At 35.9% G+C, this 72,089-nt stretch overlaps 2 protein-coding genes and 1 long non-coding RNA gene across 7 annotated transcripts; 2 read left to right on the forward strand and 1 right to left on the reverse strand.

Annotated features, from left to right (window-relative positions):
• Positions 1 to 20,590: 20,590 nt before the first annotated feature.
• LOC136201075 (uncharacterized) lies at positions 20,591 to 23,817 on the reverse strand. 4 transcript variants are annotated; one of them, XR_010673672.1, is made up of 4 exons: positions 23,551 to 23,817; positions 23,061 to 23,261; positions 21,742 to 22,394; positions 20,591 to 20,990 (listed from the first exon to the last, which is right to left on the reverse strand). It is a non-coding gene; the product is annotated as an uncharacterized lncRNA (long non-coding RNA). The 4 variants fall into 4 exon arrangements; XR_010673671.1 differs by having other exon boundaries at positions 21,756 to 22,394; positions 23,061 to 23,107; positions 23,551 to 23,809; XR_010673670.1 differs by having other exon boundaries at positions 23,061 to 23,107; positions 23,551 to 23,808.
• Positions 23,818 to 24,458: 641 nt separating this feature from the next.
• LOC136234845 (putative tRNA pseudouridine synthase) lies at positions 24,459 to 34,687 on the forward strand. 2 transcript variants are annotated; one of them, XM_066024333.1, is made up of 8 exons: positions 24,459 to 24,772; positions 24,858 to 24,893; positions 25,044 to 25,156; positions 26,108 to 26,256; positions 32,269 to 32,413; positions 32,692 to 33,084; positions 33,273 to 33,707; positions 34,355 to 34,687. In XM_066024333.1, the coding sequence occupies exons 1-7, from the start codon at positions 24,514 to 24,516 to the stop codon at positions 33,699 to 33,701; spliced, it is 1,524 nt and encodes a 507-aa protein (XP_065880405.1). In that variant the 5' UTR covers positions 24,459 to 24,513; the 3' UTR covers positions 33,702 to 33,707; positions 34,355 to 34,687. The 2 variants fall into 2 exon arrangements, with proteins under 2 accessions (XP_065880405.1, XP_065880404.1); XM_066024332.1 differs by lacking the exon at positions 34,355 to 34,687 and having other exon boundaries at positions 33,273 to 33,845.
• A 28,705-nt stretch (positions 34,688 to 63,392) lies between these two features.
• Positions 63,393 to 65,737, forward strand: LOC136201297 (alkane hydroxylase MAH1-like). The gene is made up of 2 exons (XM_065991929.1): positions 63,393 to 64,026; positions 64,730 to 65,737. Exons 1-2 carry the CDS (start codon positions 63,397 to 63,399, stop codon positions 65,621 to 65,623), a joined length of 1,524 nt encoding a protein of 507 aa, XP_065848001.1. The 5' UTR covers positions 63,393 to 63,396; the 3' UTR covers positions 65,624 to 65,737.
• The last annotated feature ends 6,352 nt before the right edge of the window (positions 65,738 to 72,089 follow it).

Raw genomic sequence — 72,089 nt, forward strand, 5'->3', positions numbered from 1 at the left:
TGGGCCTCTAGGTTGTCAACACCCGTGTATATGGCGAGATTTGGTATTTTGAAATGCCTATCCGTTTCTTCTGCCTCAATCCAAGCCGTGAAGGGCGAATCCCGATTGGCGAACGGATTGTGCCTGGCGTTCTCCTCATTCATGCGGAGCACCGCAGCTCAAACTCTGTCGTCAAAATTCTCCGGATCCGCCCTTGGGCGACCCCTTTGTGGAGATCTACTTGGAGAAGATGATGAACTAGATCCCGAAGATGGATCTGAAGGTGATCGCCCGCCGCGTCCGCCTCCGTTTCCACATCCGCCACTTCCTCCACCTCCATCTCTTCCACCCGGGGGAGCCTGACCTTTACCCCTTCTAGAGCCTCCTGAAGGAACGTGTCCATCATTCCTATGGTGTGGTGGTGGTGGCGCACTTGGATGTGGCGCGTCTACTGGCCTTTTGCTTTGTCTACGCCCAATAGGTGGGGGTGATCGGGCCTTGTGGGAGGATCTCGGTCTTCGGGGCGAGGGCGATTCGGACCGCCTACTTTTCTCTTTTCTACGTTTTTTGTGTTTTCGCCCCTCCGAGCCACCCAAGGAGAGATTTGACCGTGGTCGCCTTAGGATACCCGATCCGCCCAGATTGATCCCATGGCTAGTAGATCCGCCTGCTAGAGTTTGATTGTTCCTTTGACTTCCTCCTGCGCTAGTAGGGAATAACTCTCGATTGATCGGTCGTTCTCCCAACGCCGCCGTGGTAGTTACAATAGATTCTGTATTGTGGGCTTGGAGAAACGAAGAATTGTGGGCGTTTGGTCCCAAATTCATCTGGGGCCAAGAGGATATCGTAGATGAAGGCGCTAAACTCCAAACCGGAGGAATGGTCATAAACGACCATAGGCGATCACCTGTTTCAGAGCCAAATCTTTCCCTTATAGCTTCCGCACACATGTTAATGAATGCGTCCGGGGGCATACTACTTTCAGCTTGTGTTGTGGGAATATTCGAATCAGTGCGGCCAACACTCGTTATTGGCGGTGTTTCAACCCCTGAGGAGGGGTTATGATCTCCATTTGTCATATTTCTTATAACCGTGAATGAAAACCCTTTATTTGTTTAAGGATTCCATGCTCACCGCACCAATTGATGACAAGTAGAGAAATTCTGATCAACTTTCGTCCTTGTGGGGGCGTCGTTGGGTTCGACGGGGGGAAGCTCCGATGCCAAAGTCAGTAAGGATGAACAGAAAGGCAAATTGAAGTGACAAAGGGTAAAGGATATGTGTGTGTGTGTACCTGGATAGCCTGAGACGTAGGCTATATATAGCTAGAAAGTCGTAACCTTCAGAAACTAGAAAGTCTCCATTAATGCTCCATTAATGGCGGTTACAAGTTATCCTTAAGCTGGCGGTTAGCTAATTGATAGCTCATTAATGGTCTTTATGGCCAGGTCGGCTCAGCCGTTATAATGGCGAATGAGTGTCCAAGGAGATTCGCCTCATAGGTTCGTCGGCGGATCTCTTTTAATGGGCCCTTGGAGATCCGGTGATCCGCCAGGCGGATCTCATCAATACGCGGCGTTTCCTTAGGTGAATATCCCCTTAAGTCCTCGAGATAATATCTCAATGTTATCATAGGTAGACATAAGTTGCCTCAAGAGTTTGCTCAGTGGCCGGTTGCTTTCCAGTACCAGATGGGCCAGCATGATCAACACCTGGACTTTTGTTTAAGTTAGCACCAGGAACTGACTGTTCAACCTTCTGCGAGATTGGGTTAGGAAGAGGTGGATCAGCAGAAATGTTGACCTGCACAGTATCATTCTGAAGTTGAGTTGGTGCAGGAGGAGGTACTTCAGAACTTACAGGATTTTCCTTTGCTTGCTCACCCTCTTGAGCAGCTTGAACTTCAAGCTCTTGCTCGACAGAGATTGGATTTTCAGGGTTCTTGGCTTGTTCCTTAATATGAGTAATAGAGGCTTGCTTTTGTGTAAATTGTTCTAGAGTTGGCTCGATGACGGAGGAGAAGAATTCATACTGAAGCCCAGTTAGGTCAGTAATGGGTTCTCTAAGTGGAGAATCTGCCAATAGGTCTATAGAGTTGGACTTGTGAGCTTTGCGTTTGAAACGCTTTTCAGAGCTGACCTTGTTGGTTTGAGGTGAGGGGTCAGCAGCGATTGAGTCAAGAGACTCAGATGAGGAAGTTAACTCTAGGTCACCATTAAGGCTTCCCTCAGCTTGCACTTTTTCTATTTGGTCAGCTTGTAGTTCAGTTGGTTCAACATCAACTAACTTAGTTCCCTCAGCATCACACTTTTCTTGCTCATCATTAACATTGGCTGTTTGCTCAGCTTCAAACTGCCCTCCAAACCCAATTCATTTTCCTGTTCAGAGGGTGTTTTCTCAAGATCAATCTCTTGGCTTCTCACGAAGTGGGAATCGTCAGAGACGACAAAGCCAAGAGGGGCAGCATCAATAGAACTCGGACCAGAAGTTCTTCTCTTCTTCCTTAGAGGTGTCTCAGGGGTTTCCTCTTTCTCTTCTTCCTCAGGCTCAGCGGGCCTTTTTCCTGCTGACTTAGCTTGCTCAGCAGCAGCCTTCTGCATGCTAGATATAATCCGAAGTTTCTTTGGGACAGTATTGATGTCTTTAGCGGCTTGGTCAGCTTTCCGCTTTTTATCTTGCCTGGTGCGGTCAGTATGGGGTTTTACTGCAGCTTTCTTTCCCTTCTTAGTCGGCACAGCTTGTGCTTCTTCAACCGCCGCTCCTTTTCCTTTCTTTGGTACAATTGGTTGGTCATAAGCCAAGCCGAATAGAATACCTCCAGTAATCTCCGTACCCCAAACTTGAATTTCTTCTGCTAAGCTCACTCGGTGATCTTGAAGGATCCTTGTAATAAGGGACCCCAACCTGAGTGTCCCTGTGCTCCGCTGAAATCCGTCGATAAGGAATACAAGCATGTTAAGTGGCTGGTAGGTCAGCATATGCCATATGAAGCACTGCTCGAAATTAGAAGCAGAGGATTGAGCATTGATCTTGGGATAGATGAAGTTGGTCAAGATGTAGTGAGCCATCTTTTGATTTTGACCCATACACGTACTGGCTATTTCTCCCTTGTGATCTTTTGGTTTACAGAACTCCATGGGATAGTCAATTTTGGTGGAATCGTTTGTGGTTCTGAGTTTGGCTCCTTCGTTCTTTAGATTTAGGAGTTTAGTGAGATAAGGAAGGTTAACAAAGATCCTCTTCCCTTTCACCTCAGTGACCATATAGTCACTGTCATCGTCAGCAGCTTGCAAGTTGGCATAGAATTCCCTTACTAACTCAGGATAGGTGGCTTCACGGATAGAGAACAGCCCAGTCCATCCATTCTTAGAGATCCATTCGCAGAAGGGCTTTTCAGCTTCGACAAACCCTTTAGAGAACCAGCGGGAGCGATCAATTTTCCATCCCATAACGCTGCCGAAAACTGGAGAATAGGTTCTTTCTTCTTCTTCTTTTTCGAAGAGGTTGCGAGGTCAGCTTGGGGGCTCTTGCTTGGAGTTTGGTCATGCTGACCTTTTCCTTGAGACTTGGTGGGAGTCTCGACGTATTCTTGCTGAGCAGGAGATGGAGGGTGTTCATCGGAGTGATTGCCGTCATAACCAGCTCCAGAGATGTTTTGAGAATCCGACATGATTTTTAGGGATTCTTTGAGAGTATTTGAAGATTAGGGATTTAGATAGAAATCAATTTGCCAGAGATTTCAAAGTGTAAAGAGATGTGAGTGGGAATACGTCCACTATTTATAGAGGGTCGAGTTGATCAGGAACGTTGAAGTAGACGTTTTACCTCGAGATGATCAAACAACAATAATCTGGCATTTATGACATGTTCGGCGCATTGGTTTTCTTAATTATTGCAATTACGTCATCCTAGGTGGCTATTTATGACGCGTGTGCTAGCTTTTAATGTTTAAATGGATTTTACTCAGTATTTGGAATTCTAAACGTTTGAAATACTGAGTGCTTAGTTTTACGTAGAGGAAGTTTTCACACAGAAGTAACTCGGCCTATATTAATCACTTAGCATGTATGTCTAGTCAGCATAGGGTGATTCTATGTTATTCAGTTTAGCTCAGTTTGAGTAAGTTACTTAGCATGCAATAACTACTCGGCATATAGTATAATCACTCAATATTGATCAAGAATTTATTAAACAGGATTACACATACCGATAGCTTCCCTTAATATGCTGAATTGCTCACGAGCCAGAGGCTTAGTGAAGATATCTGTAAGTTGTTCATCTGTTGGTACGTAGGTCAGCTTGATCTCACCTTTGAGTACATGATCTCTAATGAAGTGATGCCTTATGCTGACATGCTTCATCCTGCTGTGTTGGATTGGATTTTTCGATAGGTCAATATCGCTTTTGTTATCGCATTTGACGTCAATTGTTTCTGTTTTAACTCCGTAATCCTCAAGCTATTGCTTAATCCATAGGACTTGGGCCACACAGCTTCCAGCAGCAATGTACTCAGCTTTAGTTGTAGACAGGGCAACTGATGACTGCTTCTTGCTGAACCAAGACACTAGACAGCTTCCCAGAAAGTGACATCCTCCAGAAGTGCTCTTACACTCTAGCTTGTCCCGTCCATAGTCAGCATCAGTGTATCCAATTAGTGTGAAGTCATTTGAATTTGGATACCACAAACCTGCATTAACTGAGCTCTACAAATATCTAAAAATTCTTTTCACAGCTATAAGGTGTGATTCTCTAGGGTCAGCTTGGTATCTAGCGCAATAGCATACTGAGTACTGAATATCAGGTCTACTAGAAGTAAGATAGAGTAGAGAGCCAATCATACCTCGATATAACTTGCTGTCTACTGACTTACCTTTCTCGTCAGCACAAAGGACAGTATCAGTACCAATTGGGGTTGATATGGGCTTACATTCTTCCATATCAAACTTCTTTAACATTTCTTTGGCGTACTTAGACTGACTAATAAAGATGTCGTTCTTACCTTGCTTGATTTGAAGTCCAAGGAAGAAGTTGAGTTCGCCCATCATAGACATCTCGAACTCAGTTTGCATCTGTTTACTAAATTCTTTGCACATAGATTCGTCAGTAGCACCAAATATTATATCATCTACGTAAATTTATGCCAGCAGGGTATGTTTACCCTTTTTCTTAATGAATAAGGTTGTGTCAGTTTTGCCTCTGACATAGTTCCTGGTCAGCAGGAAATTGGTCAACCTCTCATACCAAGCACGAGGTGCTTGTTTCAGGCCGTACAAGGCCTTCTTGAGTTTATAAACGTGGTTTGGACACTTTGGATCTTCAAACCCAGGAGGCTGACTAACATATACCTCTTCGTTTATAAATCCATTAAGAAAAGCACTTTTGACATCCATTTGATATAGTTTGAAATTCATGTAACTAGCATAAGCACATAAGATACGTATAGCCTTTAACCTAGCAACGGGTGCAAAGGTTTCACCATAGTCAATGCCCTCTTGCTGACTATAGCCTTGGGCTACAAGTCGGGCTTTGTTTCTAACTACATTGCCTTGCTCATCTAGCTTATTTCTAAAGACCCACTTAGTTCCTATGGTCTTTTGATTCCTAGGTTTTGGTACTAAATCCCATACCTCATTTCTTTTGAACTGATCAAGCTCCTCTTGCATAACATTGATCCAATGTTCGTCATGCTCAGCTTCAGCGAAATTCTTTGGCTCATGAACTGAGACGAATGCAACATTGCTGAGGTATTTTCTAAGCTGATCTCTTGTCATCAGTTTGTTGTCAGCAGCATCAAGAATGGACTTCTCCGAATGTCCTCTTGGAATTTTGATTTCTTTTGGCAATGTTGAGTTGTTTGGAATAGGTGTTTCTACAATATCTGCAGGAGTAGATTGGTCAGGAAAGGTAATTTCGGGTTCGTGTTTACCTTTGGTCAGCCCTTGCACTGATGACTCAAAGGCTCCATTTTGGTCAGCGGAAGCTGAGCTTGGTTCATCTTCGGCAGACTGAGTTGTCTTTCCTGCAGGGTCAGTTTCATCGAACTCGATATGGACAGATTCTTCTACAACTTGAGTTTATTTATTATACACCCTATATGCTTTACTGTTAGTTGAGTACCCTAAAAAGATCGCTTCATCAGCTTTAGCATCAAATTTAGCAAGGTTATCTTTTGTGTTGAGTATAAAACATTTACACCCAAAGGCACAAAAGTAGCCAATGTTGGGATTCCGTCCTTTCCAAAGTTCATATGGGGTTTTCTTAAGAATATGTCTAATTAAAGCCCTATTGAGTATATAGCATGCTGTGTGGACAGCTTCACCCCAGAAATACTTTGCAAGCCTATTTTCACTTAGCATTGTCCTAGCAATTTCGACAATTGTTCTGTTCTTCCTTTCAACAACCCCATTTTGTTGAGGTGTTCTAGGAGTAGAGAAATTGTGGTCAATACCACTGAATTCACAGAATTCGTCAAACTGTTGGTTTTTTAATTCTCCGCCATTATCACTTCTAATATGAGCTACTCTTAGGTCTTTGTCATTTTCAAGCTTTTTAATTAATGTTGTGAACATCTTAAATGTTTCATCCTTGCTACTCAGCAAGATGATCCAAGTATACCGAGAGAAATCGTCTATAATGACTAAGGAAAATTTCTTACCGCCCAAACTGAGTGGCTGGACAGGTCCGAAAAGGTCCAAGTGTAGTAATTCCAATGGTCGCTTGGTTGAGACAATGTTTTTACTTTGAAAAGATTTTTTCGTTTGTTTACCTTGCCGACAAGCATTACATAATTGATCTTTTTCAAATTTGAGTTTGGGCAATCCCTCAACTAGTTGCTTTCTAGCTAATTTGGCAATGAGGTCCATGCTTACATGACCAAGTCTCATATGCCATAGCCAGGAGTTATCCTCTTTAGATACTAAGCATATATTTTTGGAAAACTGTTTTTCTAAACTCAACATATATACATTGTCAACACGAGGGGCGGTTAAAATCAAATTATTTGTTTTTCCCTCGAGTATCCGACACTGAGTAGCATCAAATATAACCTGTCTACCGCTATCACAAAGCCGAGCTACGCTCAGTAGGTTATATTTGAGACCCTTAACTAAGGAGACTAACTCAATGGTGGGGTTACCTCCGATAGTACCTGTTCCTACTATCTTACCCTTCTTATTATCTCCAAAGCTTACGTTTCCACCTCGTTTAAGCTCAAGTGTGATGAACTGAGTTTCATCACCAATCATGTGCCTCGAGCATGCGCTATCAATATACCATAATTTCGATTTTTCCACGCATCTCAGGCTCACCTGCATTTTAAATCATTCATCTTTAGGTACCCAATTCTTTTTGGGTCCTCGTGGGTTAGCATAGACAGGTGCAAAGTCATGTTTTAATTTGTGACGACATACTTTTATGGTGTGGCCTTGTTTACCACAGAAGTCACAATGAGTTACCCTTTTAGGGTGACTTTGTTTTTGGTCAACACCATTGTGCTGAGCATGCCAACATACCTTAGTGGTATGCCCTTTCTTTTCGCAGAAGTCACATTGGACAATCCGCTTGTTGCACCAACACACATCTGTTGTGTATCCCCTTTTCCCACAACAGTCACATTGAGTGAACTGTCTACGCTTACCAGTACCTGAGTACACAGCATGGGATTTATTTGAACCTTTTATTTGGTTCTGTAGGTTTGTGACATCCTTTTTCAGTTTCTTTGAATCTGATTGGACTTCCGAGACAAACTTGTGCATAATTTCCATGTTGCTATGCAAAGTTGAGTTGTCTTGGAGAAGATATCGAAGGTCACTAAGTTTGACCTCTTCAATCTCGTCACACCGCCTGCTGAGTGCCTTTATTTTCTTATTACACTTTTTTGTCAGTGTATATAAATCACTCAGAGCGTTAACCATTTCATTTCTAAGCAAGTGTAAGGATGTTACCTCATTTGAGTATTCCTCCTGTTCAGATTCTTCAGAGAGGCCAGCTTGCTCAGATTGAGTGAGGTCAGCAGCATCATCAGCCATGAAGCATATGTTTGCTGACTCGTTAGCATCAGCTTCAGATGATGTTGACTCATCGCTGTCACTCCATGTGGCCACCATTGCCTTTTTGCTTCCCTTCTTTTCTTTCTTTAAATTGGGACAGCTTGACTTAATGTGCCCAGCTTGATGGCACTCGAAGCATGTGACAGGCTTGGAGCTGTCCTTTTTGTATTTATCACTAGACTCAGCTTTGTACCTATCGCCTCTTCTGAATGGCCTCTTGCTGTTCTTTTCATTCTTTCTGAACAACTTCTTCATTTTCCTTGTGAACATGGCCATTTCCTCATCATCTGATGAGTCAGCTTCGGTTGAGTCAGCTTTCATGACAAGTGATTTTTGTTTCTTGTCTTCTGACTTTTCTTTTGCTTCGAAGTTTTTCATAGAGATCTCATGAGTCAGCAGAGATCCGATCAGCTCGTCATATTTATATGTGGCCAAGTCTTGAGCTTCCTCCACAACCGTTTTCTTAGCTTGCCAGCTCTTGGGTAAGCTTCTCAAGATTTTCTTCACCTGCTCTTCTTTAGTGAAGTTCTTGCCGAGTCTCTTCAGCTCATTTATGATGTTGGTGAATCTAGCGTTCATTCCAGAGATGTCCTCATTGTCGTTCATCTCGAACAGCTCGTATAATCTCATATGTTGGTTCACCTTTGATTCATTGACCTTGCTTGTACCTTCATATGTTACTTCAAGCTTTTTCCAAATCTCATGTGCTGACTCGCAACCTGAAATCTTATTGTATTCTGCAGCATTTAGCGCACAGTGAAGCATATTGATAGCCGAAGCATTTTTTTGTAATTTTTTAAGGTAATCTTCTGACCACTCAGTTTCACTCTTAACAACTTTCTCATCGTTAACAGTTTTATAAGGCGCATATGGGCCTTGAACTATTGCAAGCCATGGACTCATATTTGTGGCTTGAATAAAGTTCTTCATCCTATTCTTCCAGAATGTATAATTAGATCCAAAGAATAGGGGAGGCCGACTAATTGATAATCCCTCGGGGAGTATCTGTGTTGTTTGGTTCCCTGGAAGGAAACGAGTGATGTTTTCAGCCATTTATCGGGATCAGCTCAAGATAGTTATATCTTTGAGTAGTGAGCTATTAGGCTCTGATAGCACTTGTTGGTCCCGTGTGATTAGTTCCAAGTTCGTTTTAATTATGCTGACTTAATATAATTCTTTGAGTTTTACAACTCAGCTTTGGTCAGCACGACCAAGTGAGGCGTAAGACAGTTTTAGTCAGATACTGACTAGAGCTGTTTTACTTGCGAGTTGGGAAATGACACTTTTGTGGTCAGCTTCCAACTCAGCACTCTGATTTACTCATTGTTAGCTTAAACGATTTATATACTGAGTAAATATAACAAGCAACACATATAAATATATATTGAGAGAGAGTTAGAAATTACTCAGCACGACTTATCTTGGTTCGGCCTCTCCGCCTACGTCCAGTCCCCAGAATCCCTCCGGGCTTTTTAAATCCAATACTAACTCTTTAAAGGTAGAGCACAAACCGTTTACAAGGCAGTTGAATATGCAAGAGTACCGTCCTCTATTCGTCTACTCAACTCCTACTAAGTGCTATAACCGAACACCTAGATTTCTCTACCACTGAGTACTTAAAACCGAGTACTCAGCACAACTCTCTCAATTTTACAATTGATACAAAATTGTTCTTTTTCACACAAAGAACACTTTAGATGATTACAAAAATCACTCTAGCTTTTACACAGAAATGGAAATTTGGTGTAAGATCTTTTTCTTGTTTTGATGTGCTTTTGTATGTATGCTATCTCTTGTATTTCGGCAAAGGATCCAAGAAGTGTACTTGTCCTTTTATAGTTGAGGTCTGAAGCAGAAATGATTTGAATCCGGAATTATCCGTTGGATTCAAACGGCTTTTTCTTTGCGACATGTTCTGGTCAGCTTCAGATTTGCAGGCCAATCCTGTCGTCTGAATTCTGCAGGCGCCAGGCTTGTCTTCTTCTCGCAAGTTTGTCTTTTTGTACAGGTTTCGTCTTTTAGCTACCGGACAGTTGACCCATGCATCTCGAAATTAACTTTTTGCGTAATTCCAAGGTTTCTATTATTGGTGCAGACAGTTGTCGGATCTTGTCTTTTAGCAAACGGATCATTGGTGATGTCCTTAAAATCATTCAACATGACTTTGATAGTCGTTGTCTTTGATTGTTGCCAATTCCGATACTGAGTTATCTTTCACTCAGCTTCCACGGTCAGCTTCGTTCTGCAAGATATAGTTCCGAAGAAGACTTCTCTTCTTTTATGCTGAGTTGCTCTTTACTCAGCCTTTTTGACCAGCTTCATTTGTAAGCTTCGGTTCTGAAGAGGACTTTCCTTCTTTCGTACCGAGTCATTCTTTACTCAGCACGTGCTATGTTATCATGCTGACTGTGTTCTTTCAAACTTGATTCATGTTCTTATAAATATTTTTATACTCAACATTGAACAAACGCATTAGTACAATTAAATCAAAGCACTTAAATCCATGATGAGCACCACTTCTCTTCCAAAATCATTCTGGGGCTATGCCTTAGAAACTGCCCTATTTACCTTAAACCGAGTTCCAACCAAATCTACCAGTTCCACACCATTCGAACTGTTCGTTGGTAGAAAACCCATCTTCTCTTTCATGAGAATATGGGGATGTTCAGCATACGTCAAACGTATTGTGTCAGATAAATTAGATCCCAAATCTGACAAGTGTTTCTTCATTGGATACCCAAAGGAAACTATGGGATATTACTTTTATCATCCAGATGACCAAAAGGTAATAGTATCCAAACACGCGGTGTTTCTAGAGAAAGAGTTTCTGAAAGAAACACAAAATGGAAGCGTGATAGAACTTGAGGAAGTTCAAGAGGAATCACATGTTGAAAACGTGGAAGAAGTTGAACCCGAACCCGTTTCACTAGATGAAACACAAGTGTCATATCCCACTCGTAGGTCTCAAAGAATTCGTGAACTCCCAGTTAGATATGGTTTTCTAGTGGGAGATGACGAACTGGTTCCCGTGTTAGATGATGAACCCGAAACCTACGAAGAAGCTCTTACTAGTCTAGAATCTAAAGCATGGCTTGAAGCCATGAATTCTGAAATGGACTCCATGTATACTAACCAAGTGTGGACTTTGGTTGATCCACTCGAAGGGATAAAACCCATTGGGTGCAGGTGGATCTTCAAGAAGAAGACAGACATGGATGGAAAGGTTAGTACCTATAAAGCTAGGTTAGTAGCGAAAGGATATCATCAAAGGCAAGGTGTTGACTATGATGAGACTTTCTCTCCAGTAGCCATGTTCAAATCCATCAGAATATTGCTTGCAATTGCCGCTCATTTTGATTATGAGATTTGGCAAATGGATGTGAAAACAGCTTTCCTAAATGGAAACCTATTTGAGGATGTATACATGATGTAATCTGGAGGTTTCACATCGAAGAATGCAACCAAGGTTTGCAAACTTCAAAGGTCCATTTATGGACTCAAGCAAGCATCTAGAAGCTGGAACAAACGTTTTGATGAAACCATAAAACAATTTGGTTTCGAACAAAACTTAGAAGAGGCTTGTGTTTACAAGAAGACAAGTGGGAGCTCAGTCGTTTTCTTAGTACTATATGTTGATGATATACTACTTATGGGAAACGATGTTGCAAACAGTAAAAGTTTGGTTATCGAGTAATTTCTCTATGAAAGACTTGGGAGAAGCAGCCTACATCTTAGGGATTAAGATCTATCGGGATAGATCAAAGAGACTGCTCGGACTATCCCAGTCTACATATATTGACAAAGTCCTAAAGCGTTTTGACATACATGAATCGAAAAGAGGTAACTTACCAATGGTCCATGGTGTCAAGTTATCAAATGGTCAATGTCCTAAAACGGACGGTGACAAGAATCACATGGCTGTAATTCCTTACTCCAGCGCGGTTGGTTCGATCATGTATGCTATGCTTTGCACTAGACCTGATGTGGCGTTCGCATTGAGTATGACGAGCCGATATCAAGGGAATCCGGGATTTGATCACTAGATTGCTGTCAAGAACATTCTTAAGTATCTTAGAAGAACTAAAGACATGTTCCTCGTATATGGACAAGGAGAATTGAAAATTGAAGGATATTCAGATGCTAGTCATCTGACTGATGAAAATGATTATAGATCCCAATCAGGATACCGGTTTATCCTGAATGGAGGTTCAGTTAGTTGGAAGAGTTCCAAGCAAGGAAGTGTTGCTTTCTCGTCAACTGAATCAGAGTACATCGCAGCTGCAGAAGCGGCAAAGGAGGCTGTTTGGATTAGGAGTGGTACCTGACATTGTGAATCCCATTACTCTGTACTGTGATAACAATGGAGCCATTGCACAAGCAAAGGAACCACTGTCTCATAATGCATCCAAACATTATCTCAAGTGATATCATCTCATTAGGGAGATCATAGCCAGGGGAGATGTGAGAATAGAAAAGGTGCCCACAGAGGACAACGTTGCAGATCCGTTGACCAAGACATTACCACAAAGAGCTCACGATAGACATCTTAGTTCTTCTGGTATTAGTTTCAGAAACAATTGGCTTTAGTCCAAGTGGGAGAATGTTGGAGTTTAGTGTCATAAAGACAATTGTTTTAGGATATTAATGAATAAATTGTTTATTTGATCATTTGTTGAATCAGATATATAGCATTAAAATGTAACTATATATAAATGCACAAATCTTTCATAAAGAAAGTAACCCTAAGTTTATTTAAGTAGTTATAAAGTGTTCATACAAGCATGAAGTGAGACTGTACTTTATAATAGAACCAATAGACTTAAAGTAAACCCAAGTCAAGTAATATGTTATAGGGGTTGACATATTACTGTTGAGACTTGCATGTAACAGTGTTTTCTATCGAGACCGAAAGCTGATCTCACAAGCTTTAGATATTCAGATATCTAGACAGTTACATGGATCCGGTGAAGGAGTTCATTAGGATTGGGACCCGTCTTGAGATAACAGAATGGATTGATTTATCTAATGTGTCAAATGTTCATCTCATTGGTATTAGTAGGTATAACTAATCCTCAGACTCAAACATTCGTTAATTAGTGATTCTGGATTATGGAGTCTGATACTTTGATTCTGTGCGAGCACGATCCAATAGGTGAGAGCCTAGGGTGTGTGAGAGCAGGGTTGGGTATCACACAAAGTAATTGCAGAATAGTTAATGTCAGATTGAGCATTCGTCACTCCCGATAAGTGGGAGATATATCCAAATGGCCGCTTGTGGTGAATTGACTGAAATCCTTGCAAGGTGATACAGTTAAGAGTAGAAATTAACATTTCACTTAACTTATCTTTTCAGAGTGAATTCAATCTGTACAAGTAAAACCGGACTCTTCGTTATATGTAACCTTGACACATTCCATGGTTATAAGGAATTGACCGACAGGATATAATTGATGAAGGATCGTATTATACTGTACCTAATACAGAAAGGTTAACGTCAGTTATCAACCTGACTTCTTAATTGCTCTGAGGGAATATCATAGGTTCTGCTAGTAACAGCTCGCGACGGTATTCCGTTATATATATGTTGGAATTAATCGTGATGAATAATTTCAAAGGATATATATGGCTAGTGGCAATAAAGAATCTAATGGGTCGCATATGGGACTTGGAATCGGAGGACGAAAATGTAAATTAGTGAGACATAGTGCATGGGCTGAAATTTATATATTAAATAGGGATATTAATTTGATTTAATAATTATAATTAGATTATGGTCATAAATTAAATTAAAGGATTGTCTGATAATATTAATTAGAAGTTTTATGTGATTGAAACTCTAATTAATTATCCCTAACATTAATTAATTATTAATTTGATTAATAATAATTATCTAGATATAATTAGTTATTATTTAGATAATAGTAAAATGTTTATTTAATTATCTAATTAGGAATCCTATTCCGAATAAGATTCCAATTATTTAATTACCTAACACAACTGGGATTAGGGTTTAGAGAAGTCTATAAATAGACTCCCTAACCCATGAATTTCGACACACACAAGAAGGAGAAGAGGAACCGTTCCGTCTTTCGTCTCGGCTAATTTATTTTATTTCTTACTCCCTCTTTGATCTCGTATCGATTTCTGTTAGAGGCAATCATTGCGATTGCTATTTATTAAAGGTTGATCACTGATTAATTTTGTTTTGTGTTGAATCAAACGTTCGTGGTTCACGAGTTGATAATAACAAGTTGTGGGAAATTCGTTTGCAACGGTAGATAGTTCTTCAATAAAGGTATTACTTTATATCCCTCTTTATATGAAATAACAATTAACAGATCTTGGAAAAGAGAAATAGATAAAATAGATAAAATTTTATTATTCCGCTATGCCTAGGCTTGTCTATTTTTCTACAGTAGCTACAAGATAGGAGTTGTTACAACAAATATCAATACAGAGACAAGGAGAATTCAAATTAGATGGACCAAGTCTAGGGCATCTCAATTTGGAACCGTAAGACTATAATAACCTTAACACTCCCCCTCAAATTAACGGTGGAGAAACCGATAATTTGGACCAGAGTAATTGAAACCGAGACTTAGAGAGCGGTTTGGTGAGGATGTCTGCAGTTTGGTCGATAGTGGAAATATAGGAAACCCGAAGCTCTTTCCGTGCAACTTTATCTCGAACGAAATGGAAATCAATTTCCAAATGCTTGGATCTATCATGGAAAATCGGATTGGTAGTCAAGTAAGTAGCACCGAGATTATCGCACCAAAGTCGTGGAGCATTCATTGGTGTGTAGCCAATTTCAGCCATTAGCATTTTTAACCATAAAACTTCCGAAGCTAGTGAAGCAAGAGCTCGGTACTCCATTTCGGTAGAAGACCGTGAAACTGTGTGTTGTTTTCACGAGCGCCAAGAGACAAGATTTGGGCCAACGAAAACTGCAAATCCAGAGGTCGACTTTCTGTCATCAACGTCACCACCCCAGTCGGCGTCGTAGAAGGTCGTAATGTCAAGAGTAGAGCCTTTTGAGAATTGAATGCCAAGAGAAGGTGTATATTTGAGATAGCGAAGGATGCGTTTGACAGCCTTCCAATGATCAAGAGTTGGACTATGAAGAAACTGACTTATTACTTTATTTACCGCATAACAAATGTTCGGGCATGTGATTATCGCATATTGCAAGCCGCCGACGATTCGACAATATAACCCAGGATCAGAGAATGGTTCTCCCACATCTCTACTAAGTTTTGTGCTAGTGCAACTAGGAGTAGAAATACCTTTAGATTCATCCATTTTTTACTTTTGAAGAATATTAGTAATGTACTTCTGTTGACATAAATGAAGATTATTATTTTTCCAAGAAGCTTCCATTCCAAGAAAGTAAGATAATTTGCCGAGGTCACGTATGGCGAAACGCCTTTGTAACTCTTTCACCAATTTGTCAATAGAAGTTGTGCAATTACCGGTAACTAAGATGTCATCCACATAAATTAAACAATAGAGCTGAATATCGTTTAATCGAAAAAAGTAAAGAGAAGAGTCAACCCTTGAGCTTTGAAAACCAAGAGGAAAGGGCTTGTGTTAAGCATCGATGCCACATACGTGGTGCTTGTTTGAGGCCGTAAAGACTTTTCTTCAATTTACAAACATGATTAGGATAATCCAGATGCACAAAACCAGACGGTTGCTACATATAAACAACTTCATCCAAAGTACCATGCAAAAAAGCATTACTAACATCAAGTTGTTTAATGGACCAAGAGTATGTTACCGCAATGGAGAGAATTAACTGAATGGTTGTGGGTTTGATAACTGGGCTAAATGTTTGATCGTAATCAAATCTGGGTTGTTGATGATAACCCTTCGCAACAAGGCGCGCCTTGTATCGACTAACAGTGCCATCGGGATTAAGTTTGACACGATAGACCCAAAGGCTTCCAATAGTATTAGCAGCTTCATGTTTGGGCACTAATTCCCAAGTGCCATTTGTAATAAGAGCGTTATACTCTTCACGCATAGCATCACGCCATTCGGGACTCTTCATAGCTTGAGTATAGCAAGAGGGAGTAGGGACAGTAGTTGTACTTTGCAGGGCTTTAGGTTTTAATGATCCCGTTTGCTTACGGGTTACCATGGGGTGGGTTCGGGTATGCTGTTCCTTTTGAGTGGGCTGGGTAATGTTAGTGGGTTGGGCTGGGGGCTGATTTGTATTAGGAAGAATTTGGGTAGGAGGAGGTACTGGAGAGTGCGGGGAAATAGGATAGTGGGAAAGGTCAATTTGAATGGGTAGGGCAGGGAGATTAATGAGAGAGCTGGGTAAAGTAGTTGTGTTGGTGGAGGTATTTGAGGGCGTGGGAGGTAAAGGAGTAGGTTGAAAGGGAATTATGTCCCTAATAGGTAAGGTATTAGTGTTGGGTGAGTGATTTGGTGGCTGTGTTGGGGCAGTAGGGGGTATAGCGGTGAAGGGCTGTGTAGTAGCTGGAAAAGTGACTGAAACTGGCACATTCGAATGATTAGAGTCGGATTTAAAATGCAACTCACGTTCTAACAATTGATAGGGAAACTCATGTTCATTGAAAATAACATGGCGTGAGATAAAAAGTTTGTTGTTAAGTAAATCATAGCATTTACGAGAATGAGGAAGCAATTTATTCGAATTGTAAGGTTTAAGCCAAGGATAGCACAAACAACCAAAAAGGCGAAAGAGGTTATAATCCGGTATGCATCCAAATAATTTTTCATATGGAGTTTTGTAATCAAGTAGTTTAGATGGTAATCGGTTTATGACATATATGGCACAATCAAATGCATAAGTCCAAAATTGATTAGGTAATTTGGCATGAGACAATAGTGAAAGACCCGTTTCAATAATGTGATGATGTTTTCTTTCCGCACACCCATTTTGTTCGGGGGTGTAAGGGCAAGAAACACGTTGATTAATTCCGTGATCACTTAGATATTTAGACAAGGCTTGAAATTCACCGCCCCAATCAGATTGAAAATTAATAATTGGTTGGTTGAAATATTTTTCAACTAGTGTACGAAATTTAACAAAGACATTGAAGACTTCCAATTTGTAACGAATAAAGAATAGCAAAGTAAATTTACTATAATGATCATAAAATGTCACATAGAAGCAAAAAGTGTCATGAGAATTTACGGGAGCCAGGCCCCAAACATCCGAGCATACTAATTCCAAAGGATAAGAAGCAACAAAGGAAGAAGAAATAAAAGGGAGGCGGTGTGCCTTAGTAATGCAACATGAGTCACATAAGGAGATATCTTTATTGGAATCAAACTTGAGATTATTTAAAGCAACAGTTTTCTTAACAATTGGATAATTAGCATGACCCAAACGGGCATGCCATAACGGAAGACTAATGTTAAATGCTTGAACCCGAGATGGATTTGGCGATGGAAGAGACATGGTGTAAAGACCATGTTTATTGAATCCTCGATAAATCTCATTCTTTGTCTTCAAATCCTTCAAAACAAAATGATTAGCAAAGAATTCAATAGAAATAGGGTTAGATTGGGTTAGAGAGGAAACAGAAAGCAGATTATTCACAGTTTTAGGAACATGAAGAATTTGTTGAAATTTAACAGGAATATTGGAAATTGAAAACGAAGAATTACCAATATGGGAAATAAGGATAGAATGGACATTACCTACAACAACTTCTTTAGGACCAGTATATTCATTGTGAACATGAAGATTCTTGAGATCAGCTGTAAGATGATGAGTGGCACCTGAATCCAGTAGCCAATCAGTAGAAGCCGAATGTGAAGAAACAGCCACGTTGGAGGCGGGTTTGAAGGAGGTTCGCTGGTTACGGGAAAAACGTGGCGAAGGACATTGCTTCGCAATATATCCAGTCCCATTGTTTCGCAATATGTCCAGTCCCTTTGCAATTATGACAAGTGAGAGAGGTAACATCTAGTGGAGCAGATGAGCTCCGAATTTGTTTACTGTAATGTGGAACTGGCAGAATTCCATGGCTAGTGGAAGGTTGGCAAGAATGGGAGCGAGCACGCCTCCATCCACGGCCTTGCGTGCGAGCAGAATAATGAACAGAAGGAGTGAAAGATGCAGCCATATTTTCATGATTAATTTGTCTTTCTTCGGAGAGAAGAAGCCCAGTCAGGTCATCAAAAGAAATTTCTTCATGTCTTGCATTCAGTGCCCTAGTAAAGGACTTATACGGATCGTTGAGCCTTTGAAGAATAGTTGAAATAAACTCATCAGATTCAATTAGACTCTGCAAGGCAGTAAGTTCATCAGAAATCAACTTGGCACATTGAAGATACACAACAACAATATCATTGTTTTGACGAAGCTCATGAAGACATAGCTTCAGATCACGCTTCATAGCCTTTGATCCAACAACATAGGATTTAGTAAGCTTGTCCCAGGTAGTGGCTGCAGTTTCAGCGCCAACAATTTGAGGGATTACACCCTTGGTAAGAGAAGAGATTATTAAACTCAAGACCTGTTGGTCTTTTTGTTCCCATTCATCAAAGGCGGGATTAGGAGCACCCGTCGGCAGATTCTTTGGAGGAGCAGGTTTGGAGGAATCAATATGATTTGCAAATTTGTGGCCTTTTAGAATTGGGAGAATTTGAGTTTTCCAGATCAAGTAATTGGCAGGGGTTAATTGATTCTTATCGACCTTAAAGGTGAGAAAGACAAGCTAGCTGCCCCATTTAGATTCATGGTTGCTTAGATGAACTTTCTGAATTTCCTTGATCTAATAGCTCAACGGTGGATATGAAATGGTTCTCTAGGTTTGAACCTTTAGATTCTAATAGTGAACTTAAGGGATTGGAATAGCTAGTCTTTTGGTAACATCTTTAAACAAAAAAGTTGAGTTTACTATATTCTTGTTGGGATTCAACTTTAGCTTGCCCTGAGGTGTACTCGAGGTCTCTTGAGGCTTGAGCTGAAACTACTTGCTGAGCTTAATGACATCCTACAATAAGAGGAGATGTATTGGTTTCAAAAGTTGATGGTACAATGGCCGATTCCTAGAGACAAACACACTTTTTTTTTTTTCGAATAAAACTAATTTCTATTTGTATTATCAAGTAGAAGGGCATCACACTAATGAATTAACCCTCTTAATGAGAGATATCTAATGAGAGATAAACAGTGGAAAGTTATCTGATCCATTAAAGATCTCCCTGAAGCACTGAATGTGATACTAAATCCAGTTCACCACGCCGATAAAGGCCCTTGCAAATAAGAATGAATATCTTAATGTTCATCTTGTTTTCACTTTGATAATGTGTCTTTGATGAATTTGATGCAATGAATTTTGATTTCCACTGATGCAATGAATTTTGATTTCCACTTATGTGATTTGTGTATGCATCGAGTGTTCCAAAATGCATAACATCTCATTGTATGAAATCAACTGTGGTATAAAAATAAGGGATAAGTACAAAAAAAAATGCATGTGGTTTACCTATTTTGCAAACGCGAACCTGTGGTTTTTTTTACAAACAGAGTTATGTGTTAAACGCCGTTAGCAAACAGAGAACAAATTGACTAACGGTGTTAAAATTCAAAGAGAAAAGAGTTAATTTGGTTCTTATATTTATTTATTTCATAAATTAACCCCCCTAATTATCTAATTATCACAAATAAACCCCAAAATAAAAAATAAAAAATACCATCTTCTCCATCTCTTTTTAATTTTTTTTATCTTCCTTCTTCTTTCTCTCTCTCCGCTCTGTTATTTTCTCTCTCTAAAATCAATCGATTGAAGCTCCCCCTCCTCATTTCTTCTCCTTTCTTCTTCTTTTTTTTTTAAAAAAAATTCTGAAATTCCCAAACGTTCACGTCCGGAATTTCCAAATGGAAATTTTTTAGAATTCTGAAAAATTTCTAGAATTTTGAAAATTTTTTCCAGACAGAATTCTGAAAATTTTTCAGAATTTTAAAAATTTCCAGACGTTCACGTCTGGAATTTCCATCTGGAAATTCCGAAACGTTCACAGTATGGAAATTCCAGACGTGAACGTTTGGGAATTTCAAAATTTTTTTTAAAAAAAAAAGAAGAAGAAAGGAGAAGAGAGGAGGAAGAAGAAAGGAGAAGAGAGGAGGCAGCAGAAGAAGAAGAAGAAGTGAGGAGGAGGAGCTTCAATCGATTGATTTTAGAGTGAGAAATTAACATAGCGGAGAGAGAGAAGAGAGAGAAAGAAGAAAGAAAATAAAAAATTAAAAAGAGATGGAGAAGATGGTAATTTTTATTTTTATTTTTGGGGTTATTTGTGATAATTAGATAATTAGGGGAATTAATTTATGAAATAAATAAATATAAGGACCAAATTAACCATTTTCTCTTTGAATTTTAACACCGTTAGTCAATTTGGCCTATGTTTGCTAACGACGTTTAACACATACATCTTTTTGTAAAAAAAAAAAAACCACAGGTTCGCGTTTGCAAAATAGGTAAACCACATGCATTTTTTTTGTACTTATCCCTAAAAATAATAACCTCGAATTAATTCTCACTTTAAGCAAATCTAATTTTGAAAGAAAATATGGATGATTAAAATAAATAAGTAAAAAAGATAAAATAATAATAAAGATAAAACCAAACAAGAAGTGATGATGCTTTATAAGAGGTCATATTGACGTTACAGTTAGCGAAAATAATGAAGCGAAAATAATGAAGCCTCCCTAGAAACATTCTAGCTAGACTTTCACTTCGCAAGTAGAATTTGAGATAGCCCTAGTTAGTTAGAGAAGAAATGGTAAGAGGGAGTAGAATAGGGTTGCAGACCGCCTTGCTGCAGAGTGCCATGTGAGGATGTTGGGAGTCTCAACTTTCTCACATCCTCCAGACTTCCTTTTTTCATTGCTTTCAGATGATCTAGTGGGGGTTAGCTTTCCTAGGCTAATCCCGGGTTAGTTTGTGGGTTTGTTTGTTTGTTTTTTCTTTCCTTTTCCTACCAAAAAAAAGAGAAGAAATGGTAAGATGGTTAAAAGATACGCCCTAAAATATTCTTATGCAATATAACGTGTCTCATCATGTTTGATGATCAATGATAAAATATAATTTCAAAGGGCAGCCAAGGACTCGCTATAACAATAAAAGCCGCAATTTCCTATTCTCATTCTACCAGTCACAAGCCAAAATACATGTTTCAATCCAAGTTGTCCTCATCTTTTCTCAAGAAAAATAAAATCACAGGATACTTCAAAATGAAACAGTTCTTTAGAGATAGGTTATATATGTATTAATGTTTTAGAAATGCCTAGTTTCATGTTTCAATTGAAATTACCCTCCTCTTTCATAAAAAAAATTTAGAATTGGATAGTTTAAAATTAAACACAAACCTTTTAGATTCATCATAAAAGAAGACACAGAGAAGCAATAAGTATAACTGAGGGCTCCAGATGCCACAAAAGGTTAAAAATTTGAGAAATTCTACAATTTAATAAACTAATCTCTAAATGTTAACTTTAACATGTTAGAGAAGCCTCAATACAGATCTAGCCTCCATGTAGAGACTTTTGGATTATATTATATTTATCAATTAAAAGAACAAAAAACTTTTGAAACCAGATTAGCAAACAAATAACCACTTGAAATAAAACCAGAGCTTATATGATTCGGTATCAAGACTAATTTCAGAAATAAAAAATCAAAGCCAATGCAAAATATGGAAACCAAAAAAGAAAAACAAAAAAAAACACCTCAAGAAAGAAACCTGAGCAATGACCACTAGTTCTTCAGATTTGCAACCTCCTGAGGAAACATAAGAGAAAAAGAAAATCAAAACCCTTACAAAACACTAAAAAAGAAAAAGAAAAAATCAAGAAACAAACTTGAAAATCTATGATGACATTTTTTAGATCAACATTCCCATTAAAACAATATAAACAGAAGAAAATGCTTGATCCGAACTACGACACTCATGTCCAAACTGTTGTTTTGTGCAGCCAATAGAAATGCATTTGTTGCAACTTGGAGAATTAACTACAGAACCATTGCTTGCGTTTGTCATTTACTCTTCTTGAGATGAGTTCGATGTGTATAGACAACTGTTACATTTGGAAAATAGGTAGAAAAGGAATACACTCTTACTCTGTTCGTGTTTTGAGTCACAAGTTTATTGGTAGACACCCAGATTGGATATCATGCTCGTACACGAAAAGCTATATGTATCTATTAATTACCATAACCTCAAACGATGAGGGGAAGTTACAAAGGCATTTGTAGAGATGCAAATAGTGGGCTCCATTTTCACTGTCAGTAGTACAAATCACTTGCCATCTCCATTGCCTCCACGGAAAAAGGACTTAAATTGTGCTAAGAGCCAAGTTTAAGTTTTATCAAGGTAGCACCTCTGCAACAAAAGATAGATTCATCAGTAAACCAACCAATTCAACGCATAAGAAGTTCATAAATTACACTTAAGCAAATCAAACATTCAAATTTTACAATTTGTTCTTCATATTATAATTGTTCTCGATCTACTATTTGGATAAACATTAGACATAATGCATAATTATCATCATTGATCTATAAACTTAGTAAGAACTTATAAAGTTCAAATGGTTACTAAGACATAACAGGAACAGTGATAAAGTAGCGCATTATCATGAAAGGGAAAATGTTCCATAAATCCGGTTCCCATAATGCAATATTGATCCAGAAAACAATAACATAGAACTATAAGTTCTCTTATGCACTTAAGAGCTCCGAGGAAATTATCTAACTCCAATCTCACAATTCATTTAAATGCATGTCTTCTCCTGCTCTTGAGGACAAAAGACAATAAAAATTTAAATGCATAACTTTAACAAAAAATTTACTAACAAACCAACAAAAATTTCAAGTACAATAAAATTAAAGTGATAAAAAAAATTAAAATAAAACCTCTCATTTCCTAACCACATCAACAAATATTACCTCATAATGAAAGAATATTTGAATCTATTTAAAGAGTAAATAAACATTGAAAGCTCATTAATAAAATCGAGATAACAAAAAGGAAAATAAGGAAACAAACCTTCATCTTCAGATCCGTAGAACATCATGGAAGATTAAGTTATGTATCTAATAAGAAAATAGAAAACGAAAACGTTGAAGAGAATGGATAGAAAGAAAAAATCGGACAAAGAAAAAATGAAATGAAAATGAGAAATTACAGATCGCAACCTCTCGAGAGAGAACTCATCAAATCATGTACAGATGAACCCACGATAAAGACCTTGGATTACATAGTGGCGATTCAAAATGATGAGAGAAATAAAAAACAAAATAAACAAAATACATTAAAAAAAAATCTTAAAGTTGGAGAAGAATTCAGTAGCCATAAAATCATATGCAGAAAAGGAAGCATATGAATCTAGAACATAAATCTGAATAAAGAAGGTGATAGAAAACAATAAATGAAAAATAAACAACACATACAAATCTGTACGGAACTACGCTAAAAGTAACTGTATCATGAGGAAGAAGAAAACAAAACAAAAATAGACATAGGAGAAACCAATTACCATAAACATTGCTTGTAATGTTTCTCTTCATCAACAAAGAATTCAAGAAGAGATGATGATAAAAGATGATGCGTCATGGCTACAGATGTCCAGATGGGGATTGAAGGAAGGAGAAGAGGTAGGATGAAAAGAGAGACATGACAAATCTTTATAAGATGACATCGTTTTGAGGATGGTTGGAAAGTGAATATTTTAAAGATATGAGGACACAATTGGTAATCCAAAAATTCTAAATTGAAATCAGATTGAATTGGAATTTACTATTCCTTTTGCCATTCAATTTTAATTCTATAGAATAATAAGAACAGGTCGGTCTGATACAGGTTTTTAAACAAATTTCAAATTTAACCTATTTTATGTGCAAATTTATGTGAGTTTGGGTTGGATTTAATATTAGAATAAACATGTCCAATCCAACCCACAAAGGCTTGGGCTTGGACCAGTTGAGCAGGCTACATGCTTTTGTAGTTTTTATGAGGGTTTTACGTGAAAATCATATTTCATTGTAAAATTATAAACTCATGTTACAAAACTTAATTCTCAATATGTCATTATTTTCTATATAATAATATAAATACAATATGATTTTATACGGTAATTTATACATTTTAGACCTCAATCCATAAATCCTAATCCTTAAAAAATATATCTTAAACCTCTAATATAATTTCTGTATAAATTTCCCTTTTTATTATTTATATATAATATAATATGATGGCGAAGCCGATTCGAGTTTTTAAACAAATCCGAAACTCAATCTGTTTTATACGTAGGTTTATGCGGGCTCGAATTTAATGTAATATCAAATAAGTATGTTCAAGCCCAAACCGTAAAAACGGATTTCGATGCTTGAGCCGGGTGTGAATTGAACGGTGGGCTTAAAAATGGAGTTGGGTTCAGCTGCAACTCATAGAACCAACATAAACCGGGAATCCGCTGCTCGATCTGTAGTGACTTGTAAAAATGATAGTTTCTAGGACGCGACTCCCGCTCTATCCATGGCTACTCAAAACTCCAAAACAATTCTCCTTCAAATCTCCAATAAAACCAACATTATCCCCGAGATTCACCCTATTATTATCCTCTTACGCGCTTCAATCTCATCATGATTTAGCTCTGTTACCCTCAGATACTTCCGCCCATATTCTCACCAAAAAATGGGAATCCTTTCGAAAGAAGAAGGTCGTTCTTCGGGTCGGGTACGTGGGAACCGACTATAGAGGTTCAACTTTTTTTCTTTTGTCTCTAGAAACTGTATATATGTGTTGTTCTAAGACTCTTTAATCGAGTTCTGTTTCTCTTTGCAGGTCTCCAGAAACAACTAGATGAACATTCTACGTCGAGTAAGTAACTAGACTAGTTTTTGTTAATGGAATTGATTTGTTTGTTTGTTTGTTTTATCTTCAATTAAGCAATTACATTGTGTGATACTTGAGAGAGAATTGCCAGTTACAGAGTCTTTCTAATAGTTGTGCTTGGTTTGTAAATTGTAGCTATTGAAGAAGAGTTGGAGAACGCCATATTTAAGGCCGGTGGAATTCGTGAAAGTAATTATGGGAAATTGCACAAAGTTGCATGGACTAGAAGCAGCCGCACTGATAAAGGAGTGAGTTTTTCTTGTTTTAATTTTCCCATATGAAGCACCTTATGTTTAATTTGATTTCGTGTGCTACGTGTTGTTTTAAGAGCATCTCCGATGGGTATAATAAACCACTCAATATACTCCATTGTATCATACTCTTCCATTGGAGAGAGTATGATAAAAAGTAATCATTATCAACCACTCAATGTTTATTGAGCTTTTGTTTATTTTTATATATATATTTTTTTATTTTTAAAATAATATGATTGGTTTAATTAATTGGTGGATCAATTATGATTGGTTTAATTAATTGGTGGAGTCTTTGTGATTGGTGGGTCCATTATGATTGAGTGGTTATAAAGTTTAACCATTGGAGTTATATAGTTTAATAAAATGAAATTTATTAAATTAATAATGTGGCATGTACATTGAGTGGTTGTAAGTATAAACTATTGTGGATGCTCTAAGGGGAAAATGAGAATAGGGGAGTTATCATGGTAGACCCATTCAGATTGGCATGATCAAATGCTATATCCAAGACTAATGCCTTGGTAAAAAGTAAGAAACATTATGCTTCTTTAGTACATAGAGATAATGAAGATATTGATTTCAAGAAGAGAATGGCGAAGTGTGGAGGTGTTCGATTTCAATTTGATGATATTAAAGATAAAGAAGATTTAACCTTGATGATTACTTGACTTATAATCACGATTAGGGATTAATATTTTCAAATTGGAGTATGGTTTCATTTGACAATGATTAGAGAACATTTGATGCTAATCTTTTAAGTGTTAATCTGCTTATGTAATCTTCTGGTGTTATGAAGTTAAGTGATTTTAACATTTTAATGTTTTCAATAGTTAGTCTCAGTTCTATTGGGTGGCACCTTCCACTCTTCACTTAGTTCTCTAGACCTGTATGCACTTTGGTACACCATTTCTCATTGTGTTTCATATTGTTGTGTAATTATGGTAGGTTCACTCGTTAGCTACAATGATAACAATGAAGATGGAGATACCTGAAAGTGCATGGAAGGAAGATCCTAATGGCACTGCCCTTGCAGAATTTGTTAATTATCATCTTCCTGATAGTATCAGAGTTTTCAGCATTTTGCCCTCTCAAAAGTGAGATTCTTACCATTTTTCTTCCATACCTACAAAAAAGGGCGGCCCGGTCGCATTACGCGTCCCCGCTGAGCGAGGGTCCGGGGAGGGGTCCCACCACAAGGGTGTATTGGGGGCAAGCCTTCCCTTGCCAATTTAATTGGCAAGAGGCCGCTCCTAAGACTTGAACCCGTGACCTACAATTATAATTAATTATAATTACTTTTTTTTCAAAAAAGAATATTTAGATTATGATGTTGAAGTAGCTCTCCTATTCACTTATTAGGTTTGACGCCAAATTTACAAAATTCAAATTTGGCGTTTTATGCTTTTCTGTTGCTTTCTCACCATAAGCCTTGATTAAAGAATACTAGTACCTAAAATTACTAGCATGAAGTTGTGCTATTGTTATAGTTTATCACTTGGGCAATTCTCAACTGACAATCTATATTGCACGGACACAGAACGAGCACTTAAAGTTTACTTGAATTACTATAAATACAAAAAACTTATAAATGCATGTTTGGTGTTAATGAAAAATTAAGTGTTAAGCGCGTAATACTAATAACTATGCAAGAATATAGTAATTATAGTGGAACTAAGCTCATACTATGAGGTTGTGGGAAGAATCATTAAATAAAGATTAAGAAGTTATTCTAAGGTGACAATGTAGCTTTGTGCTTGGAAGGTCAACTGTGGAAGTCATATTCCTCGTAAAAAGTTTGATGGAAAAGTATAAGATTCAAGGAAGCTCTTAGCCTAGTGGTTGAGAGCTTACCTATGACTAGGGAGGTCATGGGTTCGAATCACATCCGGATCTGGTGGGGATTTTTCTTTCTTCTTTAATGTAAGCGCACTGTGCGCAATTTTTTTTTTGGGATAAGGTACAAAAATATCCCTAACGTTGACAGTCCGGAACAATATTACCCTTAACGTCAAAAATAGCACAATTAAAGGCCTAAGGTTCAGACTTTGGATCAAATTTAGACATGACTAACAGATTTATTTACCCAGTTAAACTTTCCGTTTCCTTCTTCCATCATGTATCATGTGATTGATTTTTTCAGCAAGAAAAAAGTTCTTGATAGAAAATTTTCTTGATAGAAAATCGGCATGAACCTCACCAACATTACCAATTCTCAATCAGGAAAAACAAAATCCTAAGAATCTCAAGAAACAAAAACACATACCCAAATCTCCTCAGTTTCCAAGTATTTCAAAATCGCGGATTCCACTTCATTCTCACTTTGATTTCATACATGCTTCAATCTAACAAACCCTAAAATAGAAATTACAAAATCAGTGAGAAAATCACTTCATTCCCAATCGCTTCAAGCTCTCTTCCTTTTCTCCTTCAAACAGTCCTAAATCCCTTCCTATGTTTATGTCCTGTTCATTCTTCCTCTGCTACCCTGTCACTGATTTACGGGTATTTTTATTAAAGAATTACTGCAAAAATGATGTGAGATTGTGACAATATTATGCTGTTAAAAAATTATGCAGTCCTTCCTTCATTTAATCTTTTCATGGTTAACTGTGAGTCTGTTTTGTGGCAAGTGTGAGTCTTATAGTCTTTACAGCACTGAAAGGGCAGCAGAGGAAGAATCAAAAGACGATAAAAATAAGAGGGGATTTACTGATTTCGTAATTTCTATTTTAGGATCTGGTAGATTGAAATTGCAAATGAAATCAAAGTGAGATTGAAATTCTTGTGTTTTTATTTTTAGTTTCAACTCTGGGATGAAGTTCCGGTGAGAACTGATAATGTTGTTTGTTGAGGTTCTGCAATTTTCGATCAGAAAAAAAAAGAGATTCTTGCTAAAAATATTCAATCGCGTGATAAGTGAATGATGGCAGACGGAAACTTTAACTGTGGAAACAAATTTGTGAGTGATATCTAAAATTGGTCCAAATTATGAACCTTAGGTCCTTAATTGTGCTATTTTTGACGTTAGGGGTAATATTGCTCAAGACCGTTAAGTTAGGGGTATTTTTGCACCTTATCCTCTTTTTTTTTTAAAAGGAAGCACCTGCATATTTCTTGTAGTCATTGAATTGCATCAATGATCTTCTTTGAGTCCTTTTTCTTTGACTTGGCCTCTTCATAGAATTTTAATTTCATGAAAACTTTTAACTGATATGAAAATAATCTTGGTAGTAAATTTTAGAATTAGAAGTGTTGGTAATTTACATTTGAAGTCCTGAATTTGATTATCTAGCATGTCTTTTATGTATGCAGTTGATTCATGAGTTCTTCAGTAGAATAATTAAATTAACATATAGTCAATGTATGACATTTTTGGAAGCCAAATAACGTAATGATGCTAGTTCTCCTTTTGGTTCGTACATGATAATCAAAATGCTCAATTATGGAAATACAATGTGTAACTGAATTGTGATAATATTGCTATATTACGTGACCAAGTTCATATAATGATGGAAATGAGGTTTGAGAGTGTTCATGGAGGGTATGGTTTTGGAGATAAGAATGAAGCAGGAAATGATATTTTGGAATTCGCATCAGCCTATGACTTGAGTATCATGAACACATGGTTTATGAAGAGAACATCCCACTTAGTGACTTATCGGAGTGGCGGTAATGCGAGCCAAATTGACTTCTTCTTAGTAAGGAGTGCTTGGAGAAAGAGTTATATTGATTGTAAGGTGATCCCTGGTGAGAGTACGACAACCCAACATAGAGTAGTGGTGCTTGATTTTCGAAGTAGGAAATGTATAAGAAAACAAACACCACAAGTAGAGACTAAGATTAAGTGGTGGAAATTGCAAGGGGAGAATCAACAAAAATTTGTGGATGAGATGACCAAAAAAGATATTTGGACTTGTAATATGGATTTAGATATAGATTCGATATGGACTAAGATGAAGCATAGTATAAGGGAAGTAGCGAAGGAAGTTCTAGGGGAATCTAAAGGTAGCATGCCACCGGGTAAGGACACATCTTGGTGGACAGAAGAAGTACGACAAGCAGTAAAGAGTAAGCGAGAATCCTATAAAATATTGGGGAAATATAGGAGTGACGAGAACTACGAAAAATTAGACCTGGGCATGGGCCGGCGAGTCCGCCCGGGCCCAGGCCCGTTTAGCCGGGCTTGGACACATGAAAATATTGTCAGGCCCGGCCCGGCCCGATATATATATATTTATAAACATATATGTTTTCTTTATAATATGATAATAAATAATAATTATACATATGCAATTATTTTACTTAAACCATATGTGTTATTTACATAACCAAACATTCTTTCCTAACATTAAAAAAACAAACTCAATATGTAGGCAGTAATCCCATTTTACCTAACCAATAATTCCCAATTATTTCTACTTCAAATTTGTAACTAGAATTAACTAGAATTAACGTACTGGTTGATTAAAAAAAAATTAATGTATTAGTCTCATTCCTATAATTAATGTACGTATATTATAATTATTTTAATTGAAATATAAGTTAATTGTTTGTTTTAAATTTAATTGTATTTTATTTAATATATAGATGGGCTTGGACGGGCGGGCTTGGGATTCATATCTTAGGCCCGAGCCGAGCCCGAGCCCGACTAAATTTCTTGCGGGCTGGGCTGGGCTTGGGCTCATCAAGCTTTATTAAAAGCCCGATAGGCCCGGCCCAGCCCGGCCCATGCCCAGGTCTACGAAAAATACAAAGAGGCTAAAAGGGAAGTAAAGAAGGTCATACGAGATGCTAGAGCAAAGGTGAATCGGGATCTGTATACAAGATTGGACACGAAAGAAGGGGAAAGAGACATATATAGAATTGCTCGGATGAGAGATAGGAAGACGCGAGATCTCGGAAAAGTTAAATGTGTGAAGGATGTGGACCAGAAAGTCCTAGTTGGAGATAAGGATATCAAGGAACGATGGAGGTCCTATTTTGATGACTTATTTAATGGAGATCGCAGACAAGATGTTGGAGATATAAGTATCCATCACGATATGATAAATCATGAATGCCTGCGGAGAATTCAAAAGGGTGAAGTCAAAATGGCATTCAGTAAGATGAAGTTGAAGAAAGCAGTAGGACCTGATGGCATCCCTATAGAGATTTGGAGATGTTTGGGAGAAAGAGGAATCGAATGGTTGACGACGTTCTTCAACAAAATTTGGAGAAACAATAAGATGCCATCAAAATGGAGGAAAAGTATCTTAATCCCTTTGTATAAGAACAAAGGCGATGTCCAAGATTGTGCCAACTATCGAGGAATCAAATTAATGAGTCACACTATGAAACTTTGGGAGCGAGTGATCGAACAAAGGCTAAAGAGGACGGTGAAGATCTCGGAAAACCAGTTTGGCTTTATGCCGGGAAGATCAACTATGGAAGCCATCCATCTAATGATACAATTAATGGAGCACTATCGAAATAAGAAGAAAGACTTGCATATGGTTTTCATTGACTTGGAGAAAGCATATGATAAGGTACCAAGGGAAGTACTTTGGTGGGCCTTGATAAGGAAAGACATTTCGCGGAAATATATTGACATCATAAAGGATATGTATGAGGGAGCATGCACGAGTGTACATACTAGTGTTGGGAAGACTGAAGAGTTTCCTATTACGATTGGAGTGCATCAAGGTTTCGCACTAAGCCCATTTCTTTTTGCCATCGTTATGGATGAACTAACAAGTTCACTTCAAGATGGTATACCATGGTGCATGCTGTTTGCAGATGATATTGTGTTGGTTGATGAGACGAAAGAAGGAGTGGAGAGGAAGTTGGAACTATGGAGACAAACTCTAGAATCTAGAGGCTTTAAGTTGAGCCGAAGTAAGACAGAATATTTGGAGTGTAAGTTTAGCGGCCATAGGAGTAGGGAGGCAGAGACAATCACCCTAGATGGAAGAGTTGTTCAGGCCTCGGATTGCTTCCGGTATTTAGGATCTATTATCCAAACGGATGGAGAAGTAGATGGAGATGTTGCTCATAGGATTAAAGCTAGTTGGTCGAAGTGGAAGAGTGCTACGGGTTTCCTTTGTGACCCCGGCATGCCTAATAGATTGAAGGGAAAATTCTACCGGACGGCAATTAGACCAACATTGTTATATGGTACGGAGTGTTGGGCAGTGAAACACTGCCACATCCATAAGATGTCGGTGGCGGAGATGCGTATGTTGAGATGGATGTGTGGACATACGAGAAAGGATTGGGTGAGTAATGAAATAATTAGGACAAAAGTAGGGGTCACATCTATTGAGAATAAAATGAGAGAAAACCGACTAAGGTGGTTTGGCCATGTGAGACGTAGAGCGCTTGATGCGCCGGTTAGGAGAACCGAAGAGTGGCAAAGGGATGTAGTGGTGAGGGGTAGGGGAAGACCTAAGCAAACTTGGAGGAGGGTGATCGAGAGTGATATGAGTTTACTGGGAATTGAGGAAAATATGGTAGTGGATAGGACGGAGTGGAGGGATCGAATTTGTGTCGCTGACACGACTTGATTTCACGGTTTTATATGATGGTTCATGTTAGCCGACCCCGAATCATTTCGGGACTAAGGCTTTGTTGTTGTTGTTGTTCAGGTGGAAAATAAAGAGATAGATTTATGATCTTATTTATGCATTTTACAGTGGAAAATCATCAGCAGTTTTCCCTCACAGAAGTGAGATTCTGACTTTTGCCATAATAACAAATTGTATCTATATTTGTATATTTAAGTTCTTAAATTGTGTTACCTGTTTATTATCTAAGCATTACCTAATTGAATATTGCAAAGAAGAAATTCAATGCAAATGTATGTTTTTGAATGGGTAACACTGGTTTGCAGTTTGGATTATACATGCAAAGGTACTAAAAATTTCAGCATAGCTACAACTGAGCAAATATATTGTCTTCACGAATAGCCATTTATTTGTACTTTTCAGACATAGGGCAAGAGCAATGAACAAAATTCACGATGAGTCTATGACTTGAGAATGTTATTTAGAGCTCAATTATGATTTAGAATTTTCTTGAGTCGAGAATGCCTTCTCTTTCTATGTATTAATTCTTTGTTCTGGTTTTAGGAGCTTTGATGCTAGAAGAGAATGTGAACTAAGGAAATATTCCTACCTCCTTCCTGCTGAAACTATTGGAATTGAAAGCCACTTTACCACCGCTGAAATTGATGATCACATATCAGACTTCAACAATATACTAAATGCATTCGAGGTGTGGAGTTATTCAGACTTTTCTGATAACAAAAGTTTTTTGAATGAATTTTGTTATTGTTGTCTTGTAAAATTATCTCTTGCAATGATTCATGCTTGGAGTGAGTTTATGAAATTTACACCCAGCTTTTGGAGCCTAGCAAAAAAGGGCGCTTCTCTCTGCCTTATGATTAGGCTGAAAGCAGCGTCTTAATGGATAGTAATCAATCAGTCTGCTTTCAAACTTTGCCTGTCCTTCTGTAATATGTTGTTTATTGGTTTTTCATGATGACTTTGTAGGGTGAGCACCCCTTTCATAACTATACCATACGGTCCAAGTACAGGACACAAATCCGTTCTACTAAAACTAGGATAAAAAGTATCAGACCAGCCTCTGAATCTGAGAAAAGTGATGCGGAAGAAAACAATGGGGATAATGAAACAATTACATTTGATAATGTGGAATCAACACAAGATTTAGTGGAATCCAACCAAAATGGAGATGTTGCGAAGGACCGGCGATCTAATGCAGGCATCTGTGCCAGATGGTTGCATGAACCTGATGCGGCAGACAGAATAGGTGCCTCCCACTTCAGAAAGATTCTTCGATGTTCTTGTGAAAAGCTGGAGAAATCAGCAGGACATGATTTTGTAGAAATTTCTATATGGGGAGAGTCTTTCATGTTACATCAGGTATTTAATTTTTTTTTTCTGCTCATGAAATGTTCTAACATAACATTTTCCTTTGGCGTTCCTGCTTTATGTTTTTCAGTTTCAGATTTGATCTAAATGTTTATGTTAGTAATTTAAAAAGAACCATGTTCATGCAATTTTTTTGTTGCCCCCAAATTTGACCCTTTTGATCTTCACATTATTTTAAGATCCGGAAAATGGTGGGCACTGCTGTGGCTGTAAAGCGCAAGTTACTTCCTAGAGATATATTGACATTGTCACTTACAAAGTTCTCAAGGATTGTCCTACCACTTGCTCCAGCAGAAGTTTTGGTATTGAGAGGCAATAGTTTTGCATTGAGAAGAAGACCGGGCATGACATTGCGGTCTGAGATGCTGACAATTGTCGAATCAGAGGAGATTCTCAACGCAGTGAATGTGTTCTATACTAACAGAGTGTTGCCTCAAGTGTCAAAATCCTTGGACCCTCGCGGGTCTCCATGGAAAGAGTGGGTTGAGAAATTGGATGAGCATACCAGCATCCCAGATGCAGAATTAGATGAAGTCAGGAGTGCTTGGACTACATGGAAGGAAAAATATCAGGCCCGAAATGCTGCTGCTGCTGTTGTAGATCAGTAAAACAAGGTAAATTCACCCTTCCAAACGCATTTTTTCATATATTTTCGGGGAATAGATATTTCTGGTTACTGCACTTGCTCAAATTTTGACATTGAGGTCCTCAGATCTTAACCCTTTATATATGCATATGACAGTTATACAATATATGCTCTGTTTTAAATGCTTATATATTAGTTGATATATGCCGCATTTGATGGAGCATGTATAGCAATTCGCATGATTTTTAACCCAAAAAGTGTAGAATTTTTTTACATGTATCTACTTTCCACTAGACAACTTGGGAGTAGTGCTGTAAATGAGCTGAGCTACTTATGAGACGCTCGACGTTCGGTTCGATAAAAGCTTGACTGTGATCGAGCTGAGTTTGAGCACGAGGCTTCAGCTCGACGAAACTCAGCTCGAAAGCTCATGAACAGGCTGGACGATAGGTTTGTGAACAAGCTAATGAGAACAAGTTCGATTTTAATGTTCATGAAAAAGCTTGTGAGCAAGCTTGGTTCAATTAATTTTTTAATAATAGTATTTCTACAAAGGGAGATATAAAACTCCATAGTTTTGTGTGAAACTTTATTTCTGTGGGTTTCAAATTACGTAGCTTCATGAACAAAATTAACAAGCTACTCGTGAATTTTTTTACTTAACCGAGCTCGAAGATATTCAGAAGATGGCTCAGTACAAGATCTTCAACTCTTTTGCAATAACCACATATGAACAGAGAATTTGGGTGTTGCCATTGCGCAAGGAAAGAAATAGAATTGTGGCCCAAACCAATTGTTTCTCAGCATTCCAAAGCTTTAATACAATTGATGTGGCTCTTTTAGAACAAAAAGTAATAAATGCGACTCGGATTAATACACATATATGTCATCATATTTGTCTGTTTTGTCACATATGCACGTATATCAAATAAATAGTCAAATTATATCAAATATGCCATGGGAAGTTTATTTGATATAATTTTGTTAGCCTAATCATCACATCATTAAGGGTATATTTGTCCATCATTAATAATTACAAGGGGATATTTGGTTATTTATTTGATATGGCTGAGGTAGCAGGTGAGGCGGAGATGATGTGGATGCATTTTTTGTGTCATTTGAAAAATATGAGGATATATTTGACTATTTATTTAAAATAGAGATATATGCGACAACACGGATAAATACAAGGGTATATACGTATATCAAACCAATGTGACTCTATCAATAATTTCATAGTACATTCGAATTAGAAATGTGTTAAATCTAATTTTCGGTTCTTTGAGGTTTAAATTGCAAACAAAACCAAACAATTTACAAGAAACAAAATTATAAAATGATTGAAATTGTAGAATGCAAAAACTGAGATTAAATTGTATAAAAGTAAAAAAATTACTAAAAAAAATGTGTTTAAAATAGAAGTGTAGAAATTATAAATTGAAAAATAAAATTATAGACTTATTTTTGTATTTTTTGAATTGTTGGCTAGAAATTTGAAATGGATTAAAATTCAATTTTCATGTTTTCCTCGGCAGTAAGAGTTTGTAGTAGAAAATGATATTTTCAATTATCAGAAGCCTGCTCATTCCACAAGCACAAAAGAAATTTATTGGGCTTTAGGAAAAGTAAAAAAATAAATTTTGAAGTTTGATCGATTTGTAAAACCAGTTTTATCGTTTAAAAATTTGCAAATAAGGATTATGTGTTTTGTGTAGTTTATAAATTCAGTCATTTCGTAGAAAATATTGTCATGACTATTTATCTTTAAAGGGAGCGAGTTGGAGTAATTAAAAAACTGCTTTTGTAAATTACTCAAAATACAAGGTTTGATTTTGTTCTATTCTTGTTTCAAACTTTATTTTTAGTACTTAATTAATTTATTGTTTTCTTCTATAGTTGTTTAATAAGAATTATTATGAAAGTACAATCCATCAATTTTAAAATTTTTGATAGTGTGTTTGCGGATAAATTTACACTATACATAGTTTCATCATTAATAAATTTAATTAAATATATTTTGAAAGGAGAGAAGAGAAAGTGTAAATTAACATACAAATGGCGTGGATAATCAGATAAAAAGACAAACAATCAAATAAACAAAGAAAAAATAGATTGAAGGTTCATAAAAACATGCAAATCCAAAGGATTTGGCAAAATGAAATGGCTAGGCTATATGCATAGTAGTTATTTTGCAAAATCTGTTTTAAATTTGAACGCAGAGAAATGATTTGAAATGGTAAAAAGATTTATGTCAAACCAGAAATAACATTACAAGTAATATCAACAAATTTTGACGACATAGCAAGATGAGTGATAAATAAGAATCATATCACTGTTTTACTTAACTGTTATATAATTTTATAAATTTATTTTCAAGTTATAATTACCATCTTCACTAAATTGGCATTCTTGATACTCATAGCACAACATTATAGAAAAAACAAGCTTTTTTTTGGATGATTTAACAACAAATTTTTTGACTTTATGGTTATTAAAATTGAATTACTAAACTGAAATTTTATTGAAAAAAAAAATAAAAAAAAAAATTGTTTACTACTTTTTAAATAATAATAATAAAAAGATGTTATTGCTATCCTAATCAAATGAAATATATGTCGACAATATTGCTACTCTTTATTAGTACGTTATTAATAAACTTACAATTTTTTTATTCATTTCATATTAGACAATTTTTTTTAACTAAAAATCAAATAAGATAGAGGAGTTTTGTCGAAAATAGAATAAAATTACATTTTTTTGTCATATACTATAAAATTGAATATGTTTGTGAATTTAATTGCAAAATATTGATATTAAATCCAAATATATATGCTAATATCAATTGTTGAATTGAGATTAGATATGTAGTAAGATTTAAGACCACATATTTGAATGTAACCTTATTTTGTAGGGATTTTGATTTTTAATGTAATTAACCTTTGTACTTCTATCATAAATAACTAAAATTTCAAAACGTAATTAATACATATTTTCAAATTCAATAATATGTTTAGAGTATTTGATAAAATATTATATATTCCGGGCAAAGTGCATGTCTTCAACTAGTAAATATGAGAACTCAAAATCAATCAAATTAGATCTAAATGTCAAAAATCAGAATCTTATCAAATCTACGGTTAAAGAATATTCTAAGTTTCCTTTTGGTAAGATGTAATGACCTTTGTAATGGAATGACCCTTACATTGAAAGTCCATTATTATATTTGGTTGCACGTTACAATTATTGTAATGGAATGAAAAAATCATGAACTAAATTTTGTTCAACAACTCTTGTAAACCCCATTACATAGAAAAATGACTTAATTCTCATTACATATGTAATCCTAATCCCTATTTTCGAAGCTCCATATAACCTCTCATTTTTCAAATCTCACATCTCAATCTAACCTCTCATTCTTGTAAAAAATGCAAAAAATAGAACAACATGAAAATTGGAAAACGAGAAAAAAGAAAAAAAAACCCGAAAAAGATGCTAAAAGTGAAAAAAGGGAAACCGGAAAAATGATAAAATAGAAAAACGGTAAAAATGTTGAAAATAGAAATTAAAAAAAAAAAGGAAAAATGTAAAAAAAGGTATGAAATAGCAAGAAACTATATATTAATTTATTGATTTCAGTTAATCTAATTTTGTATTTAATTTCGATTTGATTTTTTTTGCATTTTTCGTGTTTTTCGTTTTTCGCATTTTTCACATTTTTATGTTTTTCGTTGATTTTAATTATGTAAATAAAATTTTATGATTACATTTTATTAGAAAAGCATAAGTATTGTAATGGTAATTACATTTAGAGATGACAACGAGTAGGCTACTCACGGGAGTGTCAATCCCAAACCCTTATCCGTTTATTTTTTTCATTACCTATACCTATCCCATTACCCTAACATCTATACTTCAGGAATTCCATTCTTGTCCCATTTAAATCGCGGGTACCCGCTGGTATCCTTACCAATTAAAAATCAATAGGTAAAATAAACAAATATTACAAATTTAACAAAGAATAAATTTAATAAACCATCCATAAATAATTCATCTACAAATTTAACATATATTCCAAATTCAAACTTCTAAATTACTCCAATTATCAAGACATTAAAATTCACTAAAAATAAATAGGTAAATATATGGTGGGTACCGGGTAACGGGTACCATAAGGGGTATTTCCATACCCATCTCATACCCGTCACGAATAATTTTATTGGTCCCATTTCGTCCTATATCCGTCCCATACTTTTTATACAGAGTACGGTTAGTCCCATTAGGGACGGGTAGTGCCAGATATCCACGGGTAGAGTACCTGTTGTCATCCCTAATTTTCCATCATTTTTTTATTTGTCAACCAAACATGGTAATAAAATCACTATTTCATTCTATTCCATTATAATTTTAATTATATTACATTGCATTATGGCATACGAAACGGATCCAGTTTTTTTTTTTAAACATTTTAACTCTACAATTAACTTTATTCAATTTTAGCATTTTGTTTACAGGTTTAGTCCATTATATGTGTTAATGTTCAATTTTTCAGTTATATAACTATAAATTCACAATTATTGTGTTTGTTGTATTTTTTATGGGATAATTACTAATCTGACCCAATCAAGGACCCCAATTTACATATCTAGCCCACCTTGCCTCAAAGTTACCAAATTAAACACTTTTACCCATTTTGGACAAAACTAACCTTAGTTCTATTCGATCAATCGATCGATCTTCTTCTTCTTCTTCTTCTTCTTCTTCTTCTTCTTCTTCTTCTTCTTCTTCTTCTTCTTCTTCCGCTTCTTCTTCTTCTCCATTTCAACTTCTTCTTTGGTTCATCTTCTTCAATTTTTGATACCAATCGTTAGCGATTTTTGAGATTTTTGACATATTATGTTCAATTTCCCGTACAAATGGTATATTTTTAGCTTATACGCTTGCTTTTCTCGTTGGTTTTGCCTCTTTCTTCATCTGTAATGGTATCGTTTCAATTTCCTCTATTTTCCATAATTTTTTTCCATTTTTCTCCATTATTGTCGCATTTGTGACGAAATTGTCGCATTTCGTCACAAATGCGACAAGAGTTGTCGCATTTCGTAGCAAATGCGACAACTCTTGTCGCATTTGCGACGAATGCGATAATTCTTGTCGCATTTGCGACGAAATGCGATAATTTCGTCACAAATGCGACAACAATGGAGGAAAATGGAAAAAAATTATGGAAAATTGAGGAAATTGAAACGATACCATTACAGATGAAGAAAGAGGCAAAACCAACGAGAAAAGCAAGCGTATAAGCTAAAAATATACCATTTGTACGGGAAATTGAACATAATATGTCAAAAATCTCAAAAATCGCTATCGATTGGTATCAGAAATTGAAGAAGATGAACCGAAGAAGAAGAAGAAGAAGAAGAAGAAGAAGAAGAAGAAGAGTAGATCGATTGATTGATCGAATAGAACTAAGGTTAGTTTTGTCCAAAATGGGTGAAAGTATCTAATTGGTAACTTTGAGGCAAGGTGGGTTAGATATGTAAATTGGGGTCCTTGATTGGGTCAGATTAGTAATTATCCCATTTTTTATTTCCTAGCGTCTTAGAACTCTAACTTATTTATTATAATCAGATTATACATCACATCTCCATAATTAATTATATACTAATTTCTAGCTATAATTGACTGTATTATAGTTTTGGGAAAGTAAAAAATAGCTAAAATCTCCGATCATCTAAACACTTAAAGAACACTTGTAAAGATAAATAAAAGATTCACCATGACATTTTTAATGGTAGGGTAAATTATAAAGAGATTTACCAAATGGTTAACGAAAACGTAAATCGAATCTAGCTACATCAACTCCAACAACGAAAACACGTAAATCGAATCTAGCTACATGAATTCCAACAACGACAACGTAAATCGAATCCATCTAAATAAGCATAAAGTTAGGCTCATCAAACTATTAATCATCTCCAAGATAAGAGAGAGCATCGATCTCTTCCTTGAATTTATAAAGATCAACATAATCGAACATAACCGAACAACTTAAACATTAATGGCCGATTAACACAAAATTAATGTACAACCTAAAAATACTATAAAAATAAATACCCAATTGAATATAAACCTTACTCCACTATGCTTTTGATGCCTATCCCATAGACCTGGCCATGGGTCGGGCTCGATTGGCCATGGGTTGGCTGGGCTGGACTTGGATCGGACCAGACGGGTTTTTCTATAAAAGTCCTCAGCCCAAGCCTAGCCCACTAGTCATTTTGGAGGGTTCGGGCTTAAAAATCCCAAACTCAGCCCATATAAACCCACCTAAACATATGTACATAATTTTTTAATTATAAAAAATAAAATTTAATACTTAAAAGTAAATATTTAATATATAAATCTATAAATATATAAAATTTATTAATTAATATTAATAGGTGGGTCGGGCCGGCTTGCGGTATTTTTATTAATCTGAAACCCGCCCAAAAAATAGGCGGGCTTTAGCAGGCATGGGCCTAACATCAATTAACATTGTCTAAATCCGGCCCAAAGGACACGGGCCTGGGAGGACCGGGCGGGTACCCGGGCCCTTGAACAGGTCTATCCCATATAGATGGACCTACTCATTCTTCATTATAATCAACCCATGAAGAACGAACAGCTCACACAAGCTCGAATGAATAGAATAAATAAGGAGGTTAAAAGCTCTAACAAAGACGACGTTGGAACTGGAACTGGAAAAACAGCGAAAGACCGAACAAAAAACAAATGGGTAGAGTCGCGGACAATGTCGCTTTCCTTAAGACATTCGCGGAACTGTCGGAAAATTGCAAGCAGTGTATTTTCCGGTCGCCTCCAGGATAAAACAGCCCTCTGTAATACGAATCTGTATTACAACCGTACAATTTCGTTTCTGTCTACACTCAGTAATTTGCTCAGTTTGTTCAGTATCGAAAAAATGAATGAATGAATTAATTGTGTAAGTAAGCCAGTCTCTTACACCTATTTATACTGGAGAAAAGAGCTGTTGAGCTCTGATTCAGTGGAGAATCGAAGGTGGGAGAGAAAAATCAAGGAAGGTGGGTGAGACTGGGTTTGAGAGAGACACGTTCAAAAAATATTATTAGTTTTTTCAATAAAAAAAATTATACACACCACACCAACCCGGTTCGGACGGACGGCTGTGGCGCGCGTGGTGGTCAAGCAAGAGGTAGGTCCTCACCCTTTCACAAAAGTAGGTACCCCTTGGGGCACACCCCAAGTGTGTGAAGACCTCATTAATAAGTATCTCCACCAAGTGCTTTGAAAGCAATATGAGATACTTTCCATTCTAAAACACAAAGACATGAGCTCATTTTCATAAATTAAAAATTAGGCCAAGCCCAACAGATGATAATGACGGAGAAATATTATAAAATGTAACTTAATGGTTCTGGATGGAGGTGGAGTAAACAGTGTTCTCTAAAGAATCTACAATGGTTCTTTAAATAGGCCACCTTCTTAAAATGAAAATACATCTGCCGGTAAGTAAAGAGTAATATTGTGCCAAAATATTGTCAGAAATTAATATAAGATATATGATTGAGTCTTAACTATTAACTTGAGCTTTTAGTTCAATTGGTTCCATGACATGATATCAGAGCCTCCTCAACCAAACTGTTGAGGGTTCGAGTCCTGACAGCTTTATTGATTTGTGGAATTAAAAACACATGGCAGGATGAACCTGTCTTGTATACACACTGCAAGCCAAAGACACATTTGCCTCTGGGGTTGAAGTGCAATTTTTGATGTGAAGGGCGATTGGGAGAAGAACTGGTGTCAATTTCCACCCGGATTTTTATAATTCTTGTATTTCATCCAATTTTTCTGTTATGGAAACAATATAGATTCTCTTAAGATTATATACTCGTTTTTTTTATTAATATATTTGAATTAAGGGGTTTCACAGTTGGCTTGGGGGTGCAGAACTAGTCCGAATGTCGGGCAATCAGGGGCGGAGACAGGGGGCCGGTCCCTCCGGCCATCGGAACCACCATGGCCACAAGTAGTTTTGGGTTCCTATCTCCACAAAATTTAAAGTTGTGGTGATTTTGGCTCCCTGTTTCCAAGGATGCTATATTAGTATTCCAAAATTGGCTTAGATCCCGTTAAGTCATTTCTAAATCCAAAAGTTCAAATTTTGTAGGGCCTGTTAGGCCATTTCTAAGTCCAAATTTCTAATTTTTTTTTTCACCTATTAGACCATTTTAAATCCGAATATTTTCTATTAGACACCGATTTAGTAAAATTTTTTTACACACCACGTGTAAAATTGGCCATCCACAACCGAGCAATCTTATATTCCCCACTGCCGGCAATTAAACCAAAATGTCAAAAAAAAAAAAAACTCAGTCTCCAGAATTAAAATCTTATGAAATCTACGGTTTAAGAAGGACAATTTATTTTTTGAAACATTTTAGCTCTCTACCAAATTAACTTTAATTTCAGAATTTTTTTCTTACAGCTTTAGTCCATTATATGTCTTAAAGTTCAGTTTTTCAATCATATAGTAATTAGAAATCCATAGCTTTCAACTATTTATTGTGTTTGGTCCATTTGAATTCAATTGTTGTTTTATTTCTTAGCTCTAGATCATACAAAGTTAAAGCATTTTCATCATTTAAACTTTAACACAATCATTTGGTCCATTAAATCTCTATCGTATTTATTAGGTTTAATATCTTCTGTCTTTTAAGTTGTCCTAATACTGCAACTGATCCCGAACTTAAACTTGTGACAACTAATCCTCAACTTGCTTATTTGGAACAAATAACCCCCTCAAATTGCTCAATTGGAACAAATAACTCCTTAAGTTGCTGATATCATGTTGATTTCTTTACACCGGATAATGTCCCTGTGGGGTGCCGTTGTGCTCGGCCGGGGGCACTCCGATGCCTAAATTAGTAATGTACTTGAGAGAATAATCTGTAATCACAAGTAGGGTTAAGATAGTGTGTATTCGACGCCTTATTACAGGGGTATTTATATAGGATTAAGTGATAACCGTAATGACTCCCCTTTAATGCCTTTTAATGAAGTGTAATGCCTTTTAACGCGACTTAACTCCGATCTTTACCTCCGAGCCGTTATTGTCTTTAAAGCATCATTAATATTTATTAATGATGGTGATTCCGCCGTGTAACGACCTACTGTCTTGTCTTGGCGGATCGTGTAAAGACGTATCCCTTCATGTGGCGGACCTCGGATGACCAAGGACGTATCACCGTATATGTATCATTCATCTGCCCTTATGCTAGACGTACGCCGTATATCCTGAGCTAGCAGGTCCTTTATGGCTTTTCTTCCTTTCAATCATTCTTTCAGGGAATATTCCCAGCGAAGTCCTAACGATAACATTGCAGATGTTATCAGTTGCTTATTTTGGACCAAATAACCCATAAACCTAAAAAAAACATTCAACATAATATTACATCAGAAATAAAAGATTTTCAAAATATGGGTTGTTAAATCTAACTAACCTGCCGATACATTAACTAAGAGCAAAAAAAAAAAAAAAAAATCTCCCGAAATCACAAATATTAACATATTTAAAGGGTTATTTGTTTCAAATAAGCAAGTTGAAGAGATTAGTTGTCACAAGTCTAAATTCGGGGAATCAATTGCAATATGAGGACAACTTGGGGGCTGGAAAGATATTAAGCCTATTTATCATAATCAGATTATAAATCACAAGTTAAGAATTGATTGTATAATTTCTAGCATGCTTAAAGAAAACAAAAATGGGTGAAAAACTTCCATACATATTTATAGGAAAGTATCAAACATACAAAAATAACACTTATAAAATAGATGAAAAAGACTGAACTTATGAGATGATTGACATATTGCTACGTGGATTCCAATAATATCGTTTAGGCAAAGGTGGTTTCATATGGTTTGTAATTCATGTAAAAAAAAAAAAAAAAACTAAACCATACGCAGCTTTCTGAACTTATTAATTTTGGTCATTTTGTCCTCTGAACTTATGGAACGACCTATTTACTCCTTCAACTATTTAAACGTGGTATTAACAGCCTCCTATTTTCATTATAACGGAAACAAAATGAAGTTCCAACATTAGTACAAGTGTTCATGGAAGTATTGGAACCAGCCAACATATATGTAACCTCATTTGCAGCTTGTTTTAGTAATGTACAATCCTATATGTAATTTTTACAAAAGATTTTGTGTACTGTCTATACTAACCTCATTTGCAGTTTGTTTTAGTAGTGCACAACCATTTTTATTATGACCTTGGTGTTTGCAATGAGAAAAGTCATAATTGTTTCCGGTATAACGAAAACAGGAGCTCATTAATACCACTTTTAAATAGTTGAAGAGGTAAATGGGTCATCCCGTAAGTTCAGGGGGCAAAATGACTAAAATTGACAAGTTCAGGGGGCTTCATATGGTTTAGGCCTAAAAAAAGATATGTTTTTCTGTAACGATCCGGTCCGGAGTGGGTGGCGTTGGAGTAGAAAGTCTGAGCAAAGAGCGGTCCTAAAGGACGATGATGGGAGTAGTAATGAATTGAATCCTAGATCGGAAAGGGAGAGAGAGTGATTGAGACTTATTAGTAAGATAAGAATTCAATACATGCAGACACGTTTTAAGGCCGTGAGGTCCAAGGTATTGAATTTAGATCAGAGCAGAAAATATAAGCACCAAGTGCTTCAATAATTGTGAAACTGAATTTCACACTTTCACCTTCACTTTCACACGGTTTCACTAGTTTTTGTTTGAGGTGTTTTATAGTCTCACTATTCACATTACAACATTGATGCACGATCTCATTTGTTGGCAAATATGGTGATTTTGCTAATTCATCAAAATTGAAAGTGATAGAATGTTGAAGATCATGTTGAATATGAATTAGTATTAATATTCAACATTACTCATGTTGAATATGAGTATTAGCCCAACAAGCCTATTTATACAAGAATAAGTAGGTGGATACATTCCTATCAAAAAAAAAAAAAAAAAAAAGTAGGTGGATACATTATTTCTAGACCACAAAATTTTGATGGTAACATAAATATCTGTAATAAATTATTGACTTAATATATCATTTGCCTTCTGAGGTTATTTCAAAAAGTTTGATTGACTCTCTAAACTTTTAAAGTGTCACAATAGTCTTTTCAACTTGCATAAAATGTTCAATTAGCATTCTGAACTTACGCAAAATATAATCAATTGATTACTCGGTTGCAAAAATGTAAGTTAAATACGGAAAATGTATTGAACGAGTCTTAAAAAAAGTAAAACGATCAAAATTGAGGTATGTGGTTCTAATATTAGAGAAGATAAGTTTTATAGTTGAGCAAGTAATAACTTCATTTTTAATCTATTTTGGAATTATGTAATAACATTCTAAGATACGTGGAACACATCTTCTGTATTTAACTTTTTTTTTTTTTTTTTTTTTTTACGACCGAGTGATTAATTGATTATATTTTATGCAAATTCAGGGAGCTAACTGAACATTTTATACAAGTTGATGAGACTATTTGAACACGTTAAAAATTCAGGACCAATCAACTTTTTGGATAACGTCACAAGCCAAATGATGTATTAAAAAGGATTTTGCTATTCGTCGCTCCTATTTTCCTTACCGTCGCCTCCTATTTGATATTTTTGCCCTTTTCATTTTTCATTCAAAAAAGTGAAATTCTCTCAACCACGAAGAACAAAACGAAGAAAAATCATGCCTCCAAAACAAGGAAAAATAATTGAACATCTAAGTTTCGTATTTACCAATAATCTGAAATTTAACGAATTTAACTTAAAACATAATTTTTTTTCGTTGAATTTGCACTAAACGGGTAGCCCATACGGTCCGGTCCATGGACCGATAGCATGAACTACCCTATTTCACCTAGGCAAAACGGGTAGGCTACCATATTTTGCCTAGGCAAAACGGGTAGCCCACAACAAAACGGGTGGGCTACCCGTTTTGCCTAGGCAAAATAGGGTAGCCTACCCGTTTTGCCTAGGTGAAACGGGTAGGCTACCCGTTTTCCTTTAGGGAAAATAGATTTATTTATTTATTTATTTTAATTATAATAAATATTAATTATAGATAAATTACGTATTAACGCGTGCAATACATAATTTACGTATTTTTTTTATTTCCAAGCAATAATTTATATATACGTTTTTTCTATCCAGTCAATACATAATTTACGTATAATTAAATTTACGTTCTAAAAGGTTGCCCTTTTCATTTTTCATTCAAAAAAGTGAAATTCTCTCAACCACGAAGAAGAAAACGAAGAAAAATCATGTCTCCAAAATAAGGAAAAATAATTGAACATCTAAGTTTCGTATTTACCAATAATCTGAAATTTAACGAATTTAACTTAAAACAGAATTTTTTTTCGTTGAATTTGCACTAAACGGGTAGCCCATACGGTCCGGTCCATGGACCGATAGCATGAACTACCCTATTTCACCTAGGCAAAATGGGTAGGCTACCATATTTTGCCTAGGCAAAACGGGTAGCCCACAGTAAAACGGGTGGGCTACCCGTTTTGCCTAGGCAAAATAGGGTAGCCTACCTGTTTTGCCTAGGTGAAAACGGGTAGGCTACCCGTTTTCCTTTAGGGAAAATAGATTTATTTATTTATTTATTTTAATTATAATAAATATTAATTATAGATAAATTACGTATTAACGCGTGCAATACATAATTTACGTATTTTTTATTTCCAATCAATAATTTATATATACGTTTTTTCTATCCAGTCAATACATAATTTACGTATAATTAAATTTACGTTCTAAAAGGTAAATAAATATAATTTACCAAATAAAAATTAATTGGACACTTCAATACGTATTTTTTATTTCCAATCAATACATAATTTATCTATAATTAATATTTATTATAATTAAAAAAATAAATAAATAAACCCATTTTTTCTAAAGCAAAACGGGTAGACTACCCTATTTTGTCTAGGTAAAACGGGTAGGCTATCCTATTTTGCCTAGGTAAAATAGGGTAGTTCATGCTATCGGTCCATGGACCGGACCGTATGGGCTACCCGTTTAGTGAAAATTCAACGAAAAAAAAAATTCCGTTTCAAGTTAAATTCGTTAAATTTCAGATTATTGGTAAATACGAAACTTAGATGTTCAATTATTTTTCCTTGTTTTGGAGGCATGATTTTTCTTCGTTTTGTTCTTCGTGGTCGAGAGAATTTCACTTTTTTGAATGAAAAATGAAAAAGGCAAAAATGTCAAACAGGAGGCGACGCTAAGAAAAATAGGAGCGACGAATAGCAATCCACATTAAAAATAAATTATTTATTATCGTTTCTAGATTATTAGACCTAGAATTTTCTACTAATAATAATCACAAATATTTGGACCTATTTATATTCAGTCCCTTTTTGAAACTTCAAGATTCCATTTTACCATATATTAATAAGTCGGTTTGTCATTTCAGTGTGTTGGCAATAGTAGTGTTCACATGGATCCTAATGACTACGGTTTGGTCATTCACCGTTAGATTTAGACTGATTAAAATCCTAAGACAAAGATTCAAAGCATCCTAAGGTTTAGATTTAATCAGCCTACATCTAACGGTGAATGACCAAATTCACGTGGTCATCAAGGTCCATGTGAAAAATACTAGTGTTGGCAATAACCTCCGACCGGATGGATAAAATACAATATCAACGACTCAGCTTTTAGAGACCTAGGGCAGGCGGAGGCGGGAGGCATCTATAGAACTTCACGAGGCTTCCCAAGATGAGCTTTTGCTTTCCCTATTGCTAACTCTTTTGCTTGCTTGGCCGAGTTGAGAAGTGCAATTTTCACTGTGAAGACCAGTTAGGAGAAGAACTGGCTCGCCCTATCGAGCGAGGTCTCCTCGGTTGTTCGTCAAGACTGGTTCTTTCGTGGCATTGCACATCTTCAAGGAAGGTAATCGGGCTGCAGATTCAATGACAAAGTTTTGCTCTTAGCGCGATAGAGTCTCATTGGTGGGATTCCCACATAGATTTTTGTAATTCTTTTATTTCATCTGATTTTTTTCGCATAGAACAATATAGATTCTCTTAAGACTGTGTTTCAGTTAGAAAGTTTGAAATTGGTCGAGCGTGCCAGAAAGTTTGTAGAAAACTTACAAAAGTATGAAATCCGACTTCTAATGAAAAGATTGTGTAAAAGCTAAAAGGACGAAAAAGCTTAAAATTCGAAATTTAAAACTGTAAAAAGTATGCCGAGTTGAGAATGAAACGCTTGAATGCTTGAAATCGAGACTGCAATTAAAAGGTTACAAACTTAGGAATTGAAATTGTAGAAGTTGAAATTGAAGATAAAGATTGTAAACTTAGAAACTCTCGAAAGAAAATAAGGATTCTCTAGAACTAGAATTAAAAAATGAGGAATTGAAAGAATTTACAGAGACTTGAGTTGAGTCTGATTTGATGTTGATTTTTGGTTGATTGTCTGTTGATTTGTTGAGGTTGTAAAAATCTGTATTTATGCTGTAAATATTATGCGGATAACTTCCTAGTAAGGATGATCCCATATCCAAATAAGGATGCTCCACCATAACTGCCTTCACCTATTATCCATAAAGCAAGGATGCTCCCCAACTGTTCTCCTCCACTATCTATTGTATCTAGGAATATTCACATGGACTTTAATGACCAAGTGAATTTGGTCATTCACCGTTCGATGTTGGCTTATTAAATCTAAGCCGCAGGATGCTTCGAATCTCCACCTTATGATTCTAATAAGCCTAGATCTAACGGTGAATGATCACATATTGCATGGTCATTAATGTCCATGTGATCAAAACCGGTATCGTCAAACTCCACTACATCGATTTTGCTTATGTTGCTGTGTATTAAATTGACCAAATACAGATTTTTGCCAGAACATTTGGTAAATTATCAAATTGGTCCAAAACTTCATATGTCACATAAATTTTGGTGGTTAGTTAAATAATTACAAATTTAAGCCAGATTTTTTAGTAAAATTACATAATCAACCCGAAATCCATCAAATTATATAATTTAGGCGAATTAAATAATTAATTACTAAAATTGGTCCAAATTAAAATAAGGGTAAAACAGGCTGTATACTCTTTTTTCTTTTTTATTAATATATTTGGGTTAACGAAATTTTTCTGTTGGCTTTGGGCAACGACCTAGTCGGAATGTCTTCGTGCTCCTTGCGTACTTTTTAGCAAGAAAAAATATATGTGAATTCAAGACATTTACAACTCCAACAATTAAACCAAACATAAATGTCGAAAAACTCAGACTCCAAAATTCAAATCTTATCAAATCTACCGTTTAAGAATGACAATTTATTTTTTTTATTCATTTGAGCCCTCTACCAATTTAACTTTAATTAAATTTTAGAACTTTTATGTCTTAAAGTTCAGTTTTTCAATCATATAATTAGAAATCCATAGCTTTCAACTATTTATTGTGTTCGGTCCATTTGAATTCAATTATTGTTTTATTTCCTAGCAAGAATAGACAAATTTAAAGCATTTTCATCATTTAAATTTTAACACAATCATTTGGTGATGAGGACATATCTAGTCCGAAGCTGGGAGCCGAAGAGGCCAAGGGTTCAAAAGGAGCGGAACAAAGGCACGAAGGAGCTGATCCCCACGAGGCGCATCAGTTAGATCACGCCCTGCGTGGGGGCCATTGTTCAAGGGGAGGAGAAAAGCCATTCTTGGAGGATGGAGAGGTCAAGAAGCCACTCACGTGGAGCGTCGGTTAAATCACGCCCCACGTGGGGCCATTGTTCGAAAGGGAGGAGAAGAGCCATTCTTGGAGGATCAAGGTCAGGAGGCCACTTACGCGGAGCGACTTCTACTTGACGCAGCGCATGGGTTAGAAGACACGGAGCGGCGGTTTGTTAGAGGATACTTCTTCGCCAACTTCTAGTGGAGGAGACAAGGAGTGAACTTCATTTATTTACTGTCTTGCCATTGTAACTTATTTACTCTATTGCCATTTCTTATTTTTGTCCCTATTCTACCCCTAGGGTTGATCCTTTGATTATAACTCTAGGGTGTCATTCTTAGTCTTTTATCTTTATTTAGAGGGAGGTATATAAGCCCTTACTTTTATAAGGAAGACAACTTTTAATGAATATGAATTTCTAAGCCTTCATTGTTGATAGCTCTTATTTTCTGTGAGATTCACTCCTTCAAACTAGGCTTGTAAAGAACTTAAGATTTCACTTATCATTTGGTTCATTAAATCTCTATAGTATTTATTATAATCAGATTATAAATCACACGTTAAGAATTGATTGTATAATTTCTAGCATGTTTAAAGAAAACAAAAATGGGTGAAAAACTTTCATAGGAAAGTATCAAACATACAAATAACACAGCTAAATGATTCAATTAATGCATCACATTATAAGAAGAAACAATAAGACAATATTCAATCATTTTTTTTTTATTTTTTAAATTTGCTTACAATGTGTTTAAGTAAAGAAGAAAGAAAAATCTCCACTCCACCTGGATATAATTCGAACACAACCGTAGATAAACTCTCAACCACTAGACTAAAAGCTTCACACATAATTTTCAACATCTAAACCACTAAAAAAACACTTATAATTATAAGATAGGAGAGATTTACGAGATGATTGACATATTGCTACGTGGATTCCAATAATGACAACGAAAAATCCAAATATCAAACTAATATTTCATCATCTCCAAGATAGGAGAGAGCATCCATTACCTTCATTTTTCATATTCATCTCTCTCGCTTTTTCCTTGTTTTCTAATTCACTCCAAATGTACTTTTCTGTACAAGATATCTTCTTGCCCTCTTTGATTAACTTAGCAGTTTCACACAGTTTCACTTCATTTAGATCCTTACCCATTAGGACTGAAGTTGAAGAGACAAATGCATTCCCATACAAAGGTGGTTTCATATGGTTTCTAATTCCTGTATTTAAAAAAATATATGTTTTTCCATCTGGGTTTAACTTTAATGCCCTAAATCTTGACCTCCAAATATAGGCACCAAGTGCTTCAATAGTTGTGAAACTCAATTTCACACTTTCACTAGTTTTTGTTTGAGGTGTTTAATAGTCTCACTATTCACATTAAAACATTGATGCACAATCTCACTTGTTGGCATATATGGTGGTTTTGCTAATTCATCAAAATTGAAATTGAAAGGAAGTTGAATTTGATCAGTTTTGCTTAGCACTAATCTATCTCTTTCCCAAACAGGTTTCACAGTAGGCTCAATCTTTCCACTAGCAAGTTCAGCCATGGCTGTGAAAAACTGAGCTGCACCAAACCCATCACAAACTGTATGTTGAATGTTTATAAAATGACTCATCTTTTCAATATACTGCTTCTAAATGATTAATTGCTTCTGTTACATGTCTTTCCTATTTGTAATCAAATGACACTACTCAATCAACACTTAAACAAAATAATATCAATGGATAAAATGACTCTGATACATCAATGATAATAAGGACATCACAAATTAACTCCCATACCTCAACGATGTATAACTCTGATACCTCAACAGACTTTATCTCAGTATCATTATCCTATTTAATTCTCTTGCTATATCTTGCTCTAATATACTATGCTTCTGACTTTGATCTTAATTTTACTCTTAACTTTTCAACGTCTAACATTTTTCAATCGTAAGTAAAATTCTTTTCAGTAGCCCAACCTTTATACGGGAGAATCTAGAAGCAATGTAAGTCCAACTGTTATGGGGGAGATTATTGTTATTTGTTCTTAACCTCTGAATTTTTGCCACCTTGGAATGAAGATTTACCAAGCTGAAGTTTTCCCACCTATTGTTACTTAACACGTGTAACACTTTTAGTTTTTCTGATTGTATAAATACCCATCTTTCCTCCATTAATAAATCAATTCAGTTTTATGATATTTTACTCTCTTAAATCTCCTTATCTCTCTAACATGGTATCAGAGCATCTGCTAACCTAGAATCGTCTTCTCTATTCTTCTTTCTCGTTCACCATGGCTAAACCTAGCTATCTCCATGTGGCTCTCACCTCTCAAACCGATGGCGGAAACAAAAGCGGTGATGATTCAACATCACAAGGGAACAAATCAGGCAGATCTGGTGCAAACGATGAAGGCAAGAAACCTAACGATTCATTCGATCCAATAGAGAAGGAGATTGAGAATTCACGATTCAGAAGTAATTTCTCTAATGATAATCCAGGAATCGTTCTAGTTTCCGGACTTCTAGCCGGAAATAACAATTACATACCGTGGAGTCATTCTATGATTCACGCACTCAGAGCAAAGAGGAAGTTGATGTTCATCATGGAGGATGATCTGAAACCATCGATATCAGCACCAGATTATGAGAAATGGTGCGCACTTGATAGTTTGGTGTTTTCATGGCTGATAAAATCAATGGAGAAAGATGTTCTTCGCCTAGTGAGTCAAGAAGTGCAACGATTACTCAAAGGCAAAGATTTAGCATCTAGCAGCAACGGTAACAAATCTGATTTCACAGCCTTTGCTGCATGTGGTAAACAACTATCTTCCTATTTTTCACATGCCAATTCAGATTGGATCACTGATTCAGGTGCCTCAACGCACATGTGCAAAGATCTCAATCTGTTTAGTGAAATTACTTGTTCAAATGCCTCTAGGCAAGTTTTCATGCTAGATGGCTCAACACAGCAAGTAACAAAGATTGGAGTTGTTACACTCAGCTCTAAGCTACAGTTGAAAGAAGTCCTGTATATACCTGATTTTGAATTCAACTTACTCTCTGCTGGAAGATTGTTACAGGATAATCCTAATTTCACACTTCAATTTTACAACAATTGTTGTTTATTGCAGGACCAGGCCTCTAAGTTGCCTATTGCTGCTGCAGTTTTTCAAGATGGATTGTATTTGCTTATGCATTCATCTTTTGACAATGTCATTTTACAGCAATTTATGAATAAAGGCAAGGATGCAGCTTGCTTGGTTAATTCTACAACACCAGCAGATTTTATTTCCCTTTGGCATTCTAGAATGGGGCATACTTCAAATCAGGTTTTGTCTAAGCTTTTACCTCAGCTGCCTGATTCGTCTATTAGTTTAGTTTGTGAGGTTTGTCACAAGTCTAAACAATCTAGAACATCTTTCCCTGTAAGTTCTATTAAAACACAAGCTACTTTTGATCTGATTCATGTAGATGTATGGGGACCTTATAGGCAATATACCTATAATGGTTCTAGATACATGTTAACTGTTGTTGATGATTTTTCAAGATGTACTTGGATTTTCTTGTTTGCATCAAAGTCAGATGTGTTTCAATTGCTTGATGATTTCTTTAGAATGGTTCATACACAATTTTCTACAAGAGTCAAGCGAATTAGAACTGACAATGGATCTGAATTCACCTCACTTCAAAGCCAACAAGTTTTCAAATCACATGGCTTAGTGCATGAAAAGAGTTGTGCTCACACACCCCAACAAAATGGGGTTGTAGAACGTAAGCACATGCATTTGACGGAAATTGCTAGAGCTTTACTCAAACAGTCCAGTTTGCCCATTCATTTTTGGGGATATGCCATGCTACATGCTGCTGCTATCATTAATGTTCTACCAACCAAGGTTTTACAGTGGCGGAGTCCATATGTCCTTCTATATTCTACCCAACCAAATCTGTCAGTGTTCAAGACATTTGGTTGCTTATGCTATATTACTAACACAAGACCTCATAAGCTCAAGTTTGAAGATAGAGCTTTCAAATCTGTGTATCTCGGAAGTGCACATGGCCAAAAAGGTTATAGGGTTTATAACATTGACCTCAAGAGACACATGGTCTCTAGAGACATTGTGTTTTATGAAACACATTTTCCCTATCATAAATCACCTGATTTTACTTCACTTCCTACCTATTCATCACCACAAATCATTGTGCCAATTCCTACTGAAAATGTATCCCTCAGCCATGATAACAATCTAATTAACACAGTTACTGCTATTTCCAACATATCCCCTTCTACCCCGATCAACACTTCTATTCATCAAAGACCAGAATCAAACAATTCTTCTTTTGAACCTAAAATTCTTCAAACACCTCCAAATTCTCCTTCTTCTTCTACTGATTCTATTTCTATTTCCCCAGTTTCTCCACCAAAAAATTCTCCTTTACCAATCAGACATTCCACTAGACAGAGCAAACCTCCAAATTGGCTGCAAGATTTTATGGTTAACAATGTTACCTCCAAAACAGCTTCTTCTATTACACCTAATGTTCAAATTTCACCCTCTCATTGTGCCTTTCTTGCTCAGATTGTTAAGATTCCTGAACCCACTTCTTATGATGCGGCTTGCGAGGATCCAAATTGGACTCAAGCCATGGATAAAGAGCTAGATGCTCTTGAAGAAAACAATACTTGGTTTCTTACCACTCTGCCTCCTAGTAGGACCACTATTAGTGCTAGATGGGTTTTTCGAGTCAAATACAACCCTGATGGATCAGTTGAGAGATATAAAGCTCGCTTAGTAGCCAGAGGCTATAAGCAACAATTTGGCATAGATTACACAGAAAGCTTCTCTCCAGTTACCAAGACTACAACTGTGAGAACTTTTCTTGCTCTTGCTGCCGCTTTCTAGTGGCCTATTCACCAAGTGGATATCAACAATGCCTATCTACATGGTTATGTAGATGAAGAGATTTATCTTGATCCACCTCCGGGGTATAAAAAGGCACAACCAGGCCAAGTGTGCAGGTTAACTAAGTCCTTATATGGCTTAAAACAAGCCGGGAGACAGTGGTACAAAGAATTCACAGGAAAATTATTGTCCTTAGGCTTTGTTAAACCTTATCATGATTATTGTCTCTTCACTAAGAGAACTGATTTGGGATTTGTAGCCATTGTGATTTATGTTGATGATGCATTAATCACAGGATCGTCAGAACATCTTATAATAGAAGTCAAGAAGGCCCTTGATGAAGCTTTTACTATTAAAGATATGGGGCATGCCAAATACTTCCTAGGGGTTGAAATTGTTAGATCAGAGGCTGGTCTACTCCTCTCACAACACAAATACATCTCTGAAATGCTCACTGATGCTGGTTTACTTCAAGCTAGTGAGGTTAGTAGTCCTATACCAAGTGGAGTATTGTTTGATGAACCTTCTCCACCATTGGAAAACCCTGAAAATTACAGGAAGATAATTGGGAGATTGTTATATCTTGGTTTTACACGCCCGGATATTTCTTTTGTGACACAACAGCTAAGTCAGTTCTTATGTAAACCAACTCAGTTGCACATGGATTTAGCTCATCATGTTCTGAAGTACCTTAAAGGGAATGCTCACTTGGGATTGTTTTATCCAGCAAAGAATAATCTCAAGTTAACAAGTTATTGTGATGCGGATTGGGGAAGATGTAAATAGACAAGGAAATCAGTTACAGGTTATTGCGTTTTCTTAGGTGATTCTCTCATCTCTTGGAAATCCAAGAAACAAAACAGTGTGAGCCGTTCATCTGCAGAGGCAGAATACAGAGCCATGGCAACAACTGTGTGCGAATTAAAGTGGTTAAATTTCTTGTTACAGGAATTCAATGTTCAAGTGCCTTTGCCTATACCACTGAATTGTGATAATCAAGCAGCAATCTACATAGCCGCTAACCCTGTCTTTCATGAACAGACCAAGCATATTGACATAGACTGTCATGTGGTTCGTGACAAATATATGGAAGGTTTCATTGAAACACCTTATGTCAATACTACAGATCAACTTGCAGACTTCCTGACCAAAGGTTTAACATGTCCTCAACTCAAATCTATCATGACTAAGATTGGTTTCTTATCGATGAGTACTTCAGCTTAAAGGGGGGGGGGGGGGGGGGGGTCTTGGAATGAAGATTTACCAAGCTGAAGTTTTCCCACCTATTGTTACTTAACACGTGTAACACTTTTAGTTTTTCTGATTGTATAAATACCCATCTTTCCTCCATTAATAAATCAATTCAGTTTTATGATATTTTACTCTCTTAAATCTCCTTATCTCTCTAACATGCCAACATCAAAATGAGGATTTTGTTGAAACACAATTTCCACACTAATTTTGATTATGACAAAAATATTAAAAGATAATTTATATTCCATAATAAGTTAAACATTAAAAGTAAATGTTGATTTTAATTGGACTAATTGTTTGTTAAGTGTATAATTGATTAAAATGAAAGAAAGGAAGGTAAATAGATAAAGGCTTTGAAATTGTATGCAGAAGGAATCGTTGCGCAACTATTTCTCTAACCCTTTCCTTCTTACATATTTATATTGCTTGCTTTTGTGTTTAAATCTATATATAACTTGCACTTCTAACTATTGTGCTCAATAGCGAGTTTAACTAAGTCACATAAAGGCTCTTCCAGTTAAGTGGCCTTGTGCATACAAACGTTCAAAAGCAAGATCAAGCTTTGTTGCTGCCTAACGCAGCAAATGAAGTATGCGTTTGATTCCAAGCTTGCATTGTCTTGTGCTATTGAACTAAATTTTATGAGAAATTAATTAAAAGGATTAAACTTACCCAATAGTTCCATTCACCCCCTTTGGAACTAGATTCTATCTCACAAGAGACAAACAGTCTGTCACGAATTTTCATCACAAAAAACGTAAGCGAAATCTGCGTCGGTCGATATAACAACGGTTGTAATCCATCACAAGTTCCAAAGTGATTTAGTGACGGAAATATGTGATTTCTGATGGAAGTTTTCCATCACAGCTCGGTTGTTTTCCAGTGGTGAATGAAAATTGTTATCAATAAGGCTTATGATCAAGTTGATTGGGGATGTCTGAAATCGGTGATGACTAGGATGAGTTTGTGTGCACAACAGATTGATTGGATTATGTTATGCATCGGTATTGTTTCCTATTTTGTTGTTATGAACTCTGAGATTGTGAACCTCTGCCCACCGGGGAGGGGAATTAGACATGGTGATAATGTATCTATTCATTTTATGTCTACAGTTTCTCTTATAGTTGATATCACAAGCTAAGAGGCAGGGGCTCCTCACTGGCTGTAGGCTATGAAGCACGGATACTTCAACATGCCCGCGTATCACGTATCCGATACGTTTCGGATACGGAAGCTCTCGGAAACTTCTAGGATACGTTTCGGGGCTGTATCCGTAATATTCAAAAGTTGGATACCTGTATCTGTCCGGGACACCCGTTTTCCAAACAAAAAACGATTGCATTTCATTTCAGAAAAAACAGAGATAAATAGAGCAATTATGGTCAATCCTTATTTGAAGGGAAAATGAGTAGGAATATCCAAAGGAGTACGTGGATCTTTATGTGCAACAATAAATCTTAGGTAAACCAAAAGACAGTGAGGAAAACTTTAGATAAACCAGAGCTAGAATCCCTATTTGTTGGCGAAGATATAAATAAACATTGAAGAAATAGATTTTTAGTAATCAGGAGGAAAGCTTTCATTGTTTTATCTTTTTTTCTCTGAACGTGTTTTTGACATCATTTATATTTCATGTAACAAATAATTATGGTTAGATAAGAGTTTTATAATTTCTTTTATATGTATTTATCTAGTTATATTACAAAAATTCAAATATAAAAATATATTTTTAATATTTATAAATTTGCCCCAATATTTTTAATATTTACACGTTTCCCCCATATTTCCGTGTCCTATGTTTTATGGAAAAAATGTTTCCCATGTCCGTCCGTGTCGGATACCGTATCCGTATCCGTATCCGGGTAACATAGGCTGTAGGGTATGCTCGGAGGTGCCGAGTGTAACCCACTTGTTTTTTTGCTGATTATAATTTTCTATTTTTGAGGGCTACTATTGAGCAAAGTAGAAGGGTTGTTGTGTTGCTACATTCATATGAGTTCGCATCTAGGAAATCAGTGAATCTAGTGAAGTCGAGCCTTTACCTTAGCCCAAATGTGAAGGAAGTGGAAGCAGAGGCAATTCATACAGAACTCGGGGTTCAGGGAGCCATTGATACGGATCGGTACTTGGGACTGCCATTGGACCTTCATATTCCAATCATCTCCTAGTCACAAATGAAAATCTCAGTCACGGTTTAGATAAATTTTTAATTCACGTACCAGTTTAATAAAAAGTGAGAGCACATTAGTTTTTATTTTATTTTTTATTTTTAACTTTACCCTTTTCATTATTATTATTAAATTTATGTACTGATTAACTTATCCCAAAAGAATAAGACTTTAGAGACCAGCTTACTATATATAATATGTACTACTGTTTTGTTTTGTTTCCTTTTTTGAAAAGGATATAGTATGTACCAATGTTTTGAAAACCGGACCGGACGTTGAACCGGTGAGACAACTGGTTCAAGGTTCAATAGGTTCAACCGGTTCAACCGGATAAAAAAATAAATAAATATATATATAAAAAATAAAATGATGTTTCATTGAACATAAAATTAAAAATTTCATACATATAATAAACAATTCTTAAATTAACATATTAATTAAAAATTAAAAATTCATACAGATAATATAAAAATTCACACATCGGCAACTAATCCTTAATTTAACACATTAATTAAAAATTCACACATCTAAAATCAAACCCATAGTTTAACACAATATTAAGATTAAAATTAAATTAATTAACACTAATTATTAAAGAGGTTGTTCTCTACCTAATTTTTAAATTTTTTCCTTAATTCAATATGTTTTTCAAAAAATGGTAAAAAACCAGGATCAATCCGGTTCATTGGTTCAACACCGGTTCGTGGTTCAATCCCGGTTTGATACGGTTTAATATAGTTGAACCTGTATAGCTAAAACCGGGCCGGACACTTGACTGGTTCGCGGTTCGACCGGCCGGTCCGGTCCGGTTTTCAAAACACTGGTATGTACTACTTATCATCTAGCATGTCCACTTAAACCCAAAGACTTCTCCAATACAAATACACAGCAATCAAATCTAAATGTATATTTAATACATGGGCAACACCTCTCTCAATTTAGTTAGAAATGTGTACTGCTCCTATATATTTTTTAAACCTCCTTTATTCATTTTGTAATAAACTAACTATAAGCCTCAAAGTTTAAACAAAACTTGAACAGGTAAACTTTAAATCTGTATTTGAGTCCATATTAGTTGGATAGTAAAATCCTTTATTGATATTCCAGCTGTAGAACTTGTGTTCTAGTTAATTAATTCAGAATTAAAAGTGGAAACGATAAATTTATTCAAATAAAAATTAATTGATTTGTTAGAGTTAATTTTTATATGTTTAGAACGTGTTTAGCAGATAATTTTATGTCAAAATAGACTATAAAATCGCAAAAGACAGAGTCCCTGTGATAGGGAGACTATTTTTATTCAGCTTTAAAACGATTTTCCAGTGTTAGACAATGCATATTTTTTTCTATATCTAAAAATCGACTTCTCGTTTCGAAAATCTGACCTCACTAACGTGACTGGAGACCCCAAAAACTCTAGGATGGACGTAACTCAGGTGCCCAATCACCGGGTGCCACCTGGCATGCGTGAACCGTATGCGTCCATGCCCTATGTTCGGTGCCGTGGCTTCTGATTTTTTCCATACCATGTTTAATTATTTTTTTTTTGGACTTTTTGGGGTATTTTGTTTAATTTTTAGATGAACACAATATTTTATTTTGAATGAAAGAAGGTTGAAACATCATTTTAAAATTCCCAAAAATTATGAAATATTTAAGAAAAATTCTAATTGTCCGAGAAAAATATTTCGGACCAAATAAAACCGTTCAAAATTCATTTTTTTTATGATAAAGGTTAAGAAATCTTTAAATACTGATTCTATGTGTTTACCTCGCTCGCTATCCTATTTAGATTATCAGAATAACTAATTTGATAAAGGAAATCAAACATTGCAAGATGAGTTATTTTACTCGACACCATGATATTCAGGAAATATCATCACATATCATCAAGATTCAAAACTTGATGTAGAGGGCAATAATGACATCTATTTAGCTTGTGGGATAGACCAAATGACTGCAGTTTAGAAATTTAAGAAAGTCACTTACAGCTGCAAAATTTGAGAAATTTGTTATCTGAATGTTGGAGGTTCAGCAGAAAAAGCTATAGACCAACTACACTAACTTTCATGGAATATTTAAACCGCATAGAAGTAACTATGCCTGATGCTAATTCCTACATGAAACTAAGATATGAAAAACAAACTAAAACTTTGTGTTATAAGAGAAAGTTTGGCCGAGTCCCGTATGAACTAATTGAGAAAGTTCGAAACTCCATCTTAATCAGAACGATATGGTCATGTGACTAGAAAGTAACAGAACTTAATTTGGTTGGTTTGGTAACAATAAGAGTTAATTAGAAGCTTTGAGATAGTTTCTATTGGTTTTATGGATATATATTAATTATTTGTTATCATTTAATTTTTTCTTTAATAAAGTTTGCTGATATTGAATATGAAATTATTTATTATTTGGTTAAATGCTACTTATATGCCGAAAGTATAACTTTTTTTGATTAAAGATGGAGAGGGAGCAGAGAGATCCCAACTAGGTTGACACCTCCCTTAAAACTCCGACCCAAATATTATTAAAGTAAAAAAGAAAATTCATACAAAATGCCAAAGATAAGTAATAAAACTAAGTGAAACGAAACGAGGGCCGCTTCCACATGTTATCTCTGATCAGACCAAAACAGAACTTAATTAGAAAACGAGGGCCGAAAGTATAACTTAGAAAACTGAACTTAAAACAAAAGAATCATTATCCATCTTGTATGAGATGCAAGTTAATTCATAAAACATAGTTTGCAATACATAATATATAATTAGTAAAGGTGATCATTAGAGAACAAAGGGTGATTATAGTCTAATTAGGCCTCTTTTTTGAATTTAGAACTACTAAAAAACTTTGTTGATTAGATATAAGTTGCATAAAGAATAAAGATGTATTGATAGAGATAACTTCCTATTAATGTTTATAGTTAAATGTAGATCAATTTTTTACAACGACAACTGCATCCAATTTAGTCATTGCCGAATTTAACAAAGATATCAAATTGAATGGGAATAACTATGATGCTTGGAGCATCAAGTTAGCATATGTGCTACAGGAATAGGATATCCTCGAGCCTTTGGATACCGTACTAATAGAACTTAAGGAAGGTCAAACTGCTCAACATAGGCGTGATAGAGATGCCTAAGTAGCATGGAACATAAAGAATTCCATTTCTCATCTTATCATACTTAGTGATATGGAAGATGACTTGACATAATAGTCTCGTGTTCATCAAACCGTTAGGGATCTCTTGCAGGCCCAAGAATAAGCTTTTGGAGGTTTCTCCATGACAAAGTTTAGGTATCTGACTATAAAGTTTGATACATATAAGAAACGACTTGATCATGACATGAAAAAGCATCTCAGAGAGATGTCCAACATGATCAAACAACTTAACTTAGCAGATCATGTGATGACTCATGATGTGCATAAAGTCAAGGCAGTTATCTGCTTATTGCCTAACATTTAAGAGCATATGAAAATGCACTTAGCTCACTCTACTACCATAAGAACCTTTGATAATGCTAGAAAGTATCTCGAATTGGAGAGGACTGTTTGCTTGCAAATAAGATAACTATAAAGCAAACTATGGAGTCTCATCTCCAACTAAACAATGTAAGAAAAGTGTATGTTTCTCTGGTAAGGTAAAGGGCAAGAGCAAGGATAAAGAAAATGAGACTGAGAAATCTAAACAGAAAGGCAACAAGAAACAAAAGAGGAAAACCGTAGATATCACTAAGATAACGTGCTACAACTGTAAGAACAAAGTTCGTTATGCAAAAAATACACCCCCAAAAGGTACATTCTATTAACTCAAAGATAGTGAAGTGTTCATATCTAGCACTATTCTTTTGAATGAATATAGTCCTATGAGGATTGTTGATTCAGGTGCCACGGTCCACTTGATAAGAGATCGTAAAACCTTCATAGAATTTCGATGGATCCTAGAAGGATCAAAGTGGATTTATGTAGGAAAAAACACTAGACTGAACCTACGAGAAGGCTAGACTATAAGCCTATATGATGTGTTGTTCATTCTAGAGATTCGAAAAAATCTCGTTTCTGTAACTATCTTAATGAAATTAGGGTTTAATGTCCATGAGAAACATGTGAGATCCCAAGGTTTAAGTAGGACTTAGACATACTTCTATCAATGTATTTTGAGAAACATGACTATTTAATAAAAGTCCTTTGGAAATCTTTATCTAATACGTAAAAATGTAAATATTTTATATGTTTACTATTATATAGTGAAGCATGTGGGACAATCAAGTAGTTCACTTATATGAGTTTTTATTCTTATTTGCTTTCAGAATGACAAAGAATGAGGTTGTTTTTTCATCAATCAATAGCGTGTTAACAAAAGTCGTCTTGTAAGAAACAATTAATTGAATTCAGTTTCCTATATACACAAATGGATATAAAGAGATCAAATGAAGATCTTAAAGGGAAAGTTAAGGTATAACTTAGACCTATTTGTCCTTTAGTCGAAGAAAGTAGTTCTAAAAGTAATTAAGGGACTTAAGGTTATATGATAGGAAATTCTTAACCGATGTTTTTGTATGGTGTTTTAAGCATGCACTTTCTTAAAACTGAAACACAACATCATAACACATGAGTTCATATCACATGTGTTCAGCCACTCAAAGATGGAAAAAAATGATTTGAATTTTTGCTAATGTAAGACTCCTTTCGTAATCAAATTATTGAGGATTTCAAAACTCTTATCCTTAGAACATTTTCTTGTTCTAGAAGTATAATTTCTCTATGCTTCTCCCTTAATGTAAGAAACATAAAGCTGTAGAGATCACATATGTCTTTTTTTTTCCTTCAAAAAGTTCGATTTTTGAATTGAGCAATAAAAAAACATGGGTATAGATGCTTGAACAATTACTGAATTGTGCAATTTTAGACTTGTACTTCACTTGGCTGTTTTATCTTGTAGACGACGGGCTAGCATTCTGCTTGCACAATCTCGAGGCAGTGTTGTGAACATAAAGAGAGCTAACTCATCCCAAATTTTCTTTACTTCCGTATTTTCGTTTTTTTTTTTTTCGCATTCAGTTTCAACAACTTCCATGTCCTCGATGATTTTTGTGATTCTCGTGACCACAAAAGGAATTACCTCTCCCACGACCTTTTTCTCTTTGTACACCACCTCGAGTAAAAATGACTGAAGGCAAGACATTAGATGTATCGATTTCAAGTTGATGCTCCTCAGTAAGCAAGCAGAAGGCCGACGAGATCATCAAAACTTATTGGTTCAAGTCGAGCTTCCAAAGGGTTGATAAGATGATTCAAGACTTGAAACAACAACATCGACAAGATCATCAGCCGACACTTGGTACTATAAGCCAGATAATTGATCACAAATATAATCATCCTCATGACTAATGGAATGCAACAGGTTCTTTAAGTTTCTATTAAAGATTAAACTAAACTATGATTATAAATAATGTGTTTTTTGGTTGGTAAATATTAAAGAGATCGAGTAAACACATCAGCTCCCACCTCCATTTCTGGGTATGTATTAATTTAGATAGAGGGACCAGTTTCTATTGAAATAACTGCTGCAGCAATAAGGATTTTACTCTATAAAAGTGTACCAAAAAAAACAGAGTTATCTCAAAAGAGAAAAAAAAAATCAAATGACAACAGTCTATTATGTAGCCGCAATTTTCTTTACTCTTTTGGTTTGGATTATTTGGTCAAATAGATGGAAGAAAAATTATGGCATCAAATTGGCTAAAACAATTAGGAAGATTCGATGGTTTTCTTCGATTGTGTACAATATTCATGATATAGCTACTCGTCTTCTCCAGAAAAATGGTGGTACATTTCGGTTCAAAGGTCCTTGGTTTAGTGGCATGGATTTTCTACTGACCTGTGATCCAATCAATCTTAACTACTTTCTTAATACAAACTTCAGGAATTACCAGAAAGGCAATCATTTCAGGGACATATTCGAACCTTTAAGAGATGGAATTCTAGCTGCTGATTCTGATAATTGGAGAAATCAAAGGCGAATTGTTCAATCTTTGTTTCACGATAAGAGGTTCAAGTCTGCCGTTGAAGGAACAGTCCAGCAAAAAATATCAAATGGCCTTTTCTCAGTCCTTGAAAATGCCTCAAATTCTGGAAATGTTGTTGATTTACAAGAGATAATCCAGAGATTAACATTTGATAATATATGTGGTGCTATTTTCGGATCCGACCCGAACTGTCTTTCTCTTGATTTTCCACAGGTTGCAATTCAGACAGCTTTTCATGAAATACAGGTAGCCCTGGCAATTATTGTGTTCGAGTCACGTCATTTCGGGTTCGTGTTGAAAAGAGTAAACCTAAATCCAACCCAAACACTTTCATGTCACAGTCGTGTTAACTTGTTCGGGTTAGTGTCGATTTCGTGTCATGTTTACGACTAATTTTATTATTCATATATATTAATGACAACTTTTAAAAAATATAAAAAGTTGTGTTACTATTTTTGAAATATGTTATGTCATTTTTATATTAGAGGGTTATGTAATGTGTTTATAAAAATTTAGGAGGTTGGAATCATACAGTAAAACCACTATATAAGAATACTTTATATAAGAATAATCTCTATTTTGTTATAAAAAAACTCGGTTCCAACTTGGTAATAACATCTGTTACCAAACTCTATTTAATAATAACCTCATAATTATTATACAAATAGTACGGTCCCAAGTGTATTTATGTATAGAGGTTTTATTGTATTTGCAAGTAATAATTATAATTTTATTATATTTATTAATAAAGTGACATATAAAAATATGAGATAATATATCAATAATTTCAAATATTCGTGTCATTTCGTGTCGTTTTCGCTTTAACATGTCAACCCTAACCCAACCCAAAAATTTGGGTTTATATCCGAAAATAACACATTACCTACTACGTTAAACTCAAACCCTAAAATTATATGATCGTGTGTACTTTTAACACCTATAAATACAGGTAGCTGTGCTTTATCGCCATTTGCTTCCTTCAACCATTTGGAAATTGCAAAGGTTTCTTCAGATTGGGAAGGAGAGAAGTTTGAGAAAGGCATGGAAAATTGTTGATCAATTTGTGGCACTTCACATTTCAAAACAGCGACAGAAGTTAAGCCATTTGGAAACAGATAATCATGATTTCAATGTACTAAAATATTTCTTGACTAGTATTGCAGATGAAGAAAATGGCATCCGAATTAAATCGGAGAGGTTTCTCTCGGACATCGCTTTCAATCTCTTCACAGCCGGTAGAGATACGATAGCTTCTGCTCTTGTTTGGTTTTTCTGGGCCGTAGGGAAACATCCTTCTGTAGAGAAAAAAATACTGGAAGAGATGGAAGCTAATTTACCGACGGAAAGAAATGGTCGGAGATCAACGAGTTTTAAATTTGATGAGCTCAACAAGCTTATTTATCTTCACGCAGTAATATGTGAAGTTCTTAGGCTATATCCAAGTTTTCCTTTCGATCACATTGTTTCGATTGATGAAGATACTCTTCCGAGCGGTCATCAAATTCCGAAGAAGTTAATGGTGTTGTATTCATTATATTCAACTGGAAGAATGCAAGAAATTTGGGGAAAGGATTGCCTTGAATTTAAGCCAGAAAGATGGATATCAGAAAAGGGAGAAATTATTCATGTTCCTTCTTACAAATTTATAGCATTCAATTCAGGACCCAGAAGCTGTTTAGGGAAGAATTTGACATTTATTCAAATTAAAGCAATTACATCTGCTATTCTGTGGAATTATTGCATTCAAGTGGTTCAAAATGATCCAGCGAAACCAACTACTTCTATTGTGCTTTACATGAGAAATGGTTTGAAGATTAGAGTTTCTAAAAGATTCTCTTGTTGACAAGTACATGATCCTTTGTCAACATGCTAATCTTTTGCTTTGTCAGCATGATGCTTGAAACTAGCTTCCTAGGTAGGCTTATTTATGAATGTTTTCTACTATTTAGACCCTGTTTTTGTCACTTAATTTCAGTATCTAGTAATACCAATTCAGTTCAGCTCAGCTCAGTTCAGTTCAGTAGCATTCACTTCAGTTTACTTAAATTCAGTAAAAAAGAACAGAACCTTATAAGTAAATCAATCAACATGTCTACTGTTTTGTTACCATAATGGCACCTCTATTGTTTGGTAACCTTGATGATCGAAAGTCCACCGTTGGTGTTGCAATCTATCTAGTTCATTCCTTAATCTCATTGAACTCTAAAAAGTAAAGTTATGTTGCTCGTTCTTCCATAAAGGTTGAGTAGAGGGCCCTTCTTACGGGGTGCCTTTCAAATTGGTTGGTTGTAAATAATTGTTAAGGAACTTGGTTTTTACTTGTCTCGGGCATCACATTTACCGTGTGGCAATCTTTAGGCAACTCATGTAAACCATATTTTTCAACAGAGAAGTAAACACGTAGAAGTTGATTTCATTTTTGTTCGTGACTGTTTTCCAAAGGTCTTCTTTGTGTTTAACACATTCGCACTCTAGAACCGTTATCCAAATATTTTTTTGTTGAACATTTTGTTTCAAGTTGAGCATTTCTTCCACCCGTGTTGAACTTGTGGGAGGATGATATAGTGTTATGTAATATGATTGTATAGAAAACATGCTATTGGTTACACTTGTGTTTTATTGATGCAAGCATCTTAAGTGGAAAAACAAGGTAAGAGGGGCCATGATCTCACATGGCGTGTGCCATCAGCCACACATCGTGTGAGCCAAGGAGCAACAAAAGAAAGTGGCAGAAAGCAGTCCATACATCGTGTGGGAAGTGACACTTGACGTGTGGAATGCTTGAAGTATAACATCTCTGTTGGAATTAATTGGATATGGATCCAATTAGGCCCGCCCGAAATGGAACGGGCCCAAACCTAATAAGAATTAGGGTTAGGTGATCTATTTATTCAGTATAAATAGAAACCCTAATCTATCATAATTCTAAGAGAATTAGAAGAGAATAAGGAATTAGGTTTTAGAGATACAGTATCTCAAAAACACAGAAACGATAATTTTTCTCTCCTGCTTCCTCCTTTTGGCCGCCGCCCCCTCTCTCTCTTTGGGATTTGTCGTCGCTTTAGTTAGTGAACCAATTGTCTTCCTCTCCCAATTCTATTGGCGTGGTTGAAGGCTTGACCGGTGATACTAGATCGGGTGATTGATCCGAAATCCTTCCACTGCAAATCAAGAACGGGATCTGCGCTACAAGAGGTAACCCGTAAACCCGTTTACTTATTCGGATAAATATATATGTTGTGAATATATGCTTATCCAAACATTGGTATCAGAGCCATTGGATCTAGTATTCCGTCTTTACCGCGAATCCGTTTGCGTTTGAATCTTTTTTGAAAGATTAAAAATAATTCATTGTTATTATTTTTTATGATTATACACTGGAATTGATTGATTGCGTGATTAAATTGAATTAGGGTTTGATTTAAACGTTTTTTACTCAATTAAACCCGTTTTAGGTTTCTATTACCTTCTGATTTTTCATTCCGCTCGTCAAATCGAAAAACCGACCACACCATCGAGTCCGGAGACCCTGAAAACCTTAAGTTCCATATATTTTTCGTCGCCGGAATCGGTCGGGAAGGTGACGCGTGGCCTTCACGCGCCACCTGGGGGGGAGAAAACGCGTGTCTCCCCCCAGCCCGCCACGCGGCAGGTGCTGGTTGGCCAGCCGGTGCCGCGCTGGCGCCAGCTGGACCAACCAGCGCGTACCACGTGGCAGAGGCCCCTCCACACGCGCCAGGCGCGTGTGGGCGCGTGGGGCCTCTTCCCGTGACCAATTTTTCCCGTTTTTTTTACACAAACGCGTTTCTGAATTTTTTTGATTTTTGGGTATTTTTTCAAAATTTTTGGATGAGCAGTTTATACAATCTCTTTTCATTAGGGTATATTAAATATTTTAAATGTGTTATAAATGTTTTATAAACTCTCTAACAATATTTTATAAAATTGTTTATGTGTTATAAATGATTTTAAATCAGATTTAAGGAGGTCCCTACCACTATGACAATCGAGATATGTTTTGATTGGGAAAAGGTCTATGCATGTGGCACTAACCTTTTCTAGCGTGTCTTTGTTTTTGGATAGTCATGGCAATCATTAGATTCACCCTAGTGGAGCCTGTAATGGACTATCAAGTGGCTATCAGGGAGATATTTCGCATTAGACTTTTGAAATGCAGAATGTCTAAGGAAGTGCGATGGGATGATGCAGATGCTATTGTGCGTCACCTGATCGAGGTACAAGACCTTATGCAGTGCCTCATCCTTATGGGAGATTTTGATGGAGGTCATGATCAAATAATATTATTCTCCGGCCTTCTTGAAACCCTAAAGTCCTCTCCAAGACTCCATAGGCTATATTTGCATAGCTTTAACAGTTCTGGCTTGAATTGTGAACATTCCGTGTTATTGTTCTTAAATGAGCTAGATGAGCTGAATGTCACCTTACCTGTAAGTGACGATGGAGTGAGATTGAGGTCCGGGAGACAACTTAGGTCTGTCCAATACAGGAGGGTTTTCGGAGAGATGCCTGAAATGTTAAGGAGATCTGTGATTCGTTCATTCCCTCGCCCGTTCCGTGTAGGAGAAATTCCCTACATGGAAGAGATGGAAGATTTTTATGTTGGTTAAATGAACCATTTTTGTTTTTGGTGTGGTTGTGGATTTAATTTTTGGAACAACTCTTTGGGGTTTATTATTCAAGTGTTATAATTTTTGTTAGGATTTCTATTTGAATTTTTGTTTTCTAATGGATTTTTAATAAAAAAAAATTTTCAAATATGTTTGGATAATTTTTTATTTATGGCGTGATTATTCAAATATGTTTGAATAACCATTGGGATCCTAATTTAATTATTATTCGATTTTGATTGGATAATTTTTGGTATGTTGGATTGGAATTGATGAGCTTGAATAATTTTATGTGAGCATTTAATTGTGATTTATTAAATCAATGATTAGTTATTATTGATTTAATGATTATCTTCGACCTTAGTAGTTAAGCTTAGTCAACATTAAGATCGAAATAATAAATCAAAAGTCATCTTAATTCCTTACAACAACCATATTTTTGTAATAAGTTGCAAAATTGTTACTTGTGAGTAACAAAATTCTCTAAGCATTAATGTATCTAATTAGTTGGATCTAATACTAAAGTGTAAAGGTAATTTGAGCCACTTCGGTCTCATTTTCGAATCGAAATTTAGAATGAAAATTTGATTGATTAGATATAAGTTGTCTAGAGAATTAATGCGTGTATTGAACCTTTAATCACTTCTTACTAACCATTGTAGATCAGTCATCAATGGCAACAGCTAGAAAGTCTATAGTTGCTGAACTCAACAAAGACCTGAAATTAAATGGGGATAACTATGAGGTTTGGCCAATAAAAATAAAGTATGTGCTTGAAGAGAAAGATGTGCTTACCCACGATGCTGTTTGTCGCCACCTTGAGCTAGAGGAGGATCACCTGGCATCGATTAAGATCAATGCTGAAGACCATTATGTGGGAGCTCACTCAAGTGGGAGGCGTTCTAATCCTCCAAGGCAAAAGCGTAAGCGCTTCTATGGCCAGGGCAAAGAGCAAGCCAAAGAGCCTGTGAATACAGAAAATAGAAAGGGAAAGAGAACAAAGAACAGAAAGAAACCGAAGCTTTCACGTGTGAAATGTTTCAACTGCCAAGAAAAAGGACACTGTGCAAATGATTGCAAAGTTCCTAAGGTACACTACACTAACTCATGTGTGAGTGAAATAAATGTATCTAGCACTGTTCTCATAGCTGAACATGATCCTTTGTGGGTTGTTGATTCAGGTGCAACGGACCATGTGACGAAGGAAAGAGAGACCTTTGTCGAGTTCCGACGAACTCCAGTCGGTTCAAGATGGATCTATGTGGGACACAACTCGAGAGTTGTAGTCGAAGGGATTGGCACATGTAGATTGAGTCTACGTGGCGGTCAAACTCTCCTCCTACAAGATGTTCTCTATGCTCCGAATATTCGGAGAAACCTTATTTCTGTGAACTCATTGTTAAGAATTGGATTTGCCTTTCTTTTTGCTAATAACAGTTTGCATTTAAGTTTGGATAATGAATTCTATGGTTCAGGATATGTACTGAATGGTTTGACTATTTTGGATGTTGAATTATATGACTCCAATAATTTTTCTGTTACTACTTCTGTCACGACCCAACCCGGGCCATGACCGGCGCATAAATTAAATTAACTTTAATCTATGCTAGCCTTAATTTTGAACTAATAGAAATTCCAAAATTTACTAACAGAATATCAAAGTCATCTCAATTACATCAATAAACCTTAAAAGAATCAAATGTGCAAGTCTAAACCTCAATACTCAAAATTCTCTAACGGATAAAATAAAGCTAAATTATTAAGCAGTCTCCTTCAGCATCAATCCAAGGGTTACCTCACGAACATAGACCTTAATCTGAAAAAGAAAGATTCAAAGTGGTATGAGATTTTCGTCTATACGAGCGAAAACCTCAGTGAGCAATAGCTATAGCACACAGCAGAAAAGGAACAGACAGACATGCTGATACTTTTAAATTATAACAAATATAATTCAAAATATAGTATTTCAAAATCAGTTAAATATAGGGCCAATATAAGATAATCAATGCAAAATGCTGACAATCAATTGTCAAACATAATACTGAAGCCTTTCAAAACATCAAAATTAGAATAATCAGAAAATAAGGCAAAAGCTTTTAAAACACATGGTACAGTGTAACAGAGTGGTGATACTGCACACCACCAGGGCCAGATAAATGGTAAGCGCGCTACCAATAACAGATACAGATAACAGATAATTGCCTTCACCGATCTTATGCATGATTCTAATGTTGACACAACTGACGACAAAACTGACAACTGACATCATGACTCGAAGACAAATGCAAAATCCTAATGTTATGAAAATCGGTGAGAGGCCAGATAACAGATATACAGATATACTGAGCACTTGTACCAGTTTGAAAACATATAGTATACATATATAAATCAGAAAATCATAACTGATTGAACAAATTATCAGATTTCTAAAATAAAAGTAATAACTGCGATGAATCGCGTATCAGAAAGTACAGATCATATCAAATCAAATTTTAATAACCTCTTTGAAACTGATAATAAAACAAATCAACTATAAAGGCCTGTTCCCAGAATATATGCTCTAATACTAAGGATATTTAGTAAGCTTAAGGTTTAAAATATACGCTTTTATGAAAGAAAATATACGGTCAAATGTCAATTTTCGATAAACAGTTTTTCAGTCCGGTATTTCAAATCAATAGAGTCATGTACTATAATTACCACTCACCTGGAACTTAAGCCGATGTCAAATCCCGACAGCTCGTCTCTCAATCGATAGGAAGAATATCAGGATTTCCTATTGGTTCAATAACAACGGGGAATGAGCAAACTAATCTTATCATATCTAAACTAACAGGGACAATTAACATTTTATGGGAGAGTTAATTAAACCTTAATGAATCACTAATTAAGAGAATTCAAACCATAAAACCAGCACTAATAATGTGAAAACAATTTGAAACAAAAATTGAAAACTCACAGCACCCACCTAACAATTAAAATCCAAATTTCCATTATATAAAGAAAACAGATGCACAGCACCCAAATTGGTACAATGCAAGTTTTGAATTCCATTTATACCATCAAATTCTAATAACAATGATATTAAATTAACCTTTGAACTCAAAGTATAATCAATTAACATAAAGACAGATAAGGGGAAAAGAACAAAAGAATAATAAGGTTAATTTATGGATAACTATGAATTTCAAATGGTTTTTTTTTTCTTTTTCCAAGAACACCGACTGCACAAAAGGATTTACTATTTCTTTTTTATAATAGAAAGATGATGTCTATTATTAGCATCATGTATGTCTAAACGAAGGAATAAATATGGGTGCGTTTACCTGGTTGTCAAGAACGAGAGAGTTTGTGTAAAAAGAAGGTTCGCGATTCGCAATGGAGGAGCAAAAAGGAGGTTGCGGCTGATGTTGACTCCCCTCAGATAAGGTTTTTATTTTATTGGTATAAATACATATTAGGTCTTCTCAAATAAATAAGTTATTTGTAAAAAAAATGGCATTTTCATAATATTATTTATCAAAATAAGAAAAATGAAAAGAAATATTTTCAAAAGTACTTAAAAAAAATAGGATATTACAATCTCCCCCCCTAAAATGAATTCGGTCCCCGAATTAAAATTATAAGGACACTAACCTGAAATATCGAATAAATGAGGGTATCTAATTCGCATCTCGGATT

Source organism: Euphorbia lathyris, chromosome 7, assembly GCF_963576675.1.
Source record: "Euphorbia lathyris chromosome 7, ddEupLath1.1, whole genome shotgun sequence".
Lineage (NCBI taxonomy): Eukaryota > Viridiplantae > Streptophyta > Magnoliopsida > Malpighiales > Euphorbiaceae > Euphorbia > Euphorbia lathyris.

Excerpts from the sequence above, each read along its gene's own strand:
- LOC136234845 (XM_066024333.1), top strand. The coding sequence starts at position 24,514 with ATGATAGTTTCTAGGACGCGACTCCCGCTCTATCCATGGCTACTCAAA. Across the intron at positions 26,257-32,268 it reads AGCATTTTGCCCTCTCAAAA|GAGCTTTGATGCTAGAAGAG; the intron begins GTGAGATTCTTA and ends TTCTGGTTTTAG. Across the intron at positions 32,414-32,691 it reads ATATACTAAATGCATTCGAG|GGTGAGCACCCCTTTCATAA; the intron begins GTGTGGAGTTAT and ends ATGACTTTGTAG.
- LOC136201297 (XM_065991929.1), top strand. The coding sequence starts at position 63,397 with ATGACAACAGTCTATTATGTAGCCGCAATTTTCTTTACTCTTTTGGTT. Across the intron at positions 64,027-64,729 it reads CAGCTTTTCATGAAATACAG|GTAGCTGTGCTTTATCGCCA; the intron begins GTAGCCCTGGCA and ends CTATAAATACAG.